General features: G+C 32.4%; 2 protein-coding genes and 1 pseudogene across 3 annotated transcripts; 2 read left to right on the forward strand and 1 right to left on the reverse strand.

Moving 5' to 3' along the window:
- Nucleotides 1-5,548: 5,548 nt before the first annotated feature.
- On the forward strand, nucleotides 5,549-7,842 carry LOC120124943 (annotated as a pseudogene).
- Nucleotides 7,843-28,199: 20,357 nt separating this feature from the next.
- On the forward strand, nucleotides 28,200-49,728 carry LOC120125181 (glutamate dehydrogenase 2). 2 transcript variants are annotated; one of them, XM_039143678.1, is made up of 11 exons: nucleotides 28,200-28,336; nucleotides 28,410-28,523; nucleotides 28,985-29,206; nucleotides 29,300-29,374; nucleotides 29,455-29,571; nucleotides 29,679-29,929; nucleotides 30,040-30,115; nucleotides 30,188-30,274; nucleotides 30,393-30,589; nucleotides 39,633-39,642; nucleotides 49,716-49,728. In XM_039143678.1, exons 1-9 carry the CDS (start codon nucleotides 28,229-28,231, stop codon nucleotides 30,576-30,578), a joined length of 1,236 nt encoding a protein of 411 aa, XP_038999609.1. In that variant the 5' UTR covers nucleotides 28,200-28,228; the 3' UTR covers nucleotides 30,579-30,589; nucleotides 39,633-39,642; nucleotides 49,716-49,728. The 2 variants fall into 2 exon arrangements, with proteins under 2 accessions (XP_038999609.1, XP_038999607.1); XM_039143676.1 differs by lacking the exons at nucleotides 39,633-39,642; nucleotides 49,716-49,728 and having other exon boundaries at nucleotides 30,393-30,614.
- On the reverse strand, nucleotides 31,010-50,168 carry LOC120124774 (DNA (cytosine-5)-methyltransferase CMT3-like). The gene is made up of 11 exons (XM_039143352.1): nucleotides 50,014-50,168; nucleotides 46,448-46,490; nucleotides 46,155-46,374; nucleotides 45,025-45,071; nucleotides 44,730-44,788; nucleotides 44,582-44,652; nucleotides 32,011-32,339; nucleotides 31,870-31,938; nucleotides 31,715-31,804; nucleotides 31,540-31,627; nucleotides 31,010-31,206 (listed from the first exon to the last, which is right to left on the reverse strand). The coding sequence occupies exons 1-11, from the start codon at nucleotides 50,166-50,168 to the stop codon at nucleotides 31,010-31,012; spliced, it is 1,368 nt and encodes a 455-aa protein (XP_038999283.1).
- Between the last annotated feature and the right edge of the window lie 15,999 nt (nucleotides 50,169-66,167).

Raw genomic sequence — 66,167 nt, forward strand, 5'->3', positions numbered from 1 at the left:
TTATGTGGACTTTCTTTAGGAAGTCCGTGGAAGGTAGGAAGTAGACGTATCAACCCCTTTCTGAGTTAAAACGGCATTTTACCTTGAGGAAATGATATGCAAAGTGGTTGTTGTATCGTAGGGGATACAACAAATTCGCAGATGGTTTGGTCGTCCATTGGTGCGTCATGCATTAGATCGACGATGGGTGTGGAAGTCGATTCACCTATTGTTAGATTTTACGTGGAATCTGTTGATTCCTCGTTTGTGACATCAATTGAGTCTTCAGAATTTGCTTGCTCTTGTCGTTTCTATCTTTTCTCTCGAAGCGTTTGACCGTGAATTCACATGGCTCGTGCTTCGATTTCCATATCAAATTCTTCTAACGTGCCCGGATTCTGCCAGGTCATAAATCAAAAACAATTTAATCAGTATTTTGTTGTAGTCCCCGGAAACGGCACCAATTTGACAATGTGTCATTTTAATTGCCAAAATAAATATAGCCTTAATCTCAAATATAAGAATATGAAAGATAGTATAGAGAGAGTAAGGTCGATCAGTAGGGTCTAGGAAGTTAATGAATTACTCATTTTTTATCTTCATTTAGGCGTGATTTGTAGACAAGAGTAAATAAGGGGGTTTTGAGAGTTGAGGTAAAAGTAAGATTTAAAAGAAAAATAAAGGAAGTAAACTAAGTAAATTAAAGTGAAAGTTCAATTGGTAAAAATCTGCCTTGGGCTAAAGCTTCTACCTCGATTTAAATTGATCCTTAAATAGGAATTTACCTTAGGGCTCACGTCGGTTACAGTCTACAGGGTCTAACCCCTGTAACTTGTTTTTCTCTCAAATGAATCGAGAATCTAAAATCAATTTTTAGATCACAAATCTTTGTGAATTAATCTCGACAATCTCTTACCAACTCAACACCTTTAAATTCTGTAAAAAAAAACCCAACTCAGATTGTGGCATCTTAATCGAGAATCTAACCCGATTTCAGTTTCTCTTAGCAGACCGCCACTAAGTGTGTTCACATGAAGTCGAATGTGCCACAGGTAGATCCTTCCTCCCAACTATTAATCGAAACTAAAATTCAATTCCAAAGTGCACTTTTTAAAATGAAATCGCTTTGATTGTAAAAGGATGGTTGATTACCAATCCTTGATTTTTGAAAACTGAAAATGTAACCTTGAAAGGTATGATGTGCTTTTCAATTCTCACTATTTAGAATCGAGTCATTGCTTTAGTGTTTGGCTATGGAAAACTTAGCTAAGCATGATTGAATTCATACTTAGCATTTTAAAAGAAAGTAAATTAAAAACTTGAAAATAAAATAAAACGAAAGAATTTTTATAAAACTTAAAGAAAGAAAGAAAGAAACAAGAGTTGAATGATCTCAATGATCGAGTGATGAATGAATGTTTTGAGGTTTACCCCAATAGGGTATTTATAGTCCAAAAAACACCCTAAAAGATAACATTCAAATTAAAAAGATAATTCCTAAAAAATAAAAATAAAATAAATCTTAATTTGAATTTGAAAAATGTTGTTGGGTCTCTCATCTCTACCAGGCTATTGACTGGACCTTCTAGAAGCTGCTAATTTGACGCCATGTCAGCAAAGTCCTGCCATAAGTCATGCCCACTAATCCAGTCATGACTCTAGAAAATCAAAAATTGCACAATTTCATCAGTTTTACATTTCTAGAATTTATCGTCATGCATTGAAAATGAATGAAAAGGGCCAAGTTAGTAACTTAAAATAGATAATCAATGAGTAATTAACCACAAAATAATGCATAATTTAAGCAGTAATTAGGATCACATCTGCTCCTAGTATCAGTATGGCATCTATCGATGTTTTTGACTTAACTACTTAGCATGTACCTTATGTGGATTTTCGATTGCTCTGATATAATAGTTATATATAAAATATACCAACTAATATGGATATTATTAGGTATAATTAGTATTTTACATGAATAGTAGTTTATTAATTTTTATTTTAAATGCCATTGAAATGATTTTTAAATTAGGCAGTTTTGTTTATAATATAAAAAAGTGTTGAACTGCCTAGTTGCTACCTGGAATTGAACTCGATTTAGATGCTAAAATATTATATTTTGATTTTATGCAATTAAGTTATTTTGTTTGAAAAATGGTAATTTGAATCAATTCTAAAGAAAACAAATTTTCTCCAATTTTCAAATGTAGAATGATTATAATTGAAATGTGACATCTCTTACTCGTATTCGGTGACGTATACGAAAAAGGAGTGTTACAAATAAATTGGGAACATAGAGAACAATCAGAGCTAAAACAAGACGGAGCTGATTGAAGAACGGATATCCAGAAGACCACAAATCTACTATCCGATTAGATAATGAGGCGATAGGACGAAAACCGAGCTGAACCCTGCAAACGACGACACACAGCCAGAATAGCTTGAAGCTCCGCACTCGAGGGGTCAAGTAATCCAGCAACCTTTGAGAATTTGTCTAGGATGTTTCCTTTATGATCTCGAAGAATGCCCCCGATACCTGCCAAACCAAAGCTGCCCCAAACAGCTCCGTCCACATTAAACTTTAAAAGTTCTTTAGGAGGAGGATACCAAGCACTCGCCAAAGGTTTAAAGCGGCACACCTCAAAGATATAGGCCTCCAAGGGACAAAGCAGCACATAAAAAATGGATTTGAATGAATCAGGCCAATGGTTCTTACACCGGCTACTCACTCTAAACAAAGCTAAATCATATAGTTGATTCTCGTCCAAAATAGAATTCTTGAAAATCATTTCGTTACCCAAAGAACACAAGCTTCCAAATTGCTTTAGAACCAGCACGAATAGGAATATTCATCCACAACGGGAAAAACGAACCGAAATCACCGGGCATTTCATGAGTGACACCCCACAAGTTCAACCAACGTTGCCAAAAATTCCAAAAGATACGACAATGACAAAAAATATGGGAAACAAATTCTTCATCTAACAAACACAAAGCGTAAGAAGGAAATCGTAAATTTGACAAACCTCTCTTAGCAAGTTCAGTTTTTGTAAGAAGACGCCCAGGAATCGCTTTCCAAACAAAATCCTCCACCTTGGGAGGGGCCGGTTTTGCCCAAACAAGTTTCCAAATCTCCTTTGGCACAGCATCAATATGGCTAGAAGCGAGACAAAAATACTCCGTCTATACCACCCTGATGAAGAACCACACCAACTAATGCTATTTAGTGATAAACATTTATCCGACAAACTATCAAGCAAAGAATTAAAGTACTACCAAACAGGGAGTTCCGAACGAACACTTGATTGAGTTAGACCATCAAAGAACCCTCGACTCACCCACGTTTATTCCATATAACTTTGTCTTTTACATATTTAATTTAAGGCCAGAACAAACTTCAAAAACCCCGAGTAACCTTTTGATAGTTCGAACAGCAAAATCGATCACAGCCGAGAAGATGACTAAGTCGTCTGCGAATTGCAAGTGAGATAAAGAGGGACCATTTGGGCTGCAAGAGACCCCTTTGAACAGGTTAAGACAACCTTGACAAGAAGAACATTTAGAGCTTCGCCAACAATATTAAAAAGAAGAGGAGACAGCAGGCAACCTTGGCGGAGGCCCCTCTTGATTGAGAAAGGCTTCGACTGAAATTGAAGCTGAAGAGATACATGGCTTCATCCAATTGCACCATATACAACCAAAGCCCATCTTCCGCATAACTAGGTCCAGAAAATCCCAATCAACAGTGCCAGAGACTTTCTTGAAGTCAGCTTTGAATACTAGAACCTCGTATTTGGAACGACGAGCGGAGTCAATTAGTTCATTAAGTAGCAGGGAACAGTCACAAATTTGTCTACCGAGTATAAACGCAAACTGAACATCACTCACAATCTCGTCAATGCATGATGCAAGCCTCCGTGAGAGATTAAATTGGTTGTTTTAACAAATTTTAAAAATTTTAAAGTATATTTTCTTTTGGAGGTTTAAAGTTCTTCATTCATTTGCAATTTTATCATTTTCCTTATAATCGAAGTTAATTCTAGAATTTTTCATTTGAACAAATCATCCTTTAACTTTAATATTTAACTTATATACTAATCCTAATATTTACTGTTTTATTTTAATCATTTTAAATATCAATCTTAATTAAATTAATCTACTATTTTCATAAAACTAAGAAAATCCAAAGCGATTACCTGATTTTACTAACTCAAATTTTAATAAGTTACAAAACTTACTTTTAATTTATAACTTAGCTACTGTTCTTTGAATTATTGATAATAGAGTTCTTTTATAACAAACTATTATTTTGAGAAAATAAAAAAATGGTTAAAGTCTATAATTACTATGCATAAAGTTGCTGTGGATTTATTGCTTTTACTTTAATTTGATTATTTTTAATTAAGTGTTTTTTAAATTTTAAAATTTTCAACATGATCCAAATAATAATTGTAAAATTTGTTAAATTAGAATTTACTATTAGTCCTTATATTATACATAAACTGTTGATTTAGTTTATATTCTCCAATTCGATGAATCTTGTTATTTAGTTATATCGTCCTTGTCTTGTATTATTTGAACCATAATTAAAATTTTACAATTTGAAAAGTCTAAAGACTAAAATAGACCAAACTGAAATAGAGAATTTGACCAATAAAAACCATACTTTTCATAAAAAAGAGGTAATTGTATCATATGTCCCTAAACATAATCGTCATTTTAAACTGATCCTTAAACTTTTGAGTATTTCAATTCCATCCCTAAACTATGATTCTCTTTCTAAATTAGCCCTTAAACATTTAAACATTCTAATTTCATCCCTAAACTATGACACTCTTGCTAAATTGGTCTCCAAACTTTTGAATATTCGAATTTCATCCCAAATTCATCCAAATAAATAATTAGTTTCAACATAGTTAAACCTAAATTTTGTTTTTTTCAAACATATAATAATATAACTTGGCCTAATGGATTTATTAACAAGGCGATGTGATTAGTATATACGTATAATTTGGGATGAAACTAGAATCTTTAAAAAGTTTGGAGATTAATTTAGAATAAAGGTCATAGTTTAGGGATGAAATTAAAATATTCAAAAGTTTGAGAACTAATTTAAAATAATAATCACAATTTTGGAATGTAATTAAAAAATTTAAAAATTTAAAAATCAATTTAAAATATGAGTCATACTTTAAGGACATATGACGTAATTAACTCAAAACAACTCAAATCAAATTACATGCTTTAGAGCTCGAGAACATAAGGCAAAGTAAAATCCGAATCTTTAAAATGGGCCAACAAGCTAGGTTGATATTATTTCTTTGAGTAGGATACATCATTTCTTTATTAAATTTTTTTTCTCTTATTTTATTTATTATACTTTTAATTTTTTTTAATTTATTTATTAAAATTTTGAATTATTTCTATTCAAATTCAATGAATAAAATAAGAGAAATAAAGTTAGCTAGTAGTGTAATTTATTTATTTTTTCTTATTTTCTCTTTCTAATCCCCAAATTGAGAAACAAAAACCTAGCCTTAGCCTTGTCAAATTCCAAAAAAAGAAAACAATGGAACAACAGGAAGAGCAAGAACACGAAGTGTACGGAGGTGAGATCCCAGAAGAGGAAGGAGAGATGGACGCCGACATCAATTTGTCTGGTGCATCTGAAGATTACGAAGGCAATGACCAAGAACTTGAACAAAATCCCAATTCTAATTTCAAGGTTTCCCACTTTATTTTTCTTTAGCTTTACTTTTTGTCTGATTAAAAGTAACCCTTTTTTGTGAATGATTTTAGGACTTGGAAGAAATGAAGAAGAGACTTAAGGAGATCGAGGAAGAGGCCGGGGCTTTGCGTGAAATGCAGGCCTAAGTCGAGAAGGAGATGGGCCTGCCCAAGGTTCTCTCTCTTTCTCCTTCGTTCGTTTAGCCCGTTTATTTATTTATTATTTTTTTGGAGGGGAAGGGTTGTATTTTAACCGAGTTTTGGGGTATAATATATATATATATAACAATTTGTGTATTTACGTCCGTTATAAAATAAGAAACAAAACAAAATATCTTGGTTAATTTTGAAAAAATAAATTATACGTCTTTCTTATTAGTTTTGATTTTGTTTTTTATTTTTGAATTATGGATTGTTTTTTTCGTCTGAATTGTTGTTCTCTAGTAAACTAACTTGGTTTTTTTGGCTTTCTTTCGCTGGGATGTATAATGAAGATTCCCCGGGTGCTTCTGCAACCCAAGCTGAAAAAGAGGAAGCTGATTCCCGTTCAATTTACGTTGGTAATGTGAGGTTTATCAACCCTTTCCTTGCCCAGTAAATATCTTGATATATAGTGTGTGGCTTTAAAATGCTGTGTTTTGTGCATGTGGATGAACGGTTTAATCTTAGTTTGGCCAAAGGATGTAGGAAGAGTTTTACCGGTTTGATCTCTTCGTCCCTATTTTGTCTTATGCTTGTATATGTTGTGTGGCTTGAAAATGCTGTGTTTTGTGCATGTGGATGAACGGTTTAATCTTAGTTTGGCCAAAGGATGTAGGAAGAGTTTTACCGGTTTGATCTCTTCGTCCCTATTTTGTCTTATGATTGTATATGTTGTGTGGCTTGAAAATGCTGTGTTTTGTGCATGTGGATGAACAGTTTAATCTTAGTTTGGCCAAAGGATGTAGGAAGAGTTTTACCGGTTTGATCTGTTCATCCCTATTTTGTCTTATGCTTGTATATATTGTGTGGTTTGAAAATGCTGTGTTTTGTGCATGGGATGAACAGTTTAATCTTAGTTAGTACAGATGGGAAGTTCAATTTGGTTTTAACAAACTTGACCTGTAAGAAGCTTGCAACTTTTTGAAGGGAAACATTAATTTGGTTTGCCGTATATTGTTTTACATTTTGTGGCTTCTTTGAGTAATGTATAGACTGTGTAGATGTACAAATAATAAATGATCTCAAAGTTTTGTACCGTTACTAAAATATTTCTCCAGTGCATATGGCGAATGACTGTAGATGTCAGCTAACTCTCTGATTCTTTATACATCTTTGTAACAACAGGTAAACTATGCATGTACACCTGAGGAAGTTCAGCAGCATTTTCAATCTTGTGGAACTGTGAACAGAGTGACAATATTGACCGACAAGTGTGATCAACCTAAAGGATTTGCCTACGTTGAATTTGTTGAAGTTGATGCTCTTCAAAATGCTCTACTGTTAAATGAATCAGAATTGCATGGTCGTCAGTTGAAGGTTTATAATTTGATCTATGCGTGGATTATTACTTCATGAATATAAGCTACATGATAACAAAAGTGTGTTTGGTTTATTCTCAGGTGTCTGCAAAAAGAACAAATATTCCTGGAATGAAACAGTATCGAGGAAGGCAACCCAACCCATATTTCCGTTCCCGAAGGCCTTTCATGCCTGGTCCTGTTTTCTATCCTGCATATGGTTTTGGGTAAGCCTAGAAATATGTTCGGCGGGTTGGCTGTTTGATAGGTAAAAAAGGAGGATAACCAGACATGCTTTGGTTTCTCTGCGTGCTAGTGGTCCACCATAGGTTTTGCATAATGTATTGGATACGATATTTTTGCTGCTTTATGACCTCTCTTTATTGATTGTATTAACTTGATTGACCTCATTTTCAGGAGGGTTCCAAGGTTCAAGCGGCCCATGAGATACAGACCATATTAAGATCTTCACAGAGTCAGAAGCTGCAATTTCGAGAAGATCAGTACATATAGCTTAACAATGATCAGGTTGTGGTTTGTAGCAGGGATGGAGGACGATGAACTGCAATTTGCTTGGCTGCATATGAATGTTGTTGTTTAATATTATATAAGGAATTCGGGTGGTAGAATGAATATTTAAGATTGTGGATGTGGATTGGTTTAGATTGTTGGGGGATTCATTGTCTGCTGCATATAGGGGTTATAATGCTTAGAAAGTTGGGTTTTCGTATTGAAGTTAAATTAATAGAGGGAAGGAAGCTTAGAAAATTACAGAATCGTATGAGCAGGAGAGAATTATATTTTCAAAAATTTGCATTATCAGATAACATTTAACTGATGGAATAACTATTGAAAGGGTTTCACTGGATTCTTATCACCTTTTACTGATGGCCAGTGCCTGTTAGAATCAACTTCTTCTTCATCGCTTACCATGTTGTAAAGTTTTTTTTGAAAGTAATGAACAACTAGACCTCATCCGTCTAATTGGATGGATCTAATTTCTTTACTTATTCATCCAGTTCTAATAGACCTTCAGGTTAAATTTTACATTCCTTTTTTTTTAATTTGAATTTAAGTAGAAAATGTGAAGGAGGAAAAAAGTAGATTGCTGTCCGGTTTGAGTTACAAACAACTATGAGTGGAGTTAAAAATATAAATTATAATATTAAAGTTTAGTAAATTTTATAAAATATTTTTTTAAGAATATAAGGGTCTGTTTGGGTTTAGAAATTATAGATTACTTTCATTTTCATTTTCTTAAAAAGTAGAAAACGTTAAAGTAGGGACGGAGTTCCCTTAGGGCCAAGGGGCCCTGGCCACTATTAAAACTTATATATTTGATATAATTTTAGTTTCAAAGTATATTGGTTTATGTAAAAATAAATATTTAAATTTAAAAAATATAAAAATATATTAACTATTTAATCAAGTAGGCGTCGAACTAAATAATGATAAGTCTGTGTTCTCAGATTTTATATATGATTACAATTTAGGTTATTTTAAGTTTAAATATTAGACAAGTTACAAATTGTCTTATAAATTTTGAGTTTTTTTAATATAAATTTAGGGTGAATACAATGTAGTATATGTACAAAAAATTTCAACTATTTGACAATGAACACTCATACCCCTAGATACACAGTGCTCGAACTCGGGACCTCAAGGATAACAACAATCGCTTAATCACTAAGGTTGATTGGTTCATGTTGAATTTCAAGTTTAAATACCTAATAAGTCTTTATATTTTTCTTAAATAGTTTAATATTTCGGCCCCTGTCAATATTTAATTATAGCTTTGTCCCTACATTAAAGAAAACATGTTTGGTTGTAAAATTAGAAAATGATTTTTGAAAATAAAAAAAAATAAGTGAAAATATGAAAACATAAAAAAGATGTTTTCGGTATCGTTATTAAATTTGTTTTGAAATTTTGAAAAATAAGGAAACATGATATTTAAATTTTTAACTTATACAGATTTAATTAACTATGACAATAATTATTTGATTTAATGGTATATGAAACCCTTAAACTTTTGCAACAAAAAAATCAATATGATCCCTAAACTTTTTTACATTTAGTATAATCCTTAAATTGATTTTTTAATAATTTAATTTTGTAGTATTTTTATATTTAATGTATTGAATATCTTAATAATTGTTTATATTTTATATATTTTTAATTTTTTAAAAACTAAATAAGTCCTCAAAATTTCTAAAAATCAATTACACCATCAAACTTAGCCAAAAAAAATCAATTAAGTCTATCTACCACATCATCCTCCATCGTGTATTGTCATAACAGTATCGTAAACTATCACAGCAATATTGTATTGTCATGTAAATTTATGAACTATAATGTAAGCGTTGTGAGAATCAACGTTTGATTATGTTCTTAAAAAGTTTAGATTAATTCTTTCATTGCAAAAAAAAAGTTCAAAGGCTACACTAATTATCTTTTCCTAAACGTTTGAGGGTCTCAATTACCATTTAACATATTTTTATTTTAATGACACTTTTGTGTGTTCTTGCTTATAAAAATAATTTTTGTGTATTTTTAAAATTTATTTGATGTCAATATATAATAATATTATACTCTTATTATAAAATAAACCAATTTTCAATTATGGCATTTCTTATCAACTTTATTGTTTTATATTTACATAACTCACGTGTTAAATTAATGTAATGAAAATTTTTAATAATTATATTTTAATTTAATTTTTAATAACTATTTATTCATTTATATTTTTAAAAATTATATACCAAACATTTTTTCTATTTTATTTTTGTATTCAAATTTTCATTTATATTATCCAAACATGTTTTCTAATTTTCAAAAACTTGAAAATGAAAACTATTTTCTGAAAACAAAAACAAAAAATAGAAAATATATTTTTAAAACCAAACATACCCTTGTTGTCCTTTTTTTTCAACCTATATTTTCTCTTAATGTTTTTCTGTGGCCTTCCTCTTTTCCTTTAATTTTTGTTTAGTCAGAAACGGCACCAACCTTAATTAGGCGTGAGCATTCGATCGAGTTGAGTCAAATAAAAAAATTTTAAGTTATTCGAGTTGATGAGTTGTATTTTATAACTCGAGTTTAACTTAAAAATTTTTCAAGTCAAGTCCAGTTTAAGAAATTTGAGTCGAGTTATTCTAGTTTCTATAATAATTTTATTATTTATAGTATTATGGTAAGGATTGGTTCCAAATTTTCGACTTTCTATAACCATATGAGATATATATATATATATTCTTTTCACATTATAATGTTATTTAGATTATATCAAATATAATCTAAAATTATAAAATATATTTACAATATTATACTTTAAATAAAGTATTTTGTGGGTAAAATTTGATGAGGATATAAAGGAAACAATAAAGTGATGGGAAGAAAGAATCAACAAACAATTGCAGTAAAAAAAACTAAATTAAGTAAAATGCAAACTTAAGGGACTAAATAAAAAAAAGTGATTACATTTTTAGTTAAAAAAAGAAGTGAAGTTACATAGATATTCTATAGTGGTATATGAGCATTTGGTTCAAATTTGGTAAAAATAAAGGATGAATTGAAAATAAGGAAATTATGAAAGAATTAAGGGATTAAACTGAAAATAGAAAACTTATTATCAAAAAGAGAAATTAAGAGTATATATGTATTATATTATGGTTTAGGAGCATGTGGTTCAAATTGGGTAAAAATAGTCTTAAAATGAATGATAAATTGAAAGAATAATGAAATTAAGGACTAAATCGTAAAACTGTCAAAATATTTAGTCAAATTTTCAATATTTTTATTAACATGAAATTTCCAAATTTCAACTCGAATCAAACTCGAAAACCGAATTGATAATTTGAGACTTGAATAACTCCAAATTGAAAAAAAAAATGATTTTCGACTCATTAATTGCCAGTCATTATTAGTTATGTTGTTTTTTCATAGAGAAAATCGCCTCAGTGACCAAAAAAAAGTTATAATATACGATTTTAACCAAATTTTTTTGGATTTGCCAAAATGACCAATAAAATCGCAACGCGAAATAAAAATCGCAACGCGATCCCCAGAATCGCAAATCAGTTTCCAAAATCGCAACGCGATTCTTGAAAATCGCAATGCGATAGTACAAATTCGCATTGCGATTTTACAAAATCGCAACGCGAATTTGTACTAAAATCGCAACGCGAACACATAAATCGCAACGCGTATCCGTAAATCGCAACGTGTATCCGTAAATCGCAACGCGTATGGGTAAATCGCAATGCGTATCCGTATATCGCAACGCGTATCCGTAAATCGCAACGATAATCCGTAAATCGCAACGAGAATCCGTAAATCGCAACGCGATATTTAAAGCGCCATTATAATCGCTACGCGTATTTTATTTTCAAATTACAAAAACGAATATTAAGACAAAATCCCGTAATCGCAACTCATAACCTAAAACCTAAAATCACAACTCAGTCCCATCTCCATCTCTCACTCTCTACGGCGAAGAAATCCGTCCCCATCTCCGAATATTTTCGTCCCCATCTCCGGCGAAATCCCTCACAACCATTCACGGTCAGAAATCCCTCACAATATTCAGAAATGGAAAATCAACCTCCGAGGGTTAGTTTTTTTAATTATTTTTATTTTGAAATGTTTGCATTATTGTAGGTTTTTTATATTGAAACTGATGATAAGTTTACTGGTCATTTCAATAATAGATTAACCATTTCACTTAGATTTTATTTCGCGTTACGATTCTGTCGTTGCGATTTTCAAGTTAGTATTTGTCTTTGTCTTTGTTCTGTCTTTTGGTTGAAGTAATGCAATCCATTCAAGTTTCAATTTGCAGAAGAGTCGCAACGAGAGAATGACTGTCGCAACGAGAGAAATGAAAATCGCAACGCGAAATGAAAATCGCAACGAGAGAATCGCAACGCGAAACCAAAATCGCATTGCGATTTTCATTTCGCGTTGCGATTCTCTCGTTGCGATTTTCATTTCGCGTTGCGATTCTCTCGTTGCGATTTTCATTTCGCGTTGCGATTCTCTCGTTGCGATTTTCATTTCAACCCAAAGACAAAACAGTGTTGCAAATTTTAGTTTCAAGAATAAACTACTACTTTTTATGTTTATTGTTTTTAGTATATCTTCACAGTGTAGTTTTTGGTATATCTAACTTGGTATGTTTATTGTTTTTGTAGAAATTTTTTTCGGCTCAATTGACCTTGAGAAATAAAGTCAGCCTGGCCACTACAATTGCTTCGAAGCTTTCACCTGCTCAAAGACAATTGTTTGAGGAAACCTACTTCGGGCCATGGCTGAGAGTACAGCATCCGGGTGGAGATGCTAATTTGACCCATTTATGGCTTCAGACCATGACATCAAATCTACCCGACAGTATACAACGTGGTGAGGAAGAGATATGGTTTCATTTTCCACCAGCGTATACTTGTTTTGGGCGGAAGGAGTTCTGCTTAATCACTGGTCTACGATTCGGACACGATGATGTAGGCCGGTACACTCGTCATATCGCCCGCCCATCATGGTTATCCCGGGTTTTTCCGGATGAGTCAATGGAGAAGCCGAACCTACATGTCGACGACCTGAAGAAATTATTTAATAAGAAAGCTGGTTTCACTCGGATGGATGACGTCGATGTTGTCCGAGTATGCCTTCTACTACTTGTGTATGCCGGCTTTTTAGGCAGAGAGGCCAGACAACCTATTCATCGGGAGCTAATAATATTGGTAGAGGACCTGAATGCATGGAATCTGTTTCCGTGGGGTTCATATATATGGAAAGCTACCTGGACTAAGTTGTCGTCTGCCTTTGATGACCGCAAAAGTTTGCGGGGCGATGGGTCCAAATACACTTTGTCAGGCTTTGTTTGGGCCTTTAAGGTAAGAATTTCTATATAATGTTTCTAAAATTATAATTAATTATTTAACAATTACTAATTTTGTTATTATATTGTTTGTAGATTTGGATATTCGAGGCTTTCCCCAGCATGCGTACATATGCAATAAAAACGTCAAATGATATTCCCAGGGCTATTTCCTGGAAGAGGAAAACTCTGTTGGATTGGGAAGACTTAATACCATATGCGACAATAAATAATGTAAGTTAACACAAATACTTTCATATAATATATAAAAGTTATTAATAGTAGACGTTTAACTTTGTTTGAGTTTTTATATTTTAGGAGGCCAACATTCCATTACAAAGACTGACACCCACGGAGGAAGAGCTTGCCACTGATTGGTGGCAAGCTAGTCAGAGTTTTTTTGATGGCACGGATGATGAGCAGCATCCACTTCCTCCAATTCGAGAGCCATCACCTCACCTAGAGCCATCACCCGATCGACCCGACTATACACCTCTAGAACGAGAGCCATCACCTATCCCGTCACATCATCGAGCCTCTTCTCCACCATCACCTCATGATAGGCGACCGGCAAAGATGCCACGACTCCTATCTCCCTGTTCTCCACCTCCACCTCCACGGGATGAGTCAAGGGAGTTACGTGATGAGGTCAATGCCTTGCGTGAGGAGATCGGTACTCTACGCGATAACGATGGTGCATGGCGTGTGGAGGTGTCAACTTTACGTGGTGAGGTTGCCGCTCTACGTGAGATGATAGTATCGTTGCAGAATGAGGTTCATACTCTACGCAACGAGGTAAGTTTAAGATTTTCCATATTTAACTTAATGATAAATTTACTCGTAATTTCACTTAGATTAGCCATTTCACTTAGATTGCTTAGTAAATTTATTCGGTTGCTGCCAATTCTGCTAAACTGTGTATTCTTTAACACTGTGAAATAGTATTTGTCTTTGTTTTGTCTTTTGGTTGAAAGTAAATTTGTTCGGTTGCTGCCAATTCTGCTAAACTGTGTATTCTTTAACACTGTGAAATAGTATTTGTCTTTGTTTTGTCTTTTGGTTGAAAGTAAATTTGTTCGGTTGCTGCCAATTCTGCTAAACTGTGTATTCTTTAACACTGTGAAATAGTATTTGTCTTTGTTTTGTCTATTGGTTGAAGTAATGCAATCCATTCAAGTTTCAATTTGCAGAAGAAGAAATAGTTTACTTTCGCAACACGAAACTTAAAATCGCAACGCGAAACCAAAATCGCAACGCGAAATGAAAATCGCAACGACAGAATCGCAACGCGAAACCAAAATCGCAACGACAAGATCGCAACGCGAAACCAAAATCGCATTGCGATTTTCATTTCGCGTTGCGATTCTTTCGTTGCGATTTTGGTTTCGCGTTGCGATTTTAAGTTGCGATTTTCATTTCGCGTTGCGATTTTGGTTTCGCGTTGCGATTTTAAGTTTCGTGTTGCGAAAGTAAACTATTTCTTCTTCTGCAAATTGAAACTTGAATGGATTGCATTACTTCAACCAATAGACAAAACAAAGATAAATACTAACTTCAGGGTATTAGTTTGAAACATATTTTTCTTTGTTATCTGATGCATTTTGTGAACTATGATAGAATAATGACTTGGGTGAATACAATGCAAGTTTGAAACATATTTGTCTTTGTTTTCACTGTTTAAATATCATGTCTGTTTATTTACTGATTTTTGTATTTAATTATTTAGCGGCCCGATAGAGTGGATGCTTTACGTCGGGTTATGCTTGCACGACGGAGTTCACGCATCAGACAGCGTGCACGTGCTATTAAGTCTCTGTACACCCCAATAGTGCGAAGACACCGCAAGAAGAAGCCCGACTCGCCTGTCATCCCTCAAGAGTCCACTCCTATCGTTGAAGAGGCCCCCCCTATCATTCCTCGAGAGTCCCCTCCCACCGTTCAAGAGGCCACTGTCATCATTGAAGAGGTCCCTCCCACCATTCAAGAGCCCGATTCACATGGCGTCATATGTAGGCTTCTTGAGAAACCCTCTGACGTGCCGGACATGATGGATTCAAGTTGGCTCTCGTATGAGTTACCGGCCAGTACCATACCGGTATCTGAAGAGGAGAGGGAACAACTATCGGACACAATTCTGGATAACACCCTTTGGGCTAAGACCGCTGTTGATTTTTATCTACATGAGCAGAGCCAGGGGTGTTTCACTGACATATGCAAGCTCACCGATGATATCTATTTGTTGCTTGATCGGTCTTGGTGGGGCGTATTATTAGGGGTCGAAGACAATGGCTATTTCGATGGGGGGTAAGTCTTATATTTTTCTTATATTTCAATTTGATTAATTTTTTTTTAATTTATGTAAGTCACTAATATATGTCTTTTTTTGTAAAACAGCATATCGATGCGTGGGTGACACGTCTTCTAATAATAAGAAAACTTAAGAAAAATAAAAATACGATATACAATTATGCCGACGTCTTTTCACGCCGTTCACTTGAAGAATGCACGAGATGAATCATTTGATTTGGGCAATGGACAAGCTAAACTTTATCCTGCATGGTGGGAGGTCGATAAGGTTAGTATTTATTTTAGATTGAGTTTAAAGGTTTTATGAAATAAGTGCGTAAATGAATGAATTATTACTTATGATTGCAGGTGTTTATCCCTATTTTGGAACGTAAACATTGGATTCTCGTCGAGCTTCAGCTCCCATCCCTTAAGACAATAGTGTATGACAGCATGATAAATTACATATCATTGGCTGATTTAAGAGATGTTATTAAGGGATGGAGCTCTCATTTGGCTAAATTCTTGGATGCGATCAATTATTGGACTCGTTCTGGAAACAAGAAGCCAAAGAAGCTCAATATTACAGTTATTAGAGACGAGACCGCGCCACAACAAACGAGCGGAGCCAGAGGAGATTGTGGTCCTCTCGTATGCTTGGCGTTGGAGCGTTTGACGACGGGAAGCATCAAGTATCTACCTCCCACCGATAGAGATAGAGCTGCAGTAGGCTTGTGGTTTCGGCATTATATGGCTAAATCGATATATACGAGACGCTGCCTACCTGCATCCGCGTTATAAAAATGTCCATAAACAATTGGTAAGTTTATATACTTTGGTTTGAAAATGTTTGGTTAAGTACCTAGAATTCAATAATTTGCTGTTTGTAGGTTTTAGATGTGTAGAAAGTGTTGTTTGAGCAAATGTTTGGTTTCTGCAGGTTAATCTCAGAAGTGAACTGCGTGAAAATGATGTATGGCTGCAAAAGTTGATTCAATAGTTTAATTGATTGTTTTTTGATTGTTTAATTGATTTGTAAAAGTTGATTCAATAGTAGATGATCGGAAATAAGAATTATTGCTTATTTTTTGATTGTTTAATTGATTTGTAAAAGATGATTTAAAAGTTGATTTGTGTAATTGATGCGAACATAATTCTTATTGTGCTTGTTTAATTGATTGAAATGTAATGGTTGATTTTGTTGATATCTGCATTATGTTGAAGGCAAAAATGACTATCGCAATGCGAAATGAAAATCGCAATGCGAAATGAAAATCGCAACGAGAGAATCGCAATGCGAAATGAATATCGCAATGCGGAAATGAAAATCGCAACGAGAGAATCGCAATGCGATTTTCATTTCGCATTGCGATTTTCATTTCGCATTGCGATTATCTCGTTGCGATTTTCATTTCGCATTGCGATTTTCATTTCGCATTGCGATTCTCTCGTTGCGATTTTCATTTCGCATTGCGATTTTCATTTCGCATTGCGATTTTCTCGTTGCGATTTTTATTTCCGCATTGCGATTTCATGTTGGGATTTTCATTTCGCATTGCGATTCTCTCGTTGCGATTGTAATTTCCGTGTTGCGATAGTCAAATGCATGCCTAATAGTGATAACAACTGAATAACAAGAGTTGGTTAAGTCAAAATGGTTGGCCTGAGTCATTAATTCAACTGAAAATGTTAAAAGTTCACACATAAAATCCACATAATACAACGTTTGCATATGAGCTTTTGATGGCAACGTTTACATAATACACATAAAATGTTAAATGTTAAAACGTTTACATAATACAACTGAATAACAACGTTTACATAATACAAAGTTCACACCATATGAGCTTTGGATTTTGATGAGGATCCATATTTTGGTAGAGGAAAAGATGATTTTGATGGCACTGGTGATCCACATGTCAACCTTGTATGACCACTTTCCTTGCACCGACTACATGTCGATCTCTTCTTCTCTTCACCCTTAGACGGTATACGATCGTGACTTTTGGTCGGCCAGGTAGCCTTCTGTCCATGGCTGGTGGCAAAACTGTTTGTAAGTCATCTGGTATGTCCCACTCAGAAGGATGTGGAATAGGGTAGACAATCTCGGCATAAGTCTGTCGATAAACTTCTGTAGTGTAGCAATCCATAGCGTATGCGCTTGAATCATCTTGGTTTAAATGAAGAGCAACTTTTATAACATGGCCACACGGATAACCAGATGTTTGCCATTTCATACAACTACACGTCTTTGCATTTAGATCGACTAGCCCATTTAAGTTATTATCCAGTACTTGAAACAAAGTGTTTGAACATGGTTCAACTCTCCATGACGTTGACTTCACAACACGTTTCGTTATCTTTTTTTCAGTCCATGGTAACACGATGTTCCAATGTTCCTGTAAATTTAAATAAACAATACTTAGTAAAATATATAAATATGATAAGTTACGAATTCAAAGAAATAATACCTGCATGGTTTCTTTTCTTGTAGTACCACTGTTGAATAGAGGCTCGAAAAAACTCCATTAACATAGTAATGGGTAATTTCCGGGAATGACGACTTAGAGCGTTGATTGATTCTGCACTATTAGACGTCATGAAACCATATCTTACTCCAAGTTGATGTACTCTTGACCATCTTTCAAACCCGACATCTTCTAGTGTTTGAGCACACTGAGGCAAAACACGTCTTAAACAATTTATATGCTTATTGAAATCCACTTCCCGATAAGCTTTTACAGCCTTCCAGTATGTCCATTTGTGCTTTTTTATACCAGCAGACCTTGATTTTAGATTTCTATACAAATGAACACCACAAAGTCCATGAAAAGCATCTGGGAAACACCTTCTAACAGCGTTGTCAATTGAGTTTGCCCTATCGGATATGATTGTCAGATTGCTAATAGGACTTATGCAATCCCTAAGATGCCCCATAAACCATGTCCATGAATCAGAGGTTTCAGATTTGCCAACCCCGTAAGCTATTGGCAATATCCCATTGTTAGCATCCATGGCTACTGCTAATAAGTTTACTCCAAGGTATCGACCTTTCAAATGTGCTCCGTCAACTATAATAACTGGGCGCATGCAAGTAATAAACGAACGAATCTACAAAATAATATACACAAGAAATATAATCATTTAAATGTGAAATGCATGTAACTAACAAAAATGAGTCAACAAAATTATATTGATTTACTAACCGTAGCACCAATGGCGATAAACAGCAACTCAAAGCGTCCATCTCTATCTGTTTTGATATGAGTTACCGACCCAGGATTTTCAGCTTTAAATTGTGACAATAAGCCGGCAGTTGGGCAAACGATGCTTCTGGCGACCCCCTCAACAATTCCAAGGCATAACATTTGGCTCTCCAAGCTTGAGAATATGATATACTAATCTTGAACCGAGCATTCATGTCAGTCATAATTTCATGTCCCCGATATACCCTGCCATTCAAAAACATTAACTCAGCCAGAAAACCACCCAACACCTTTTTGTTTGCCTGTCTATGGTGAGGAAAAACTTGGGTTCTTGAACATGTATGTTTATCAATAAAAGTCCTAACTTGAAACATTTTGCAATCTTTTATTCTCTTTGCAATCATACGCCACGTACAGTTTTTGTCAATCATACACCTTGTTTCGAAACGATCTTTGCTTGATTTGTTAACTTTTAGTTGATAGCCATCTTCCACACATTTCGTATACAAAGCTATCTTCAAGTCTTCCTTTGTATCAAAACAATCATCTTTCTTGATACGAATAACTTTTGTGTAACAATCAACTGCTTTCTTTATCAACTCTTCTTCCGGTATCTGAAGTAATTCTGGCATATTCCAGTTATACGCCCGTGGCATTTTCTTTTCTTCGGGGACTTTTTCTTCTTCTTTTTCTTCTTCAGGATTATATGAATTACAGAATGGATGTTCAACATGTTCATTCACAGTCGTAACTTCCTCCTCATTATCATCATCAATACATTCTTCGGCAACGGCTGTTTCATCATCAAAATTCGGGTATTGACCAATATCAAAATCATTACACGCAGGGTCTGTTTCTTCTTCTGAAACATCATCAAAATCCGTGTATTGACCAATATCAAAGTCCGGATATTGACCAAGACCAAATTTCGAATACTGACTAGTACTCACAATTTTTTCTGTTGGCTCATCATCGTCTAACTGGTCAATACGAAAACCGGAATTTGGTGCTGAAAGTTGATTGGGATTTGGATTAGAGAAAGGTTGTGGGTTTTGAGAAAAACTTAGTTGATTACTACCCGCTACTGACCCAACAATACTACTTCTAGGTTCAACAACATACAATGTAACATCATCTTGTGAAACACTAATGTAAGCAATGAATCGTTCAACATCTTCATTGTCGGTTAACAAATAAACTTTACCATTTCTCTGATAAGATAGCCTAAATCCACTTAGGGGCTCTAAATTCAATTTATTGAAACACGTAGCATTAGAGTTTCATAAGTTAACTTTTGTAAAGACAATTTTAGTTGAAGATTCATGGGTAAAGGCATATATTGTAAAACACCATTAACATTATCCCATGACCCTCCAAAACACAAATCTATCCAAACATGATCAACATTAGATGATTTCATGGTTGTAAATTAATTTACTAAACAGACGAGCTGCGAAACTAAAACCTGTTGCCGGATTGGGAAGGATGTCGTTGGATATAGGAACGGATGTCGCCGGAGAGAGTGATAGATGGAGATGGAATGAGTTGCGATTTAGGGATTTAGTTTATGATTTCAGTGTTATATACCCAAAATTTCAGTGTTGTGATTTACAGACATATGCCCTACCGGATTTACAGATTCTCGTTGCGATTTACGGATTATCGTTGCGATTTACGGATTATCGTTGCGATTTACGGATTCTCGTTGCGATTTACGGATACGCGTTGCGATATACGGATACGCATTGCGATTTACCCATACGCGTTGCGATTTACGGATACACGTTGCGATTTACGGATACGCGTTGCGATTTATGTGTTCGCGTTGCGATTTTCATATTCGCGTTGCGATTTTGGAAAATCGCAATGCGAATTTGTACTATCGCATTGCGATTTTCAAGAATCGCGTTGCGATTTTGGAAACTGATTTGCGATTCTGGGGATCGCGTTGCGATTTGTATTTCGCGTTGCGATTTTATTGGTCATTTTGGCAAATCCAAAAAAAGTTGGTTAAAATCGTATATTATAACTTTTTTTTTGCCACTGAGGCGATTTTCTCTTTTTCATATTATGTTTTTTAGTGTTTCTTTTCAATTTTGAATTAGAATATTTATTCTTGTGACACTTTTTTCTTTGCTCTTGTGGCGCGCGTTTTCTCAACTCTTGTGGCACGATCCCATGACTTTTGGTACTTTTTGCATACTTTTGTTGTCGCTTTGGTGTTTGAACAAAGACTCTCACGATATTTATTTTATGATTAGTTTGACGGTGATCATATATAGTCAGATCCCTCTTTGATAAAGAATTATTTGTCGATATAATCATAATTGTATAACGAAACAACATGTCATATAGTTTGGTTCTCTCAACACTTTTTTATTATTTTGCAAGTCGTCTCGTTCGACAGAGACAATAAGTTTTTATGAAGGTTACTAAGTTCTTTTGATGTTGGTCGTTATTCTCAAAGGAAGATTTCATTTTTTTCGTGTCTTTGAGTTTAGTATTTTTTTTGTATGAGTTTCTAATAACTATTGCCCCTAATTTTTCTCTTTATGTTTGGGTGCATTGTAATTCTGATCTATACTGTTATTTTTATTAATGAAATTTAATTCTCATTGTTAAAAAAAAATTAAGAGAATAAGAAAAAATTATGAGTGTTATGTAAAAAGAAAGAAATCAATTATCTCAATATAATATTAGGGTCTGTTTGTTTGGTTGTAATTGGTTTTCTGGAAAATGAATTACTGGAATTTGAATTTTGGAAAAATGAATTACATTTCTGGAAAACGTTTTCCGGAAAATATTTTCCGTAAAATGAATTACATTTTTATGAAAAACATATGGAAAACATTTTATGATGTTTGGAAGATGTTATTTAAACATTTTTTTTCCAATAGTTGATGAGTTTTTTAAAAATTATTTATTACAAATATTAAATATAATAAATAATATTATTTATCATAAAACTTAATATTATTATTTTAAAATATTAAAATAATTTATTTATTATTAAATATTATTTTTAAAATTTTATTAGTAAAAATATTAATATTGGTATATTTTAGTGAAATAAAAATATTATAAATGATATTAATTATTTATTAAAGTAATAGTGTATATTATATTTTAAAATATTAATTAGTATATTTTAAATATCTTTATTAAAATATTATTAGATTATTATATTAATATTAAATATATAAATAATATTATTCATTATTAAATATATAAAACAATTATTATATATTTATTAAAATAAAAATATAATATCTTATATTATTATAATATAATTGATTATTTTATTATAATATTATAAATATAATATTATATTATTATAAATATTAATAAATATATTTTTAATATTTTAATAATTAATATTTTGATGAAAATGATATTAAAATATTTTATTAATATTAAATTCATAAAACAAAATTATTTTGAGTATTATTCTTTGAAGTGAAAAGTTCGAAAAATGACTTACGGAAAACCAGACCGTAAGTCATTTTCCAGAAAACACAAAGGAAATTCTCTTGACTAAGAAAATTAATTACGTTGACCAACCAGTTTTCCTCTAACCAAACACTGGAAAACATTTTTCGGAAAACGAATTACGTGAAACAAACACGGGAAAACATTTTACAGAAAACGAATTAAATGAAACAAACACGGAATTTTGAGGAAAACCAATTTCGTAATTAATTTTTACGGCAAACAAACAGACCCTTAATATCTGTGTTAATTTTATTTTTAATATTTTGTATTAAAAAATTAGGGTAAACAACGTAATTAGTACTTAAACTATCAGTTTTGGTCAGTTCTAGTATCTAAACTTTCAAAAAAAAATTCAAAATCATACTTAATATTTAGTTTTAATTTCATTTTAGTAGCCGACGTTAAAAACTTAAAGTTTTTTAGCACCTAAACTATTAATTTTGATATGTTTTAGTACACCTAAACTATTAATTTTGATATATTTTAGTACTTAAACTTTCAATTTTTTCAAAACTTAATGTTAAATTTTGAATTAGGTACTAAAATGAAAAAAAAACTAAAGTTTTTAATGGTGGGCATTAAAATTAAAACAAAAACAAAAACTTTAAGTATTGTTTTTGAAAGAAAAAAAATGAAATTTTAAATACTAAAACGAATCAAAACTGATAGTTTATATACTAAACAAGAATTTACTCAAAAATTAAAGAGTTGGAGATGTCAGCATCCTTTTATAAAAGTGGCTACCAACGCAAACACGTCCACGCTTACAATTATTCAACAAGGATAGGTAAAGTTAGAGTTATTACATGCAACCGGGGGAGGACAGTTAAATGAAAAGGATAGGCGGCCTAGGTTAAAGCGAGAAAAGGACTGGGTTGTGAATGTAATACAATTGTGATGCTCTTCTCTACTCTTGTATTTGTATTTCTTTTTATATAAAATAAAATCTTTTGACGGGACAAGGACAAAGCCTTGATTAAAAATTGACGGGTACTAAAATATTAGATTTTTTTTAAAAAAATACAATGGTTTATTAGGTATTAAACTCAAAATTCATAAGAAAATATTTAACTTGTCTAATATTTAAACTTACAATGACCTAAATTGTTATTAGATATTTTTTTTTTTGAGAATATTGGATTATCCTTCTTCTTCTTTCGGTAAAAAAATATGATTTCATTAACGAAGAAACCATACAAAAGAAAATAATATATGCCTCATTAAAAACTTTCCTAACCTAAATAGAGGAAAAGAGTGCAAATGTTAATCTAAGACAACAAAACAATACGAAGACAAAAGCCGAAAGACATGCAAACAACTTAGCTTAACACCATCAGATCTTCTTGCAGCAGTCTCCCTGATCGATGTCGAGGGAAAAGCAAAAACAATGTGATCCAAGCTATCAAAGGATGAGCTCTTAGCCAAAGCATCCACAACTTTATTTCCATTGTGAAGCACGTGGTTAATACGAACACTCCAATTTCTATTTTTTAACTCATGAAGATGTCATCAAGAGAACTAGCGCCTTTATAATATGAACGAAGAATATCTAAAGTTTCCATACTATCAAGTTCAAGAATAACTCGCCTAAATCCGACCTCCCATGCAAGATTAAGACCGAAATAGGCACACTAAAGCTCCATATCAATCACCGAGAAGACACCGATAAATTCCAAAAAACCAAATATCCAATTTCCAGTACTATCCCAAGCAACTCCCCCACAACGTTCATAATTACCCATCGCTCTGCATGCAGCATCAATATCAAGTTTAATCCAGGAATCCGGAGGAGCCATCCAAATATCATGGCCACAACCATTATTAATCACAAACAAAAATGGATTATCCTTCTTTAATTTGGTCTCTATTAATCAAATATTTAATAAATTTTTATATATTTTTAATTTAAATATCTATTTTTATACAAATCAAAATAATATTAGACAAAAATGTATCGAATATATGATTTTTTTTGGTTGCTTCTGAGCCCAACATAGCACCGACCGTGTGACAGGGTGACACCGTGTAATGCGAACATTTCAACTTCAATTGTTCTATTTTGAATCCTGTCCGATCCGATTTCAACAACTTCAAGGATAAGAACGTAACGCCCCACGACGTGGCAATTAGCTGCCCCTCCTAATAATATTATTATTTCTAATTAATATTTTCTTTATTTTAAGTTAAGAGCTGTCTTAAATAAATATGCTTTCTGTAATAACATCTTCATTCAATCCATTTCAATTAATAAACACTTCAATGTTACAGCTAATAATATTTAATTATCTTCTCTTACTGTAATTATCAATAATTTATTTATTTATTTTTTTGAAAATTTATCCGCAATTTAATGTAAAGCATCTTCGTAGATGACGTACACGTCATCAGGATATAGGCGGCGAGTTGCCGCGTCTCCGCCTACTCAATTCAACTCTAAACTTCAAACAATTCGAAGAGAAGGTAATCAGGTATGGGCGTGTTTGGACTACTATCATGCAGCGTCATAAGTGATGTTTGTTATTTGCCAATATGACTTTATGATTTATATTATGCTAAATGCACGGCTAAGATTTTCTTTAAACTATTAAGAATAAACATAACAGATGATCCATTGAGATTATCCATCATCCTTTATACACACGCAAAAGGAATTTTCACGTGCAATTTTTTTTTTGAGTAATTCACGTGCAAATTATCTACCTTAGAATGTGTACTAATAACAGTCGTCTGCTCTCTTTAGCTGACCGGTATTATTATTATTATTATTATTATTATTATTATTATTATTATGATTATGATTATTATTATTATTATTATTATTATTATTATTATTATTATTATTATTATTATTATATTATTATTATTATTATTATTATTATTATTATTATGATTATGATTATGATTATGATTATGATTATTATTATTATGATGATGATGATTATTATTATTATTATGATTATTATTATTATTATTATTATTATTATGATTATGATTATTATTATTATTATTATTATTATTATCATCGTGGTCTCAATTAGCTAAGCATTAAAATACATGTGAAAACAACATTTTCTTGACTTGAACTTTGTGTTTATATTCCACAAAAAACACATTAATTTAATTATTTAATTATACTTTTAATAGAATTATAATTTTATTATTAAAATAATAATTAATTTAAGCGATTTCATTTATCTAAAATTGTAAATTATTTAACTTAATAATTGTCGTGAGTAATAGTCACTGCTGGAAATCTTAACTTCTCAGAAAATTTATCGGAAAACTCGTAGAAAAATATTATATTATAATCCAACAATGTCCTTTGTAGTCGTCCAACAAACTCCCAACAATTATCCGGCAGTCGTCTCGTCGATCGCCAGAATAACTTATGCAAAAACGTAGGTGGCAACCCTCCTTCTGTGTTTCCATTGATTTGCAGGAGGGTGTGTGAATTTTAATTTTGAATGGTAAAATTACAATCCAACCCCCTATTTCTGTTATTTTTAAATTCTCAAATTCATGAACCTCCTTAACTTCTCTCATTTAGGTTTTAGACAATTATATGTTTATGTTTTAATAGACATGGCTAAATTACACTAACCCCCTAATTTTGTTTTCATTTAAATGATCAAATTTCGTACAAACCCCTCACTTTCCCCTATTTATATTTTAGAGTTCTAGGTTTTAAACTTTCTATGATTTTTATTCTATTTTTATTTTGATAATTAATTTTAAATTTACTCTTTGATTTTAATTAAAATGTTATTAATACTTTATTTTATTCATTATTTTTTTATTAGTATTAATTTAATATTATTTATTATCATTAATCTTAACAATTTGATACTTAAATTTTACTTTATATTAATTGTGATTATTTGTATCATGATAATATTAATTTTGATACGTAAATTTTAAAATTGATCATTAATTTTAATTTTGATGCTTAATTTTAACTTGCTATTCATTTTTATCATTGCATTTGATTTAATATTAATTTTGATACGTAAGTTTGACATTGATTTTTATAATTTATCATCTTTTCTTGAGAAATTTCTAAAGTAAACTTATTAGCTTTAAAAACGAGGGAAAACAATGCCAGCAAACAGAAATAGCTTTAAAAATACAAATTAAATTAAATTGCCAATTAATAAGCTAAACTAGTATTAGGATTCATTAATGGTACAATTAATCCAGGGACCAAATTGGGGATCAAATTCAAATTAAAACAGAAATGCTCAAATCAGGGACCAAAGTAAAAAAGAAACAAAAATTGAACATCTAAATTAAGGCAAATTAAAAACACAAATTAGTGACCTAAATGCATAAACGAGCTAATATTAGGAGGACAAGTTTTCTGATGAATTTTTCGACGATTTAAGATATTCGACGGTGACTATTGTTCATGGTCATTCTTAACTTAAATAATTTATAAATCTTAATTTTAAATAAATTAAATTGTTTAGATTAATTATTATTTTTAATAAAAAATTATAATTCAATAAAAATATAATAAAATTTTAATTAATATTTAATTTTAAATAAATCCTTATACTTTTTATATTTACATAATGAAGATAAATTTGCTTGTAATACATTTCGATACATCACTTTAGTGATACGTTACTGTATTCGACAAACGATGTAAAATTTTCCATTATTTTTAATTAAATTCAGAATAGTCTATCCCTTATTTGTTTTAGTTAATATAGGATTATAGTTGTTATTTAAGTTTTATTTTCTTAGTTAAAAGTGGATTTATTTAAAATTGAAGTACAATTATTTTGTGCCCAAGTAAAGATGTTACTTTATTTTAAAATATATCTAGCATTAATGTAAAAGATATTAAATCTTTCTACTTTTAAAATTGTTTTTGATTTTTTAAAAGCTAATAATTTTTATATTAATGGTATATATATTTATAATAAAATAATGCATTTACTGAGGCATGAAAAAGTTTTGATTTAACATAAAGTAAATATACTTTTAACTGAAAAAGTAAATATTAAAATAATAAATATGATGCTAGATTAATTAAAATAAATAATTTAAAATCTTATATTAAATTTAATTACAAATAAGGAAATCTTTATGTATCATTGAGCCAATACAATTCATAAAACTATACTATTTTGCTTTCAATACTCCATTTCACCAACATCCACCTACCCTCTCGCCTTCTTACATGTACATTCATCTCATTTTCAATTTCTACATCACAAATAATAATAAAAATTAAAGTAAAATATTATTATTTTTTAGTTTAAGCTAAGATAATTACAAAATTATATATATTCTAAAATTAAAGTAAAATATTACTTACATTTGATGCGTCAAATAGATATTATCTATTAATTTAATGTCACATCATTAATTTTGACGACAATAAATGAATATTTTATAATCAAATAAAAATTTAAAAATTATTTTATAACTTTTAAAAATTTAATATCAGTTAAATATAATTTAAAGATGATTTATGTATTTTGTTTATAATTATATAATATATTAAATAAAATCTTTATTAAGACAACTAGACAAGACATTTTCTTCTTCTTCTTCTAATTTTGTCTTAATAAATCGGTTTTTAGAAATTAGAACCACACTTTAATTACTAATATAAAATAAATTGACTAAAATTAACGTGCATCGTTTTTATTTACTTCAGAAAATAAGAGAAGAGATCATAATTATTATTGCCAAAGAAACATTTTTATACAAAATTTAATTTAATTATTAATTAAATTTTAATTTAATACACAAATCAAATTATTTCATTGATTAAAAAATTATTTTTATTCTTAAAATCTCTCATTGTAACAATAACGATCATAACAAGATGATTAAACATTTATTATTTGAATTGTTGAAAATTTTCCAAACTAATATTACTCTATAATCATTTTAGTTTAATAATATAATATGAATTATAGTCCGCCTAAAAGGACGTCTCCGGTTTGCATTCTGTGTCGTCCTTTTAGACCATCCCTGCCGCTAGGCCTATATATACATACCCCTTCTCTCTCCAGGGGAAGGCAATCTTTCTTTTTCTCTTTGTTTAATTGTTTCGTCAATAACTAATCCAAGTCTTTGTTTCAAGCCATCGAGCTATTATTATTTTTTTCTGGGTATATATTGTTTTTTCGTGTTCTTAGTTGGTAGCCATGAATGCTCTTGCCGCAACCAACCGTAATTTCCGACTGGCGTCGCGTTTACTGGGGTTGGACTCTAAGCTTGAGAAGAGTCTTCTGATCCCTTTTAGAGAAGTCAAGGTATTCTCTTCTTCCTTGTTCGTCGGATGGGTGATTTGAACTTGATCGTTGATTTGTTGTTGTTTTGGATTAGGTGGAGTGCACGATTCCCAAAGACGATGGCACCTTGGTGTCGTACGTTGGATTTAGAATACAACACGACAATGCTCGTGGTCCGATGAAAGGAGGAATCAGATATCATCCTGAGGTCTTCACTTTTCTTCCTTGTTTGGATTTTTGTTGTTGTTTTATGGCAATGCTTGTTTGTTGTGGGGTAGGCATGTTTCTTGTTAGGGAAAAAAAGACGGATCTTTTCTGTGAGAATTCTTAGTTTGTTCAATCAACTCTACGGCTTTTGTTTTTATTTAATGTCTGTAGAATTACAGTAATGTGTTTTAGAGCTTTTTGATAGATTTTATGCAGCTTAGGACATGTTCTTCCAGATCCCAACGTTAATGAAATTTAGCAAAGAATTCTGTATATTGGGTTTCTGGATTTAGCTTTCTTTTCATGTTCTGAGTTCTAACATATCCTCTACGTCCGAGTTGTTTCCTCTGTTCTAAATTTCAACATGGGATTTCAGTTGTGTGTGTCTGTGCTTGATCTCAAGGCATGAAAGAGCCCAAATATCTCTGGGACTCAATCTATGCTTGTTAATTTTGCTTGAAGGTTGAACCTGATGAAGTAAATGCCCTGGCTCAACTAATGACATGGAAGACGGCTGTTGCCGACATTCCTTACGGGGGTGCAAAAGGTGGCATTGGATGCAATCCTAGGGATTTAAGTAAGAGTGAATTGGAACGTCTAACTCGAGTCTTCACTCAAAAGATCCATGATCTTATCGGTATACATACCGATGTTCCTGCACCAGACATGGGGACTAATGCACAGGTTATATATATGGTCCTCACTTTTATGTTTCGAACTTTCATCTACTTCCTTTCGGTTTCTAAATCACAAATCTGTTTGAATAAATATGTGCAGACCATGGCATGGATTCTGGATGAATACTCAAAGTTTCATGGACACTCACCAGCTGTTGTTACAGGGAAGCCTATAGTAAGTGCTAAAGACAATTTTAATGCTTTTAGTGAATGTTTGACAACAAAACCTAGATATAATTATACTGGAAATCTTAGGATCTTGGCGGATCCCTAGGAAGGGAGGCTGCAACTGGGCGTGGTGTTGTATATGCAACTGAAGCTTTGCTTGCTGAATATGGGAAGTCAATAAAGGGGATGTCATTTGTTATTCAGGTATAATCAACACCAATTGTTACATGGTTAAAATGCAATTCCCTTTGAGATGCTTCAAAACTTCATTTTTTTCCCCTAATGATCGTATTATTGTTAAATTTTCATAGGGTTTTGGTAATGTGGGGTCTTGGGCGTCAAGGCTCATACACGAGAAGGGTGGTAAGATTGTTGCGGTGAGTGACGTAACCGGTGCTATCAAGAATCCAAAGGGAATCGATATACCAGAACTGCTAAGGCACAGAGAAGCTACTGGCAGTATGAAAAGCTTCCGCGGCGGAGATTCCATGGATCCAAATGAACTGCTTGTTCATGAATGTGATGTTCTCATCCCATGTGCTTTAGGTGGAGTCCTGAACAGGTTAGAATCAATTTCCAAGCATATTGGTAGTTGGTGTAATCTTATATCCCCATGATTGCTTCTCATACTGATTGTCTCACATATTGACTTATATATCTTCTACTTTCAAGGGAAAATGCTGCAGATGTGAAGGCCAAGTTTATAATAGAGGCAGCAAACCATCCCACAGATCCAGAAGCAGATGAGGTGAACTTCCTCCCTTGTTTTTAAGCTAGTATAGGTGGACTAGTATCTGACTCGAAAATTTCGATACTGCAGATTTTGTCGAAGAAAGGAGTAATAATACTACCCGACATATATGCAAATGCAGGTGGGGTGACTGTCAGCTACTTCGAGTGGGTTCAGGTATCTCATCTTTTTAAATTTTAACTTATAAACCTTTCAAAATAAAGCAACTCTTACTACTATAGAATTACTAGAACAGCCTAAGGATGGTACATTTATTTTCCATGTGATTTGGCAGAACATCCAAGGATTCATGTGGGACGAGGAGAAAGTGAACAAGGAGCTGAACAAGTACATGACTCGAGCTTTTCATAACATAAAGAACATGTGCCAGAAGCATGATTGCAGTCTCCGGATGGGTGCCTTTACCCTCGGTGTGAACCGTGTAGCCCGTGCGACTACCCTTAGAGGCTGGGAAGCATAAACTGCTGCTCCCTTCCGCTTTTCCTTTACCCGTTTTACTTTCTACTCTCCATTGGAAAGCTCAAACAGTAGCTTTCAAGAATTATTCGCTTTTAACAATTTTATTCTTCTCTTATGAAACTTCATACAAATTTCAATTATATATTTCATTTATAGGGGATATTTGTTAAGTTTCAATCTTTACAAGCTTATTATTGTTATTTTGAATAATGGCATTCAATGTGCCTAATAATTTTTTCTTTGGGACGTTGCAACCTATTACTATCGTTATATCCATCGAGCCTCGCTGAAAATTGAATAACTTTTCAGTTTATAAAAGAAGACGGAGCTAAGACAGTAACGAACAAATAAAAATATAAACCAAAAGAGAGTAATCTTTATATCCAATCTAAACGTTATAATGGGACCTCAAAAATCACTTCGGCATAAAATTTATACACCACTTTCTTGGGAATTTGGCAAATTAGATTGAGATGAAAAGGTGTACCTTTCTCTTGGGAATTTGGCGAACTCGCTGGTAGTCATCTGTATTGAGTTGAAGTGGCCGATGATCGTAGAGCAAATGTTTTTCCTGGCTTTGCCTTTGACCAAGAACCTGGCATCTCCAGCTAGCAGTTTCATCCTGGTTTCTTGACATTATAGAACGCAGGTCATAAGTAGAAACTAAGAACTACAAGCCTCTTTTTTCTTTTGCATAAAAAAGTAACAATTTCGTACAAGAAATTAAATTTAAAAAAATAAGGCCACACAATGTATACAAAATTTTGGTCTCAAAGTTCAAGTTTCCTTATTGTATTTAGAACAAGATAAGCAGTGCATTTTGTATATGCATAACACAAATTGTGTCAGCAAAGAAGAATAATACGAATCCAAATATGATTTTTTTTATGAACGTGGGATTCTAATTCAAAAACAATAAATAAATGAAATAGAAAATATGAAAGAAAGAAAAATCAACCTACCACCCCTTGTTAAACTAATGAATAGCTGAAATTCTGTTCGAGGATCCTTGCCATATTCCATTTCATCTTGTTTCTCATAATTTCCAACCTATGTGCAATTGGAGCAGATAAAACATCAGCTGGTAAATGAACTATCAGGGGGGAGGGAAAAGATCAAAGAAATCATAAAACATACTGCAGGAAGGTAAGAAATTGCATCTTCTAGGAGAGGGTTTTTTTTCCCCAACTCAACCTGTTTCCCTTCATCCCAGGCCACAGTCTTCATCTGCATTTATTCAATAATGCAAGAATATGGAAGCATTTAAAATTAAAAGATGAAAGTCCTTATACATCAAACTCAAGGGGAATTACTCCCCTTCCTACAACGTCTTGTGTAGGAAGCGGATATTGCGGCAATTTCTGGAAAGAGTGAACGTTCAGTTAAAACCATAGTTTTGACATTTTTGTACTTGAAGTGATAAAAGAATTCACTTCAGTAGGACAAGCACCCCAGAAGAAAACACGCATACGAAATTGGGGAAGACAATAAGCACCAGCTACCACCATACCCATTCGAACTTGGTAGTTTAAATGGATTAGTTGACTCAAAGCGTACCGCCCAAGAAATCCCTCAGAAAACTTTACAATGTCAACAACATTCTCCATCAAAACGAAGTTCGGCTTCAAGTACTCCACTATCTCCATGAAAAACAAAAGATGTTTGTTCTTTTCATCTTCCAAAGGATTATCCTTGTTTCTAAACCTATTGAACCCACTGATACCTTGGGATGGGAGTCCTCCACTAGTCACATCAACATCAACTTCACCCTACAAGGACTAGAAGGGAAACATGGGACAGACTAAGGGAGCGTTTGGTTTAAAGATTTTTGTATTCATGGGAGGAATATTTTTTTTCATGTATTTGTTTCCCACGTTTGGATGACCACATTTCTATGTAAGGGTAAAAGTTTAATACCAACAGTAATTTTTTTGTTCTGTTTTACTGGGAATATTATTCTCGCATCTCCCTTAGATATTTATTTATTCACATCTTCTGTTGGCTAAAATACCCTTCTCCCCGTAGCTTACTTTTGTGAAGGAAAAAAGTCTTCTTCTTCGATTTGGCGAGAGAAGCTCACATAGTACAATTCAAAAACAAATATTTTTTCTTCCCTTCACTTATAATTTTCCCTTTTTGGCATTCACATGGAATCCATTTAGTTTTCTTTAATTTCGAATACCCTTTACATCAATCACCAATTCTTTCTTTCTTTTTTGTGATAATCATTTTTTTTTCTTTTGTGTTCGAAAAAGATCTGGTTGGTGGTGGATCCATGGGGAGGTTATTTGTGGTGAATCTTGAAGGGAAGGCTTATAGTTGCAAGAACTGCAAAACCCAGCTTGCTCTTTGTGATGATATTGTCTCCAAGGTTATTTTTCTTCTTTCTTATTGTAACCCCCACAGACTGATAAGGGTAACCAGATCCGATCTGGGGTGTCACATTTGGGCCACCGGAGCGACCCACTGTAAAAATAGCGGAAAATTTAAAACTTTTATTGAAACGTGTAACTTATAAAATCAGTTGTCACTATTTAAAAATAAAACAAATTTCCATACTCGTATATAAATCAAAATACAATTACATTCCCCCTAATCACATGTACCATACTCTGCAACAACGCCGGAAGAACTCCCTTACTGAAGTCGATAGATGCACTGGTACAATTCTTTTAACCTGAAAAAGGTGAGTAATAGAGTGAGCTTCGAAAAGCTCAGTAATACAGAACTACCAGATGATGCTGAAGAACGTGCATATACAGATAAACATACATATCCTTATTATTTCCAAACATTTACAGATTTTTATGCTGAGCAGAGATCCCACTGATATTTCAGATGGTAACGGGGCAATGAGCTTTCAGTTCAGAAAAATATTTCGGATGACTGAGTTCAGGAGATCATAATAGGTTTTCTAGTGTGTTCCCATAAAACCAGTAAAAAGATATATATATATTTTTAAAGCATATATATATATACACCCCCATCCTTTCACAATCTGTTTGTGTAGGTTCCCCGGAACCATACACCCCACACAACCAGTAACAGTAAGGCCCTGAGCACACAGCCGAGGAGCCTGCAGTAATCTTCCTCCAACAATAAACCCCCCAGATAAAACATTTCTCCGTCGGTATACGGAGATATCAGAAATCAAAACATAATTCATATCAAATATCAGAACAGAATCCAGATCAGAATCAGAACAGAATTCAGGTAATGTATCAGAACAGAATTCAATTCGGAAATCAGATAAAATATTTATATAATTAGGGAACACACCAGAGTTTATAGGTATTATTTAGAGGTACTGTATCTGGCAGAGAAACACAATTATTCAGTATGCCGATAGAATATCAGAATTCAGAATCACAATTGGAAGAGTTCAATAACTGAAAAAATCATCAATTATTCAGAATATGACTTGAGCTGTAAGGAAGAAATGAAGATTCATGACATTTACAATCTATGTCGATTGATCGGATTATCAAACAACTCTTAAATGAATAGCTCCAAAAAATTAATGCTTGTCGATTGATCAATTCATTGTTCTTCCAGGGTATTTACTCTTTAATACCACAAACTCTTGTCCATAGATCATTTTCGGAATCATCACTGAATAGATCTTCCAATGTCTTTATTTTATTTTTACGCTTCCAATATATCATGAAATACTGACGTGCTTGATTTGTAGTTCATGATCCAGAAGAACAGTACATTGTGTATGTTCATTAACGTTTCCAGACTCATTCACACCACTTACTTAATCCTTAGTGCTTGAGGTTGCTTAGTTCATTTAGCATTCAAGTCTATTCCAGTTACTTCGGGATTTTCCAGAGTAATTCCGTACGTTTCTGAATTTCAGATACATATTGTACTTCTGTTCAGTTCAGTTTGGTCTTCGTGGTTGATTTATCGAACAAATATCCAATTCTTAGTACCGAATGCAATCTAGAGTTGAGCTGAGCTGAATACTTCCAAAATTATCATTGAGCTAAACTTGAGTAGACGAACATGTATTCAAGTAATATCTATGTCGTTCAGGTACTGACATATTATTAAGGTTGATTGGCTCACTTAAGTTATGTTCCATAACTTTTAAAGGTAGTCCAATACCTATGCTTATTTGGATTCCTTAATTAATCCAAGGTATTTACTTAGTTTAGGCCATAAGGTTATTTTGGTAATTTTGGTGTTCAGTTTTATTCCATTTATTTCAGAGCTCGAGGATATCCAATCATTCCTGAGCTTGGTGATATTCTTGGGTCATTTCCATTACATGGGTATTTTGGTCATTGTATAAATTCAGTGTACTTTAATCATTTCCTTCCGTCTGATCTTACTATTAAATTCAATCTTATCATTTATTTCAGTCCTTTCGAACAATTCTGACAATAGAACACCCCCGACAAATTGTTCTTCAGGTATTTACTCATAACTCGGATATTTCCGGGTCAAGTTCCTTCTCAGATTTTACAAACGAAACATCAGAAATTTTCCTGCACTAAGTCAGGATTTTAACAATCAAATCCGTACTTAATCGAGTTAAGTACGAATCCTCTAAGTATTTTCTCATTCAGAGTCAACTCAGACTATTCTACCTCTTAAGGCATTTCCGTAATTTCTTAACCAGATAATTTCGATATTAGCTCTTAACGAAAATAATATAATTTAGAGATCCTATGATTAATTGCTTTCTTGAATACTCTCTGATCTTGAAACGGTTCTCTTAACAAACTTCTAGCATCCTTCATAAATTCTCATAGGATTAAAACCGGTTATCCATAATTTCCAAATAAAACTAACATTTCTTATACACATCAATATTTTTATCAGATCAATATGTCAGTAAAATCCTCTTATCTAACTTCCATATTCAAATCTTGTCTTTTTATAACATAAGGGTATTTTCATAATTTTACCCTACCGTAGTATTCTCACAATTTCTCATCCAAGTACCTTTAACATTTAACCTTTGATGAAATAAATTATAAGTTGCAGATACATGGCTGATTTCTTTATCACTAATCACAAACTTGTAATTTAATCTCACAATTCCTTAATCTCTTATATTAGTCATTCGATCTGTAATTAGTTACAGAATTTCTACCACATCATATCGAGTGTATAAATTATTCAACTCCACCAAAGAGACCAACATTATCTTGTTCATGCATTTATCAATATAAACATGTTCCATAAAGCATAAAGAGGTAGTAAAGTATTACCTCAATTTCCGTGCAATACTGATCGACCATAAAAATTCCATTCGAACACCTTTGATCTTCAATTCAACTTCCAATATTTCCTCGGATCCATATAAACAGAAATTACATCAAAAACGGAGCTTAATTTTGAAAAACGGATCGAATCGGATGATAAATCAGTCAAAAATAGCTTATCGGGTTCGAATTTGGCAAAACCGACTTCGGATTCGGATTCAGGACGTCGAAAGAATAAAATATGGCTTTTCGAAAATTTGGAATTTTCGGTCAAAATCAAAGTCAATGGGTTTGACTAGAATTTTTGAGGCCTTCGGGTTCGAATTTCGAGAAATGGACTGCGGAATCGGATTTGGAACGTCGAAAAATGTCAAGATAGGTATACTCGGTCGAAGTCAAAGGTCGTTTAATGCCCGTTCAAAGCCGGTCAAAGTTTTGGTCAACAGTGGTCAACGCCGGTCAACGGTCAATGGGTCGGGTCAACGGGTTGGGTAAACGGGTCGGGTCGGGTCGGGTTATGACCGGTCAAACCGGTCAACTATGCACCAAAACCGGTCAAACCGATCATTTGGACCATCCCCACGCGCAGTAGCGGCGCGTGGGACCCCTTCCGGCTGCCTAAAAATCACGGAAAAATTCTTAAAAATTATTTTGAGCGATTTCAAGATACTTACAAAGCTCGGTTCGGCGGAGAGCTCGATTTCAACAAATCGGAAACTTTGACCACTTCACATCCTCACGCGCCGCCGTCGACGGAGACCAAGAATGACACCGGCGAACTCGGAACGATGCAACGAACACGATGGTGCGAGAGGTGTCGTAAACGGATGATCCAATCGTCGTGAATCGATGAAAAACCAACTAAAACCGAGTTATTACCGACGATACTTCCGACTGAAATTAACGACGAACGGCGATGATTCACGACGAAAGGTTTGAGGGGTTTGGTTCCTCGGTTGAAAACGAACACGATGGTGGTTTCGACTCGTCGATCGGAGGTCGGACGGTGAGTAGATCGGAGTTGAAAGTTGGTTGATCGGAGAGGGAAAATATGGAAAATTTTCCAGAAAACATACGGGAATGGGGGATTTATAATTCAACTCATAATAAAAATGGGTAAACCTTGAGTTTAGTCACTGAACTTCCTGCACTTCTTAAAATGGTCTGCCAACTTTGAAATGTTACAATTTAATCACCAATTCTTTTCAAAAATACCAATTAAATTCACCAATTTATATTTTCTTAAATTTAGCCCCTAAATTGGGGTGTTACAATTCTACCCTCCTTAAAAGAATTTTGTCCTCAAAATTCATTCGTGTCAGATAATTGCATAAATAAAACTTCCATAAGTTATTTCATATCTTCACGTAACTTTTATATAAATATGGATCCTCCACTAATCCTTAACCAGCTGAGCATACATTCTTATCATAACTTTTCCTCATTTCAATAAAAGAATCTGAACGAAACTTTTCTCGAGTAATCAATCTCTTAAGAATTCTCCCTCAGTCCAAGTAAATAATCAAAACAACTTTATCCTTGTGAAATCAATTCAGCCTTGGCTACGTGAATAGGCTCATAGAGCAGCAGCATATCTCAATTTCATTTCCGGAGTCAGGTCAGAATTTCTCGGATAATTAACTCTCACATGGCTCGTGAGGTACTTTACAGCATTTATACAGATGTTACTGGTATTCCTTTTTGCAAAGGTAGAGTCTTAACGAATAGAAACTTAGGTTTACTCATTACAGATAGGGACTCAACTATGGAGTTCCAGCTCAGAGAGGTACGATTGCAGTCTAGGGGCATGTACTGATCAGACATATTTTGACATTCGACCGGCCGATCTAACTTAAAAATTTTGACTCAAACCAAAGCTCTGATACCACTAAATGTAACCCCCACAGACCAATAAGGGTAACCAGATCCGATCTGGGGTGTCACATTTGGGCCACCGGAGCAACCCACTGTAAAAATAGCAGAAAATTTAAAACTTTTATTGAAACGTGTAACTTATAAAATCAGTTGTCACTATTTAAAAATAAAACAAATTTCCAGACTCGTATATAAATCAAAATACAATTACATACCCCCTAATCACATGTACCATACTCTGCAACAACGCCGGAAGAACTCCCTTACTGAAGTCGATAGATGCACTGGTACAATTCTTTTAACCTGAAAAAGGTGAGTAATAGAGTGAGCTTCGAAAAGCTCAGTAATACAGAACTACCAGATGATGCTGAAGAACGTGCATATACAGATAAACATACATATCCTTATTATTTCCAAACATTTACAGATTTTTATGCTGAGCAGAGATCCCATTGATATTTCAGATGGTAACGGGGCAATGAGCTTTCAGTTCAGAAAAATATTTCGGATGACTAAGTTCAGGAGATCAGAATAGGTTTTCTAGTGTGTTCCCATAAAACCAGTAAAAAGATATATATATATATATATATATTTAAAGCATATATATATACACCCCCATCCTTTCACAATCTGTTTGTGTAGGTTCCCCGGAACCATACACCCCGCACAACCAGTAACAGTAAGGCCCTGAGCACACAGCCGAGGAGCCTGCAGTAATCTTCCTCCAACAATAAACCCCCCATATAAAACATTTCTCCGTCGGTAAACGGAGATATCATAAATCAAAACAGAATTCATATCAGATATCAGAACAGAATCCAGATCAAAATCAGAACAGAATTCAGGTAACGTATCAGAACATAATTCAATTCGGAAATCAGATAAAATATTTATATAATTAGGGAACACACCAGAGTTTACAGGTATTATTTAGAGATACTGTATCAGGCAGAGAAACACAGTTATTCAGTATGCCGATAGAATATCATAATTCAGGATCACTATTGGAAGAGTTCAATAACTGACAAAATCATCAATTATTCAGAATATGACTTGAGCTGTAAGGAAGAAATGAAGATTCATGACATTTACAATCTATGTCGATTGATCGGATTATCAAACAACTCTTAAATGAATAGCTCCCAAAATTAATGCTTGTCGATTGATCAATTCATTGTTCTTCCAGGGTATTTACTCTTTAATACCACAAACTCTTGTCCATAGATCATTTTCGGAATCATCACTGAATAGATCTTCCAATGTCTTTATTTTATTTTTACGCTTCCAATATATCATGAAATACTGACGTGCTTGATTTGTAGTTCATGATCCAGAAGAACAGTACATTGTGTATGTTCATTAACGTTTCCAGACTCATTCACATCACTTACTTAATCCTTAGTGCTTGAGGTTGCTTAGTTCATTTAGCATTCAAGTCTATTCCAGTTACTTCGGGATTTTCCAGAGTAATTCCGTACGTTTCTGAATTTCAGATACATATTGTACTTCTGTTCAGTTCAGTTTGGTCTTCGTGGTTGATTTATCGAACAAATATCCAATTCTTTAGTACCGAATGCAATCTAGAGTTGAGCTGAGCTGAATACTTCCAAAATTATCATTGAGCTAAACTTGAGTAGACGAACATGTATTCAAGTAATATCTATGTCGTTCAGGTACTGACATATTATTAAGGTTGATCGGCTCACTTAAGTTATGTTCCATAACTTTTAAAGGTAGTCCAATACCTATGCTTATTTGGATTCCTTAATTAATCCAAGGTATTTACTTAGTTTAGGCCATAAGGTTATTTTGGTAATTTTGGTGTTCAGTTTTATTCCATTTATTTCAGAGCTCGAGGATATCCAATCATTCCTGAGCTTGGTGATATTCTTGGGTCATTTCCATTACATGGGTATTTTGGTCATTGTACAAATTCAGTGTACTTTAATCATTTCCTTCCGTCTGATCTTACTATTAAATTCAATCTTATCATTTATTTCAGTCCTTTCGAACAATTCTGACAACAGAACACCCCCCTGACAAATTGTTCTTCAGGTATTAACTCATAACTCGGATATTTCCGGGTCAAGTTCCTTCTCAGATTTTACAAACGGAACATCAGAAATTTTCCTGCACTAAGTCAGGATTTTAACAATCAAATCCGTACTTAATCGAGTTAAGTACGAATCCTCTAAGTATTTTCTCATTCAGAGTCAACTCAGACTATTCTACCTCTTAAGGCATTTTCGTAATTTCTTAACCAGATAATTTCGATATTAGCTCTTAACGAAAATAATATAATTTAGAGATCCTATGATTAATTGCTTTCTTGAATACTCTCTGATCTTGAAACGATTCTCTTAACAAACTTCTAGTATCCTTCACAAATTCTCATAGGATTAAAACCGGTTATCCATAATTTCCAAATAAAACTAACATTTCTTATACACATCAATATTTTTATCAGATCAATATGTCAGTAAAATCCTCTTATCTAACTTCCATATTCAAATCTTGTCTTTTTATAACATAAGGGTATTTTTGTAATTTTACCCTACCATAGTATTCTCACAATTTCTCATCCAAGTACCTTTAACATTTAACCTTTGATGAAATAAATTATAAGTTGCAGATACAAGGCTGATTTCTTTATCACTAATCACAAACTTGTAATTTAATCTCACAATTCCTTTATCTCTTATATTAGTCATTCGATCCGTAATTAGTTACAGAATTTCTACCACATCATATCGAGTGTATAAATTATTCAACTCCACCAAAGTGACCAACATTATCTTGTTCATGCATTTATCAATATAAACATGTTCCATAAAGCATAAAGAGGTAGTAAAGTATTACCTCGATTTTCGTGCAATACTGATCGACCATAAAAATTCCATTCGAACACCTTTGATCTTCAATTCAACTTCCAATATTTCCTCGGATCCATATAAACAGAAATTACATCAAAAACGGAGCTTAATTATGAAAAACGGATCGAATCGGATGATAAATCAGTCAAAAACAGCTTACCGGGTTCGAATTTGGCAAAACCGACTTCGGATTTGGATTCTGGACGTCGAAAGAATAAAATATGGCTTTTCGAAAATTTGGAATTTTCGGTCAAAATCAAAGTCAACGGGTTTGACTGGATATTTCAAGGCCTTCGGGTTCGAATTTCGAGAAACAGACTGCGGAATCGGATTTGGAACGTCAAAAAATGTCAGGATAGGTATACTCGGTCGAAGTCAAAGGTCGTTTAATGCCCGTTCAAAGCCGGTCAACAGTGGTCAACGCCGGTCAACGGTCAACGGGTTGGGTCAACGGGTCGGGTCGGGTCTGGTCGGGTTATGATCGGTCAAACCGGTCAACTATGCATCAAAACCGGTCAAACCGGTCATTTAGGCCATCCCCACGCGTAGTGGCGGCGCGTGGGGGCGCTTGGGACCCCTTCCGGCTGCCTAAAAATCACGGAAAAATTCTTAAAAATTATTTTGAGCGATTTCAAGATACATACAAAGCTCGGTTCACAATTTTGAACGGCGAAGAGCTCGATTTCAATAAATCGGAAACTTTGACCACTTCACCTCCTTACACGCCGCCGTCGACGGAGACCAAGAATGACACCGGCGAACTCGGAACGATGCAACGAACACGATGGTGCGGGAGGTGTCGTAAACGGATGACCCGATCGTCGTGAATCGATGAAAAACCAACTAAAACCGAGTTATTACCGACGATACTTCCGACTGAAATTAACGACGAACGGCGATGATTCACGACGAAAGGTTTGAGGGGTTTGGTTCCTCGTTTGACAACGAATACGATGGTGGTTTCGGCTCGTCGATCGGAGGTCGGACGGCGAGTAGATCGGAGTTGAAAGTTGGTTGATCGGAGAGGGAAAATCTGGAAAATTTTCCAGAAAACATACGAGAATGGGGGATTTATAATTCAACTCATAATAAAAATGGGTAAACCATGAGTTTAGCCATTGAACTTCCTACACTTCTTAAAACGGTCTGCCAACTTTGAAATGTTACAATTTAATCCCCAATTCTTTTCAAAAATACCAATTAAATTCACCAATTTATATTTTCTTAAATTTAGCCCCTAAATTTGGGTGTTACACTTATATTTGATTCTTTTAACTCTTGGCTGAAATCTTCATCTGGGTGTTTCTAATTTGTTTGTTGTAATGTGTTTGTGTAATGGCGTTTCTAATTATGATTAGGGGATACCTAAGTTTCCATCGTTTTATTAGTTCACATCATTTAATACTACTTATTGGGAGCAGTATTTAGAACACATTTTTATTTTTGATGAAATTTATAATTAATGGGTTCAGTTGTTCATTAAATTAAGATTTCTCCTATTATTAAACTAGGAATTTGGTTATTCCATGTTTTTTTCTGGTTTATGGTGCAATGAAATTTGTATTTTGTTGTGCAAGTTCAATGTTACTTCTATGTTAAATTTGTCATAGAAAAATTGGGTGGATGCTTGGTGGGTTTCAATTAGGTGGGCATCATCTCTTTTTAGGCATAGATGATAATTTGATGTCCTTTGCAAGGGCTTGGCGCTTTAATGATAACAAATTGTTGGTTGGTATTTTAAGGCAACCTTGATGTTTAATGTATTTTGCTTTGCTTTCCTGCGCTAGAGATTAAAACTACTATGTACTGTGTAAATGTTATTCTCAATCATGAATTTTAGATTTTGCATATTTGGTTCTGTGACAATCGACACTTTGTACTACCAACAAAAGTCGTAAAATGATGCTAATGTGAAGAAGATGGTAATTGTCTTATGCATTCAAATCGCTTCAAAATTAAAATGCATTATTGCTAAAGTTTTAAGCAGTTATATATTTCATAAGCATATTGGTGTAGTCGATTTCGAGATTTTTAGGGGTGCTTTCACATTGTTACTAATTATTTTCATGGTGTTGGGGAAAAATATTGTTTGGGGTTCTCTTATAAGCACAGTTTGTAACCATGTGTTTTGCTTGTGTTATTTCATTCAGTCCTTCCACTGCAGTCATGGGAAAGCATCTCTTCAGGAAGGTGTAAGTTTTCTCAGTTTTAGACACCTCATTTGTGTGTGTTAACCAACTACTGTAATATTTGCCCATGCTATAAGGTGTCGAGCTACTTCTATAACGACACAAGTAACGACGATGTTGTCAAACTATGTTGCACTCATAAGTTCTTGCTTAAAGGATGACGAAAAATTGTGATTGGTAAATTCATTGTTGGTTCTGGTAATTTGTTTTGTTCATTTAGAGCAAGGCAATAACATTGCATTTTCAAGGATATATATTCCAAGGATGGACTTCATGGACATGCCCACTTGCATGATCTTTGGAGAAAATGAGATTTCAAGTTATCGGTACAGGGTGCTTGTTTTTATATGTAGTTTTCATCTCCCATTGTTTCTCAGAGTAAATTGTTCCGAGAGAAATTACAGGTTGGCAGATCACCTCGCAAAGCTTGGCCTCTGTCGGTGTAGTATGTTCAAAGCTTGGTGGGATTTATTTATTCTGGTTGTGATAGTTGTTGTTCTAGCTTTTTTTCTTGTGTTTCCAGCATTGTATTATTTATGTATTAACAAAGGTAAACTATTAAATTTGATCACTTCCTTTTTATATTTGTAATCTTTATCATTAAATTTAAAAAATACATACATTTTGTCCAATTATGTTATTGATTGATTAAGTTTTGATCATTAACTGTTATATTTTTGTTAGGTTTTGTAAAATTTACAAACCAAGTACAACCACAACTGTGGCTACTTGAGTTGTCCTTAACATGTACACTGACCCAATAGATGTTATTGGAAGCTACTGCCTCCACTTGACTCTATTGGGTAAAAAAAGCAACTATATTTGTTGTGTATATATATATAAATGAAAATTACAATTTCTTTTACTTTATTATTATTAATTTTATTCAGGTCAAGAATGGACATATTATTATTTATGGTTAAAATATCACGTAAACATCATTATTAAATTTTTAATCGTGGGTGACTAAAACGTAATATTATGTATTATTTTGAAATATAATAGTAATTGGGTGATCAAAACAGTAAATAAATAATATGCGGGTGACCAAATAGATAGTTTACCCATAAATTAACGATCAAATGACGAATAATTCCAAATAAGTCGTAAATTGTTTTTATTATGTTAATTTATTAAATTAAATAAACAAGTTTAAACAAAAATTATATTTCAAAGTGATACAAAAAGTACTAGAAAATATGATTTAGATAATATAGATATTATATGATTTTAGAAATTAAAAAGTAAAAATATGATTATTTTTTAATACTAATAATAATATATTTTATAATTAATAAATTAAAAATATTCTCTAAAAAATTTATAAAGTCAGCTTTGTACATTTTGGTATGAGTAAAATGGTTCATCTATTACAATATTCATATGCTTATTTAGTTAAATGTTGATGTAAAATTTTAATATATTTTTAGATAAATTATGTAAAATTTAATATTAATTAAAATTAAAATAATACATGATATATTTAAATAATAAAGTAATATATTATCGATGAATTTTTATATAAATAATTTTCATTTAAATATTTAGAATTTCACTTGTTAAAAAATATAGAACAAGGACAATTTGATAAAATATACATTCCAGTAATCTTTTATTCCTTCAATCAAACACTGTAATCTTACATTCCTGCCAAACAAACCAAACACAGTAATGTGTTAGGTAATGTTACATTCCAGTAATCCTATTCCCGGAGGTAATCTTACATTCCGTGAACCAAACGCACCCTAAGAACTTATGGAATGAACAATTACAAGGCTAGAAAAGGAGTTATGATAGTAGTTAGAAGGGCAAACGTGAGTAAAGGAACATTGCACAGTATAATGAAGCTTATAGATAATGGCAGAATTTTTGCATTAAAACATCGCGTCACAAAGTCCTTCAAGCATTTTCGACAATCACTGTTAAAAAGAGGTATACTGTTGGATACAATTTTGCACACCATGATGGAATACAATCAGATATACTGGCTACATACCCCAATCCCTCTAGTGGCTCCCACGTATCTTCTTCTGGCCCATAGTTCTTCCAACGAACCTAATAAAAGACAGAAAATCATGGAGCACACCATAAGTATATGGACACAACTAATGTCTATACAGAACTTGAAGCAAAATAGTGAACATCAATCATTGAAGGTTTTAAGTAGTTCCAAAAATAAGAATTTCAGAACAATCTCAATAAAGTACACAAAATATTCAATTGAAAAAAATGAATGGGCTAACAATAACACAATAAATACTAGATGCAGAAATGTTCGTATTATGACCAACATATATAAACAAGAAAATCTCACCACACTCTTTACAGGACCAATAACCCATGTATGTATGCATGTATGTATGTATGTATGTATGTATGTATGTATGTATGTATGTATGTATGTATGTATGTATGTATGTATGTATGTATGTATGTATGTATGTATGTATGTATGTATGTATGTATGTATGTATGTATGTATGTATGTATGTATGTATGTATGTATGTATGTATGTATGTATGTATGTATGTATGTATGTATGTATGTATGTATGTATGTATGTATATGTATGTATGTATGTATGTATGTATGTATGTATGTATGTATGTATGTATGTATGTGTATGTATGTATGTATGTATGTATGTATGTATGTATGTATGTATGTATGTATGTATGTATGTATGTATGTATGTATGTATGTATGTATGTATGTATGTATATGTATGTATGTTGTATGTATGTATGTATGTATGTATGTATGTATGTATGTCTGTATGTATGTATGTATGTATGTATGTAGTATGTATGTATGTAGTATGTATGTATATGTATGTATGTATGTATGTATGTATGTATGTATGTATGTATGTATGTATGCATGTATGCATGTATGCATGTATGCATGTATGTATGTATGTATGTATGCATGTATGTATGTATGCATGCATGTATGTATGCATGCATGTATGTATGCATGCATGTATGTATGTATGTATGTATGTATGTATGTATGTATGTATGTATGTATGTATGTATGTATGTATGTATGTATGTATGTATGTATGTATGTATGTATGTATGTATGTATGTATGTATGTATGTATGTATGTATGTATGTATGTATGTATGTATGTATGTATGTATGTATGTATGTATGTATGTATGTATGTATGTATGTATGTATGTATGTATGTATGTATGTATGTATGTATGTATGTATGTATGTATGTATGTATGTATGTATGTATGTATGTATGTAGTATTCTTATCAATTAAAAGGATAAAAAGCCCGCAATTAGACAGAAAAATGACAAGTAACGCATTCATATCACCACTAAAATGCTTCAAATGATTTACCAAAGTAAAGAAGTATTTCTGTTTGAGTACTTATAGTCGGTGAGAACTTAAAACATTTGATAATCCACGTTCCCCTTTGTTTCAACTTCAAATGCTTCACCATCAGTATCACCATCTTCAGTGTCAGCTTCATCAGTCTCGTGACTCTCGTCATCTTCAATGGAAAAATAATGGCATGATTGGTTTCCCGAATCTTTGAATTTTGACAATGAAAATGAAACACAAAGCTTTTCCCACACTTTCAGTAAAGCCAAAGAGCCTTCAGCAGTTTCGTTCCTAACCTAATATATCATGCATTTCACTGAATTATTATACAATACATACAAAAATAAATAACATGTATTTAAATTTTACCATTGTTTCTGGATGATTCCATTGCAAACTTTCACAAGCATATTTATTTTTAGGATAAATTATACTGTTGACCACTCAACTATTTAGTCCTTTTACTTTTGCCATCGATCTTTCAATTTTTTCAATTAGACTACTTAACTATTTAATTGTTGTCAATTAGGCAACTTGCCGTTGACGGAAGTGCTGACGTGGCAGTTAAAAAAATTTATATAATTATACATTTAGTCCTCAATACTTATACATTATGTGAATTTAATCCTATTTTTAATTTAATTTAGTAAATCTAACGCTCTAATCAAAATGTGGCACGTGTCAAAACATGAATGGAAGATATTTTTAATGTAATTGTTTTATTTTCCACCCAATCATATGGTGACACGTGTCATCGTCAAATTGGATGGAAAATTGATGGTAGGAGACGAAATTATTAATAAAATGTTTGAAATTGTTACTTAAGTTTAAAAAAAAATTGATGATTATATATATAAATTACTGTTAACTCTATCAAATAATTGATTTTTAAATAATTTCATAAATATTTTAATAATTTTTATATATGAAATTATTAGTAAGAAAATTAAAACTATTACTTAAGTTAAAAAAATAAATTTAACTTTGTCTCCAAATGGATCTAAAGTTACAAATATACAAGAAGTTAAAAGAGTGAAGATGTGGAAAGAAGTGCAGGAAACAGAAAACATACATTCAAGGAGACTGTTGCAATACTAAGCATTCCAACCAGACAATCCAATGGAATATGTGAAAAAATAAAGGCTTGTTGACCTAAATTTTCTTCTTCTTTTTTGGATAATTCAACATTTTATTACCACAACAGTAAGGTTTTGATACAACCAATAACAAATCAACAAAACAGAACAGCCTAATTACACAACAGTGATTGGTTATACTATACCCCAAGCATTACAAAGGGATAAGTTAGTACTATCTAGTCTATTTATGGATCTGTCCCTTAGACGAATTGCAACCACGTCGACAATTTCTTTAAATATACATAAAAAGAAACAATGTGACGTCTTTAAACATAGCATAAATGAACCCTCTCACAGTGTCACGACCTCTGTAGCCGTAAAATATAAAGTTCCATCAACTGCCTCAAACATCTCTACAATTCTACAGATGTAGTAATCTTCAGCCATTTTTTCATATAAGAAACAATAATAACATTTTAGGTTGAAACCGTTTTTCTTATAGAATACGTAACTTTTTTAATTTGAATCGAATAATATTTTAAGTTTGAGATTGATAACTTATTGAAACGACACGCCTTATATTAGGAGCATATTTGTTGACACACGATAGAATCACTATAAATAAAGTAGAACTGATTCGTTTGATTTGATCACGTACATGTATGATATTTCTAAAAGAAAAGTTACTAATAAATTTAAACGTTTTTGCTCAATTTAGGGTATGTTTGTTTCATGTAAAACATTTTTTTGAATTTTTTTCTCACTTTCTAGTGTTTGATTGACAAAAAACGGTTGATTATTATATACTTAGGGTATGTTTGTTTCATGTAAAACATTTTCTGAAAAATGTTTTTCTCACTTTCTAGTGTTTGATTTACGAAAAACGGTTGGTTATTGTACAATATTTTCTTGGTGAACAAAATTTACGTTACATTTTTTTATAATAGCTTACGATTTCGTAAGTCATTTTTTGAACTTTTCACTTCAAAACATAAATAATCAAAATAAAATTATTTTTATTTATTTATATTAATAATAATATTTTAGTATCATTTTAATAAAATATTAAATATTAGAAATTTTAAAATGTTTTTATTAATGATATAATAATAATTTTTTAATACTATAAAATATTTAATTATATTATAATAATATATAATTTTATTCTACTAATATATAATAAATTATTAATTAAATTAATATCATTTATTAATTTCATAAAAATAATAATATTTAATAATATTTTTATATATTTAATATTAATGTAATAATATAGTAATATTTTAATAAAAATACTTAAAATATATTATTAATAAATTTTAAAATATAATATAATATTTTTATTTTAATACTATAATAATAATAATCTTATTTATATAAGTAATTAATATAATTAATAATATTTATTATTTTAATAATAATATAAAATATTCATTATACCCGCTGGCAGTCGCTCTGCCTCCCCTCCCCTCTCTTCCTTTTCCTTTTTTTCTTTACAACTTGTGTTAATTTCTATAGATCAAATTAACTTTTTATTCTTTGATTTTGTTTACCTGGCGGCGACACCGGATTTAATATTGGTTACCAACCGTTGGTTGTCTTTTCTCTTTGTTTTTTAGCCTTTTAATAGGAATAAATATGTCTTTATGACATGTTTATCTCTGTCTTTTGGTAGTTTTTCAGTCGTTTGGTCGTTGTTTTTACTTAACTTTTTTCTCAGGGTTGGATTTGACATCGCCACGACTGATCAAGATGGCACTTATTTGTTATTATGTTGATTTTCCCTGCTTTAGACCCTCATATTGATTTAGATACGTGTTTTATGCTCGTGGACAGTTATCTCACGTCTCTTGACTCTGATTTGCAATTTTTCGGTGATCTTTCATTAGTTTCATCATCTTTTATGGTTCGTGATGTAGTCAGATTTGTTCGTATCTTTATGGTCATTGTGTGATCTAGGTGGTTAGTTTTTGTGTTAATTCCTAATTATAATTTAGTTTACGTTTACGGTTATGCTTGTAAATCTTCATTGTAATTCTGAATATTTTCTATTTTTAATCAAACTAGCGGCCTTCTATTAAAAAATATTTTTTATTTATAAAATTATAGAAATAACATTTCAATAATAATACTGACATAAGTAATATTAAGTAATTTATTTTAATATTTTAAAAATAATGATATTGAATTTTTATGATAAATAATATTATTAATTTTATTCGATATTTTTAATAAATATTTTTTAAAAAAAATTGTCAAGTAAAAAAGATATCTACAACATCATCTAGACACCATAAAGTAATTATCAAACGTTATAAATCATTTTATGGAAAATATTTTCAGTGAAACAAACATGCTCCTAATGTGATGTAGTTCATTTAATTGAAAATCTCTTGAGCTTTATAGATCGATCGTTGAATACTTCGACTTTTTGGTCATTAATTTTCGTTGTGTGCTGTTAAGTGAAATCCAATAGAAGATACGTTATTCTCATCCCAAAAGAGACATCTCCACTGTTGGGATCCACGACATAGTTTAGGTTTAGATTTCATTTGAACTTTGTGTTTCTGGTTTTTAAGATATAACATATTGACCTTCAGAGCACCAAATCTAACATGGGTATCTTTCATTTTCTGTGTTCTTTCAAGGGTTCTGAATCATTTTCTCTTTTTGGTCATTAAGTTCAAAAATTTTCATCATTTGGATACTCTTAGATCTCCATTCAATGTCACAAGGCTTTTCGATTGAGCTTTACTTGGATCCAACACATGAAAATCAAGTCTTGGAATGTTTCGGCTCGTCTACAAATGAACTCAGCAGTCAATTAATTGAAATCGAGCCCAGGCCTCACATTACCTTTTTCTCAATCCCTTATATCCACCCTGCCCGGCTTGAATCCGTCGTGAAGTCATTTGTTTCAAAGCAAGAACCTTTACCTCTATCTTTTTCCTCCATTCGGACTTTCCCAAATGAAAATCTTCTTTTTCTCGCAGCAGCTCCAAGTACCACATACGGACGCATGATTTTATGTTAGGGGACGAACTTAAACTTAAAGGGATGAACAAAAGTTTTAGAGGGCAAACTAAAATTCTAAGGGGACGAATTTAAACTTAAGGGGATGAACAAAAATTTCAGAGGTCAAACTAAAATTCTAAGGGGACAGATTTCCAATAGGAAATACATAAAAAAAAATCAAAATATATAATAATTTTAAATTTTCAGGGGACGATTGTCCCACCCGCCCCCAATTCATCCCTGACTCCAACAAGGAAGGTGTTGAAATCGGAGAGAATTTCAAAGCTGACGCTTGGATTGCTATTGTAATGTAGTTCTGGAAGTGCCAAAAACAAGAATGGCGGAGGCATGTTGTGTGTTGAGACTTGAGAGCGTTGAAGTTCTGTTTGTGGAATAATTGAAAGTTTAATGATTAAATTGAAATTTTAAATTTTAGTGATCAAAATAAGAGTGTAAATATAATTGAGTGATAAATGATATAGTTTACCATTTTGATAACATCATGAATCAACACAGATAATCATTAATCAGTTCAATCATGTTTAATTTAGTTGAAGGGCGATAGTGCGATTCAGGCGTGACAAAACGAAGATTTTTCTTCTTTGTGGGTAAAATAATCAAACACCTGGAGACATTTGCAGCCATATGAAAAAGGAAAATAATATCACAAGTGGCCTTCAACCCCATTATAAATACCCACTTACATGCTTTTTAAGATTTGAAACATATCAACAATGGTGAAGAAATTGAAACTAAACTCAACGCATTTCACCTTATTCCTTCTTTTCTTATTGGGTGCAGTTAGCATGGCCGGTGCTCACGGTGGTAGGAAACAGCCTACCCCTTCCGAGAGCGGGGGGCTCTGACGGTGCTAATGGCTCGGGCCATGGACCTAACTGGGACTATAGTTGGGGATGGGGATCAAGCCCCGAGAGTGGATGGGGCTATGGTTCGGGCTCCGCTAAGTACCTACTGGGTTTGGAAGCGGTTATGGGTTTGGGTCTGGGTCTGGTTTCGGGTATGGTTATGGGGCCGGATATGGTGGTGCACATGGCGGTGGCTACGGAGCTGGAAGTAGAGAAGAAGGCGGCTCTGGTGGAGCAGTTGGCGGTTCAAGCACAGGCAGCAACTTCGACCGCTGGTTCTCGAGTTACATCAACCGTCACGGTTGAAGAAAATTCTGTAGGGTTTCAGTAGCCTTGAAAGTATGGTTAGTATGTAATATATGCATGAAGTGAAGATGATATGTGGTTTGATTACGCTTACAATATTAGTGATTTAGTGTTAGCTTTATAAGTTACATAAACCTTTATGTACTGATTATATATACCTTCACTTTTATCTTTTACATGAACGAATAAATTTATGTTAAAAAATAATTTATAAAATTTTGAAGATATATATATACGTTAAAAAAATACAAAAGATATCTAAGGCTTGATATAAAAAGGGTTAACTAAATAAATTATCATTGAACTTTTAAGGCATATGCATTTTGGTCATTCAACTTTTAAAACTTGCAATACAATCACCAAACATTTAGTTCGTTTTCAGTAAGGTCTCTGACGTTACTTCCCTTTAGTTTTATCTGATGTGGCATGTGTCAACCTCCATGCACGTATTTCCATCTTCAACACCACATTCTCTCCTTATATTTTAGGCCCAAATCGGTGTTTCAGCCTTACAACACAAATCCAACATCAGATCAAATAAACAAACATTCGATCCCATTAATGAAGATCACAAAGTGAGAAACAAAAGTCTGATCAATGGAATAATTGTAACACCCCCAACCTGTATCTGACCCGGATACGAATCTGAGGTGTCACATTGACTAGTCAAAGCACATACTTTTATAAAAGAAGCCATAAAAAATTTAAAAGTTATATTCTATAAAGTAATTCTTTTACATAAACCTGTTTAAAACCTTAACAGACTCTATCAGAGCGTTCATATATATATAATGACTTAGTTACATGCCAACATACTAAATTATATGACAAGACATACTTTACAAAATATTTATGATCTGAACTTTGCGCGGAGATATGTTGCTTTACGGATCCGAAGCTTGATCTTCTGACTTATCCACACCTACGTGTAAGACACTTACACGCTAAGTCATAGACTTAGTGAGACATGTAAATATATAAGGTAAACTAACAATTGCATGAACATCTTATGTAATACACATTATACTTATACACCTATTGAACTCATCACTAACATGTTTATCCTTACTTATTTTCTTGTCATTAATTACATTCAATTATATGAGCATATATTGAACATAAACATATAATATAACTTCCACACACAACAATACATGAATAATTACTATGATCATATCATACATAACCATATAACATCTCATATCACCATTACACATATGCACTTGTTACCATTACTATCATATGATCCTAACTTATTACTTATACGTATCACATATCACATATCACATATACCATTTCACGAGAAACACACATATCATTATATCAAATTATGTTTCTTTTCAAAGCCTATGCACACTATTGAGAACTTAAGGTATGTGAGTACATAGAGGTTGTGCACAATGCTGTCACCACAGCTCGTATAAATCCCACTAGGGGTGCATAGAATTTATCCCGAAGGACCACATAGATGTCCCAAAGGACCACATATAACACATATGTCCCGAAAGACCACTATGTCCCGAAGGACTGCGTAGACCCTCGAATCTTGGCATGCCAACTATACCTATAGCTCTTATAACACATGACATGGCCATTATCTTTTACCTCATTACACATTCCCATATTCATATCACATAATCACGTAGTTTACTTTCACGTAGCATTTTCCATGAAATTCACATTATTCATCCTTTTCACACATGGTCACATCACATAGTTCTTTATCCCATTTCACATAGTTCACATATACCTTTTTCTTATATGCATATAACATATTATTTCTTATCTTTTAACTTATATTACATATGCATGTAATCTTATGTCTTATTATCAATATCCCATAGATCACTATCATACAACACATATTCGCATATACATGTTCTCATACCATCCCTTCATTCAATTATAACATCCAATCTATCTTATTATACTAACATGTATTCATGACATTCATTTCACATACATAACATATCATATAACATTCTAATAGAAGCACATATGAGTCATATTATTTTCACATATATTTTATCATATATCTCATGATCACATGACCTATTATCATAAATACATGCATTTACATAGTTCACACATAAAATGCATTCAACAATTAAACATATACATTTACTCATATACCATACATCTAACACCATATCACTACATGTTTATGCTTTAGTACTTATATCATATAATATCGGAATTGGAATCATTGCAAGTCTTAATTTCTTAACATAATGTACACTTATTATCATGTACTCACCTGGTCTCAATGAACACTCTTAAGCTCTTATTTTCTTTGCGTATCTTACTCTGTCGACCGATCCGAACTTTGCTTTCGATCGATGTCTACACAATCATATATTTATACTATCAGTATCCCATTGATATACTATAATATATAATTTCTTAGACTGAAAGAAAGATTTATTTCATTTCCCATTGAAGTGCATTGGTACATTTTACCATGTATCGATGTATCCCTTAACAAGTGCATCGATACACAAATCACCTTCAATGTTTTCATTTTAAGGGGGTGCATCGATGTACTCCTTATGCATCGATGCACTAATGGCATTCGATGTTTATATATTTGAGAGTGCATCGGTACGCATTGAATGTGCATCGATGCACACAACCCAGAAATTACATATTGAGCACGAAAATGTCTTGTTTTGACCCCAAATTCTACTTATTAATCTCTCCTTATACCTTAAAACTTATCTATATATATATAAACCTTCTTATAACACTATAGCACTTTACCATCTCCTATAATCCACCATAATTCTTGAATCAAAGAATTTCATTAAATTTTCTATGTGTTCTAAATTCAATTATATCACCTCTAACTTCTTAATTAACCCTTTGACAAGTCAAATTCATTCTTGGAACTTCAAAAACCTTTTTATAACAAAAGTTCATTTCTTAACTCTTAATATTAATGCCTTTCTAATTCTCTCTTCTTGGTGTTTTAAGCTTATATAAGCTTTCTTTAAGCTTATATAACACTCAAAGAATAAAACACAACTCAAATATTCAAGAATTAACTATCAAAATTAAAACTCACATTTGAGGCTTGAGCATGAACACACGGGAAGAAGAAAGAAAGAAGAAAAAGAAGAGTTCCAGATAACTCTCCACACCCACGTATTTCATTCTTACAAAAGGGAGAAAATGTATTTTAAGCTAACATTACCATAATACCCTTATAATTCTTTCATATTTACCCTTTCATCCAATAATGAAATATTCCTATTAAAATTCTTGAACTTTCAATTTTTCCTAAATTGATCCCCAAATTTAAAAAATTCTCATTTTAGTCACTGACCCGGATTTCGGGATGTTACAATAATGGCTCCGAACAACTAAGTTGAAGAGAGAACACCACGAGATAGAGAGAGGTTAATTTGGAGGAAAACAGAATCCCTAAGATGGCCACTCATTTTGAGTCCTTTGTGGATAAATCAAAACCCTCAGATTTCGAAGTTGCAAGACAAGTCCCTCACATGGAGATGACATCAAAATCAGAATAGGAGAACAAGCTAAAGAGAGGATGGCGAGAGAGCCTAATCACGCTATAAGGAAATTCGAAGTGAGTTGTGGGCATGGGAAAAAGATTAGAAGTGCTTTAATGGAGTCTTAGTTTCAAGCACGAGACGAGTGGTGAAAATAGACAAGAGAGAGGTACTTCAATGGAGTCTGAGGCCAAACATGAGCAGAGTGCAGGTGCTTTAATGGAGTATGTGAGAAAACACAAGATCAATAAAGAGGGAAGACATAGCAAAATAATGGTCGATGAACGGAGAAATAATGATAAGGTATATGCCAAAGAAGAATGTGGTGATAAACGAAAACAGTTATCTCTAGAAGAGATAACTAAGCTAAGAGGAACAACTCAACTTAACGCTTAACACCGTACACCAAATATCATCATGAAAGGGAAGCCACTCGTCAAGGCACTTAATATGCGACGGAGATGGGTGGACAACCGTTAGTTCAATGATTTTTATCATTTATATGAAAAGCCTAGAATTTTTATTGGTTTCCCATACGATGGAGATAGGTGGACAACTAGAAATGGAAACTAACAATTATATCAGCCTATGGGTAAACGCTCAGTAATGTGCCATGTCAGACGAAACTAACATGATGTAACGTCAGAGACCTTACTGAAAATGAACTAAAAGTTTGGTGATTGTATTACAAGTTGTAAAATTTAGAAGACCAAAATACAAGTGTCCTAAAAGTTCAATGACCAATTCAATGTTCTGGTTGTGTGACAGTAGTGAAGATGAACAATTACAATCGATTCAGTATTGTTCATGAAGTTTTGAGAATGATGCCACCACCAAAGGTCTTATACAGGTATTAGATATGTATGACTTGGTTGGAGTCTGAATACTAAATGACCCACGACTCTACCGAGGAGGAGGTCATATTTGTAGCCCTGAGCGTACATTTTCCAATTGATTGGAGGGATATTATTACCGAATAAATCCTTTAATTTGGCGCACATTTCGTATCTTCCTATATTGAATAATTTTACTAAGTGTTGTAATACTAGTTGGGGCTCGATGATTTTGGCATTTTTATACCGGGAACTTTGTAAGGTAACAATTGTCAAAAATGGTCAAAAAGATGATGTAGTCTAATATTGCTACACTATTGGGCCTGGTATCAGTTCCCTTTTTTATGCCAATTACAACAACCTCGATTGAGTTTTCTCTTGCTGCAAGGTAATTTTTAACTTTAATTTTAACTAAATTTACGCCAATTTATTTTTTATCTATTTTTTAATTTTATCTATTTTTATCTATTTTTTTGCTGCCCATTACAAACGCGCATATGATATTAATGATATTAATGACTGCATATGAATACTGTTCAACTATGTATTTATGTATTTATTTATACATGCATTGCATTTTATCTATATTTTTAATTTCTTGACTGCCGGAGGTCTTCCACGGAAGCTACTCTCAACCTGGCGTTGGGGGCAGCCTACTACCCTACCTCCCCCTTACCCTATTGCATATGGGAATTGGGTTTTGTTGTTGTTGTTGTTGTATCATAAAATAACCGAGCCCAAGTTGTAAGGTGCAACTAAAAGAGATATACGAATGAGGATCAATATCACCGATCAACATGCGATAAATATTCAACTACATTATATTAGTTATTTTAGTTTAATATGTTTTTTTAAAAAAATAACTTTACTATATACTAATTTTTATAATTAATTTTCACAGTTTTCTTGGCTTCCGTATTATGGCTAAGAGATTTACCGATTACTGCCACAAGGATTTTTTTATGGGTAAGAGTTGTGGAGTAATAACCTAAACCCGATTGTGCCTAAAGTGACACACTAGGATGCCGAGGCAACCCCCAAGTTTTAAAAACCTGTTCATTTTTCTTTTGAAACATGCTGAAAGGTATTACAATAAAACATAAATAATTGTTATAAAAATAATTACAAAACTGGAGCTCTGTGACACATAATTTAAAAAAAGAATACATCTTGAAGTTTACAACTCAAATACATAAGTAAGGTTCTACGAATACACGCACCCACTAAAGCTACAATACAGTACTCTATCGGAGATGCTGGAAGCCCTGTTGTGACGGTGCTCCACGAATTGCTCAAGCTATTGACCTGCCAACGGAAAATATCTGAAGGATGAGCTTAAAAATACCAACAATATAATCGCTAATCTAGAGCATCATAAGATTTTCATAAACATGAGCATGCTGAAGACATGGCACTAAGTAGTAGGTACATGCATGATCTAGGTCAAGTGTTACCTACTTAGGCTTTACTATTCTACCATGGACGTAGGAGTCTCTTGTTTCCCTTAGTTCTGTTCTAAGGGCCTCTCCATGAGTACACCTCTAAAAGGCCTCCAACCTTAATGACTGAACATGCTACACATTATCTGAATATGAACCTGACATATTGTACATTATCTGAATGTAAACTTAACTAGTATCTGATCTCACATAGTTCTCAGAACTAGTTACTGTGGGTAATTCCCACAAACATATTGAATGATCTCTTGGTCCTCACATAACCATCATGTAGATCACTGAGGGTAATTCGGAGTCACATAACATTGATACAATTCCCATACAAACTGAAGCATTGGCTCCGTCTCACATAGCCTTCTAGCTAAGCTTTAACATATTTGACATACTAAACTGATGGGACCACACATGCATGACTAATACAAACAGACATGGGATAGGTATGATGGTGTGGTCGGAAGAATTTACGTGCATCTTAGAGCAACGCCCCAGCCTACCTTGAATACAAAATAACCTAGAGGTAAAACTGAAATTTATGTGCATCAGAAGCTTACTTGACTGAACTGAACTGACATAACTACCCATGCATATCTAAGGCCTACAAGCTACATAACACTGACAATGCTAATCCAATCCTCATGAGTGTTCAAGCCTCGCACCTTAGTTAGCCCCTGAAGCGCCTCATACACTGACAATGCCCCACTAGGGCAACTAAGGTAACTTGGGTAACCTTAACATAGTTGGACTCACTAAAGGGAGGTTAACGCCACACTAGTTGTTATCTCGCTCGTTCTCTTATCTATAACGTTACGTGAATGCTTACTTAATATATTAGGAATTGGCTAGCCCAATATCTGGATCGGGTTCATTTCTACTTTATTCAACCTTATCGTACCTCTTTTCAGAACCTCTTGATTTGGAAATGTCAGCTTACTCTTCCTGGGTTCACTAACATTCTCGAAACTCAAGCTTTTCGCTACCACTGAATCTGACATGATCATCATATTTCTTATCAGATATCTCTTGTAACGATCCTCGGTCCTAATTATCCGTATACGTCCTCGATTGAAGATACTTTAGTGTATTACACTTAATATGGTTACACCTGATGTAACCGCTCTTACGATTGTTTTTAGGCATGCTTAGTCATTTGTGTCCCTCATTGACTAAGTCTTACTATTACGAATTGTCTTTAGCTCTTACGGACCTTAAACGGGCCAAAATTAACCATCCGAAGTGAGTTGTATCTATACTCTATTTGTAGTATTGATACCTTAGGGTCAAGTATTGATACCTTTATGAGTATCAATACAAAAATGCAATCTGTTACAAAATTAGGGCCTTAGCATCGATATTATCACCTTGAGTATCGATACTGTAGAGGCAGTATCGATACTCTCCTTGGCAGTATCGACACTCTAGCCCAAAATCCCTAAATTTTACCTCAATTTAACCAGTATCGATACTGTTCATCCTAGTATCGATACTCGATCCCTAAAATGGGTATTTTAGCTCGAAAATCACTCAAAAATATCCTAAAACATGATTTGATTGAGAAATCAAAGATGAATTCTAAAATGTTCAAATCACCAAATTTTAGCAAATACTTGAAATTTATGAAAGATTAATACTCCAAAGGATTAGAAACACACTACCTTGATTTTAGAAAATCGAAATGAACCTCTTGTAGCTAGCAGTCACCCTCCTCAAAGCTTGGATGATGAAAACCCCTCTTTATCTTGTAAAATAAAATTCAAAGATTGAATCTTCAAAAATAAGGTTGTTGGGAGGTTTATTAGGACGAAAATGAAGTATAAAAGAGATCAAGATCTTACCTTGCTATGGAACTTGGAGGGGGAAGGAAGAAAGAAAAGAAAGGAAGAAGAAATGAAGAGAATATATGTAACATCCATAACCTGTATACGTCTCGAGTTATGAGTTAAATATGTTATATTAACATTTCAGACATTCGTTGAACATAAATGCTTAAAATTTTGTTTCATTCTAAAAACATCCCTTTATCAACTTTAAATCTATTTCATTAAGTGTTTATATTCATAAAATAATAATTTATCATTCAAAACAAATCCGATTTTATGCAACAATTAGGTAGTTCAGTGCTATTTCATAACTATATAAAAACTGTCTAAATATTGTTTAATTAAAAACCTTTTAAAACATAATATTTATACTATTCATTCATAAATACGATTATAACTAAAATTAAAATAGTCATAGTTTACTATTACAGAACCATAAAAAATAAATCCGATAAAGCAAACCAACAGATATAATGTACATGCCACTAATAAATAAAAAATAAGATGTCTTACTGATACTGTCGGTAGGTTTAATTTCCAAAATATACTCGAAAAGCTCCTTACTTCACGTCCTTTTCTTTATTCAAACCTACGGATGAAAATCATCTCGTGCTAAGTAAAACTCAGTGAGGCAGTAATACAAGTAAGGTGAAATAAAACATAAAATATCATAAAATAGTTTAAGACATAAAAAGAAATGTAATTTAAAGAAAAATTATTGAAACTTTCAAACCAAGCTATTCAAGCCGATTTCCTCTTCAAAAACCTAAAATCATCACCTCATGATTTTATCAAAATCATGCAAATCATCACTGATATAATAACTATTTCATATTCTTTTTCATTCATACATAATTTAGAACTTTCACTTTTACATTCATATTCTTTCCTTTCAGATACTTTTCTTAACTTTCACATTCACTGTTCATATTTACTTTCATAGCCAATGTACATGTAAGAGAATGCAAGGTGCGTGAGTCAAACATAATGTGCGCACTAGGCATTACACGGCGTCAATCGCCATCATAAGATGCACCCCAAGTGTAAATCATATCATATGCACCAATGGTGACATACGTAATGTACACGAACGTACCATTACTTAACTTAACTTGAACATTGCTCAACTTCCTGCCTGCCAAGTGTACCTATGACTCTCAATGCAACATACAATGGGCTTTTAGATTATTTCATAATTATTTAGTAATCAACATTTCAAAATCAAAATCATTTTCAATTCACCATCGCAAAAAACATAAACTTAGACAGTTCATACCCTAAGCCACCTATAAACATTTGTATAAACATTATATAAATATTCCTTAAATAATTTAAAAATCATACTTTAAAATAAATATTATGAGGTTGACTTATCGCAAGTCTTCTTCAATCAAAATAATTAAATAAATAACTAAACTCACATTAATCCTTTATATACAAGTCAAAATATGAGTCTAGCTAAGCTTTAAGCTTGATTCTTTTCTTTCGATCCGCTTCTATCACGAAATTTATCACAATTTCGTATTCTGGCAGTTTGCACTACCTTCAAAGAAATATTATTTTGTATTAATCTACACACTTAAAAATTATTTTGTTTATACCAATGGAAACTAGACTCAAATAAAAATCTAACCATATAAGGAACTTCTTATGGTTCAGTTTGTACAATTTATAATGAATTTTCAAATTTGATTTATAGAAGTTGTTTTTGAGCAGAATCAGTTGTCCCGTTTTCTGACCTATCATTGATTAAAGATTCATATCTTTTTATATACTCCTTGAAATTAGTATCAGATTATTTTAGACACAATTAAAAACTGGTATATGAATCCAAAGGAATAAGATTCATTCTCTAACCATTTCTGTAGAATTTATGTTGATTTTCTAAACTTATTGTTTAAGTCTCAAGCATAGGCAGATTGTCCCAATTTGCATCCTTAGCTTATTCACTAATTCTGTTAAATTAAAAAAAATGAGCATATAGGCTTGAATCACAATTCACATAGCATTAGGAGTCAGTTCTTACCGTAGTAACTCCGTCACTGGCTCATCACAAGCCAATGTTTGTTCGATAACATAAATACAAATTAACTGCACTCGCCTTGTGTCCTTAGCTTGAAAACCTTCCTTAGTAATTCACATTGCATCCTTATGCTTCTCCTTAGCTTTAATATTGCTTGATCTTGATTTAAATCATAATCTAAATGAATATCATTATAAAACATATACATTTCAAACCACATGTCAAAATCTCACGAACATAGGCACACAATTGAAAATAAATTCTCATTTGATATTAATTTATTGTTACAACATAAATGTTGATCTCAAAGCTTCAAATTGACCATTCAAGTCCCTTTTTATCCATATTCATCACTAAGACACACAACATTTTCAAACTTCACATTTTGACCACTAATTATGAATTCTTTTCGAATTCATCTCAAATTTTCCATTTTATTCTAAATATTCATTTGTCCTTTAACTTCAATTAAAGTATCAAACAACTTAATTCAATTCCATCCCAATACCTCAACAGTTCCACCATTATCACTTAAGTTAATAACTTTCTCAATACTTGCCATTTAGTATTCAAACTTTGCCAATTTCCCAAAGTAGTCCAATTTGACATTTAAACATCAAATTCAACAACACTTCAACATTAATTTCCAGCATAGTACATCATGTATTGAACAATTACACATCAACCCCATAACTTTTCAAAATTATCAAATAAGTCCCTTAACTTTTACTAAATTACAAATTAGTCCAAATGATATTTTAAAGCTTGTAGAACCTTTCAAACATCATTTCTAAGCATAGAGAAATTTTTCAATATTTTCCCAAATTATTTCCTTAGGGTCGAATATTAAAGGGTTAGGAATTCTTGATTTTCACTTGATTCAAGCATGAATTCCAACTCTAAACAACATTTCAAGAACTCTACAATCAAACCCCTAACTTAATTTAACCAAATCACACTTTCTTCAAAATCTTAGGTTTAGGCCTAACATGATTAAGCTTGATTTCAAGTGTTTTAATCATCACACATGCTTTAGAAATAATCTATAACATCAAAAACATAATAATCTTCCATCAAATCTTCAAAATGAAACACATCCTTCATAAACCCTAATATCCAATCTCATCATATAAGCATGATTTCCATGTAATTTTTATACAAAATGATAGAGAATTTTAAGAGGATTAATTCTCTCTCTAATAACTTAATCCAAAAATCAATCGAATAAGCTCAAAAGTCAAAAAAAAAATTCTCACCTTGTAGATATGGTGGTGCACGACTTGAGTAAGATTAGGGGTTAAAAATTCTTGTTTTCTCTTCATAATAAATATATACACTTGTCTTAGTTTATTATAACAACCTTACCAAAATATGATCATTTCCACTTGTCCGTTGCTATAACATCATCCATGACACCATATAATCCATATCATCTTCATAGTCAAATATGAACAAATAAAAATCCACTTTCCACCTTTGCACATGCAATTTTCGAAAGCTACAATTTAGTAACTAAATTTTCCAATTTTTACTAAACACGAAAATTGACTTCAATTCCACTGATCCACATTAAATTTCACTATTCTAAAATTTAGAAATAATATTTCCATCCTTTATCTATCATCCTTAAAATTTCCATGAAATTTCGATTTAATCTGATTATCCAATTTTATACCAAAGTTTACTGCCTTATAGTTTTTAATACAAATCATGTACCAAAATTATAATTCCCGCAAAAATGTCAATCTTGGGGGTGAACTATTCATTTATGGTCCAAAATACCTAACTTTTTAAAATTACACTTTAGTCCCTAAACTTTATACTTTGGCCACTAAATATTTAAAAGTTATATTTTGGTGACTAACCAAAATGTTGGGCATTAAATGATAAAATAGGAATGACACCCATGTCCAAAATATATGAAAATATCCAAAATCAACTTTCATTTCCATCAAGGGTCTAATTAGTCCTTTGGTCCTTCACAAATTGCCTTATAATTCAAAATTCCCTTTTTATTACTATTTGGGCCCCAAAACCAACCCAATTAAGCCCAAAAACTTAATCTATAAATTTCACGAGGTTCACTTATCTCTCGGGTAAACCGAAACTAATAGCTCAGAATTTTGGGTGTTACATGTGGTGTATCGTTATGCCTTTATTACACTTTGTGATTATTGAGATGTACGCCAGAGATAGAGTGTTGTGATAGTTTGTGTCTTATCAACCAATTCCTATGCAAATATTTGACCTAGATGAACCCCATAAAATAAATACACATGGGGAGCATACAAAAAATTGACCAAGGAAGCATGCTTTCTACATTGATCAATGGAATCAATGTCATTTATTGGTTCTTTTGCATTATGAGATTACACCTGCTAACCTAGATTTTGACATTTTCCATATCTCCAAAATTATGAATCAAATGGGAAACCATATTTTATGACACCAGATGAGGGGAGAATGACAACAACTCAAGGCCAGATTCGCAAAGTCCAAGAAATCATCATTGATATCTTCGTATTCTGCTTCTGCATCTCAAGGTTATTTTGCATCATAGGCCAGATTTGTTTTTTATCCTCCATATCATGCTTCAACGGAGATGTAACCGAATTAGGTTGGAGGTTCATGGGATTCAATGAAAAACACTCAAGCATATTCGACAGATGATGTGTGTGAGGGTGAATGGGATCATATCATATATGGTCAACAAGGTAGCCAAGTCGAGTCAATGAAGGAAATGATGGCGTCAAATACCATAAATATCCATCACCGTATTTCGAAGATGGATCTAAAAGTGGAATAATTTTCAGTATACCTTCTCTTCAAGAAACAAACGAAGATGAAGACGAAGATGATCGAGGCGACCGCAACGTACTCGACAAGGCCCGCGCCATTATTATTCGATCACTACTTAGCATTGTCAAGAACTACAAAAATATAAATAAATTTTATTATGCATGTATTACTTTGTAAGAACTCTTTTATTATTATTTTGTACTTATTTAACTTTATGTAATATTATTTTTTAATTAATAGTTTTTAAAAATTATATTCAACAATACTCATCACGTCGTGATGAGTTTCAATGGTTATAATTTGAAAAATTGCTTGTTGTCCAATGACTCGAAACAACTAGTTTTTTTTTATTTTAATGGGAACTCGTCACTTGTACCATCTTTTTTTCCTTTTTCAAAATTCTTTAATGAATTTAAAAAATTAATTTCTTCAAGGAATCGTCTCCTCGATGTGATGAGTCCCATTAAATATATTAAGGGTAAACTATACTATTGACCACCTAGTTATATCCCCTTTTCAGTTTGACCACCATTTTTGAATTTATATCAAACAGGTCATCCAACTATTTAAATGCATTTAACATGCCACTTATTGTTAACATTTAATGGAATTGTTGATATGGCAATTAATAAAATTGATATAATTACAATTTTGGTCACTGTTACTTACATATTCTATCAATTTGGTCCTAATTTTAATAAATTAAAATAAATTTAATCTTCGAATTAGATCATACCGGGTGTCAACATTCGATTGGAGGATTTATTTTATTATAATTTAATAATTTTATTTTTCACCAATCAAAGGGTGACGTATGTCAGCCTCAAGTGGAAAAAAATTAAAGAATAGTTTGAAATGGACTCCTTATGCTATATATATTGAATACTGGTCTAAACTTAATTTCGTATTATTTTATATATCTTAAATTAAATTCATTATTCACACATTAAATTAAATTAATATCTTAACATTGAAAATATATATATTACTCTTGTCTTAACTTAAAAATATATTTTATTCTTATTTTAAATTAAAAATTTATTTTAATTTTTATTAACATAAAAAATAATTTATCCTTACTTTAACTTAAATATTTATATTTTATTCTTATATTATTTTAAAATTAAGATAAAAATAAAATATATTTTAAAGTTAAAAGAAAAATAAAATAGATGTTTTAAGTAAAAAATAAGAATAAAATATATATTTTATGTTAAAATAAGGATAAATTATATTTAATAATTTAAGGTAAGAATATAGTATATGTATTAAGTTAAAATCAAAATAATATATTTTTAAAAGTTAAAATAAAAATAAAATATATTTTAAGTTATGATAAGATTATTTTAAGTTAAAATAATAATAAAATCTATTTTTAGGTTAAGAAAGGGAATAAAATAGATTTAATAATTTAAAATAAAAATAAAAAAATTTAATGTTGATATGTGAATTTAAGAAAAATAGAAAGTACTATATAAAATATTAAAAGTTTAAGTTTATACTAAAAAACAAAATATATATCATATGTAGTCTATCTCACACTAAGTAATTTGCTTGGTTCAATGGTTGGAATGTTGCTCTTTCAACTCCAAGACCAAGTTTCAATGGTTGGAATTTAGTCTATCTTACAATCAAGTGATGACACATGTCATGATATTTAACCCTAGTGACATGTGGCATGATTTGATTCAAAGATTAAATTATTTCAATTTATTAAAATTATGACTAAATTGATAGAATATGTAAGTAAAAAATGACCAAATTTGTAATTATATCAATTTTATTAACTGCCACTTCAGCACTTCTGTTAAATGTTAACGACAAGTGGCCTAATCGAATGCATTTAAATAGTTGGGTGACCTTATTGACAAAAATTCAAAAATGGTGGTCAAAATGAAACGGGTGGTCAGTAGTATAGTTTACCCATATATTAAAATAATGACACGTGAGCTCACTTAACTTGGACCATTAAAATAATATATCAAACCAAACTCGTCACCTCGAAGTGATGAGTTTCTATGTACTGTAGCATTTGCTGTAAATTGCAAAATAAAGATCTGGTGTACCCTATTGGGCCAAATAATTTTGGTCTTCTTGGCATTGGGCTAAAAAAATTGAGATTAGGTGATATTAGACTAGATGAAAAAGGCTTGTGCACAAACCCAATGATACTGAAAGCATGTTCGGCCATGTGAGGGTTTTATGGCCCAATACGGCGGGCACCATTTTTATTTGGCCCAATAGGGTAACCCATATTTTATTTTGGGTCTACGGTATTTTTGGGATCTAGGTGATGAGTTCCTTGAGATATTATTTTTATATTGCAATCCCAATATTTAAATATTTCTTGTGGAACGTGACATTAAAAATATTACTTTTTCC

The sequence above is a fragment of the Hibiscus syriacus genome, unplaced genomic scaffold, assembly GCF_006381635.1.
Source record: "Hibiscus syriacus cultivar Baekdansim isolate YM2019G1 unplaced genomic scaffold, ASM638163v2 tig00110429_pilon, whole genome shotgun sequence".
Taxonomy (NCBI): Eukaryota; Viridiplantae; Streptophyta; class Magnoliopsida; order Malvales; family Malvaceae; genus Hibiscus; species Hibiscus syriacus.

What these genes read in the sequence shown, in the direction of transcription:
- LOC120125181 (XM_039143678.1), top strand. Translation starts at nt 28,229, where the DNA reads ATGAATGCTCTTGCCGCAACCAACCGTAATTTCCGACTGGCGTCGCGT. An exon ending in TCCCTTTTAGAGAAGTCAAG is followed by an intron (nt 28,337 to 28,409) that starts GTATTCTCTTCT and finishes GTTTTGGATTAG; the next exon opens with GTGGAGTGCACGATTCCCAA. An exon ending in GCTACTTCGAGTGGGTTCAG is followed by an intron (nt 30,275 to 30,392) that starts GTATCTCATCTT and finishes GTGATTTGGCAG; the next exon opens with AACATCCAAGGATTCATGTG.
- LOC120124774 (XM_039143352.1), bottom strand. Translation starts at nt 50,168, where the DNA reads ATGTGGTACTTGGAGCTGCTGCGAGAAAAAGAAGATTTTCATTTGGGA. An exon ending in TATAAGGGATTGAGAAAAAG is followed by an intron (nt 46,491 to 50,013) that starts GTAATGTGAGGC and finishes TCCTAAAAATAA; the next exon opens with ATATGCTTGTGAAAGTTTGC. An exon ending in AACAAAGGGGAACGTGGATT is followed by an intron (nt 45,072 to 46,154) that starts ATCAAATGTTTT and finishes ATACATACATGG; the next exon opens with GTTATTGGTCCTGTAAAGAG.